Source organism: Microtus ochrogaster, unplaced genomic scaffold (assembly GCF_000317375.1).
Source record: "Microtus ochrogaster isolate Prairie Vole_2 unplaced genomic scaffold, MicOch1.0 UNK49, whole genome shotgun sequence".
NCBI lineage: Eukaryota > Metazoa > Chordata > Mammalia > Rodentia > Cricetidae > Microtus > Microtus ochrogaster.
Window position 1 is genome coordinate 761272 of NW_004949147.1, and position 69730 is coordinate 831001.

The following is a 69730-nucleotide window of genomic DNA, read 5'->3' on the forward strand; positions in this document are numbered from 1 at the left end:
TTTTTTTTTTTTTTATGTCTTAAAGCAAGATCTTGCTAAGTTGCCCAAGCTGGCCTCAAATTTGCTTCAGCCTCTCAAGTATCTGGGATTACAGATGTGTGTCACTGCAACTGAGAGAATATCTTCTTTTGTATGTGTGTGGTGCATGTATGTGTGTGCAGAGCATGCACTCATGCATGTATCTGAAGAGACCATAGCAGGACATCAGGTTTCCTTTCTTGCTCCACTTTACAGCCTTGAGACAAGATCTTACACCGACCCCGAGGCTTGCCATTTGAGTTAGGCTACATGACCAGCAATTCTTGGTTTCAGCCTGCCTCTACCCTCAGCTGCTGTGGTTACCGGCACTTGCAGCCATGCCTGGCTTTTTGTGTGGGTGCTGGGGATTTGAACTGAGGTCCTCATGCTTGCAGAGCAAGTGCTCTTACCCACTGAACTATTTCCTTAGACCCTGAGAGCTGTCTAATTAAAATAAGATTCTCAGAGGACAGAAAACAAAGTATAAAAGGGCAGTTTGGGTTTTGGGTTTTTTGTTGTTGTTGTCGTTTGTTTTGTTTTGTAGATCTGATCTATTGTGGCCGGAAGCTAAAAGATGACCAGACCCTTGACTTCTATGGTATTCAGCCTGGGTCCACAGTCCATGTTCTCCGCAAATCTTGGCCTGAGCCTGATCAGAAACCTGGTAAGTGAGAGTTTGTCCTCTTAGATAAGCAGAGCTTCCTGATGTCACCAAGGGAAGAGCCTGTGTGCGGGTTGAATTGTCTGTATTCTGTCAATCATGTTATAAATAAACACTGATTGGCCAGGCAGGAAGTATAGGTGGAAAAACCAGGCAGGAAGTAGAAGTGATGTAATGAAAGCAGGAAAATTCTGGAAAGGAGGGAGCTGATTCCTCCTACTCCTGCCCAGACCACCGAAGCAGCAGGATGTGATCTGCCCCACTAAAAAGAGGTACTGAGCCACATGGCTAACATAGATAAAAAAAAAATAGGTTAATCAAGATGTGAGAGTTAGCCAGTGAGAGGCTAGAGCTAATGGGCCAATCAGCTTATAATTTATGGAGACCTATGTGTGATTTTCTTTGGGGCTAAACAGCTGTGGGATACCCGGGGCAGGACAAAAACCCAAACAAACAGGACCCTCCGTGTTATACCTGTGTATTCTTTTTTCGGGGGAGAGTGTAAGGGGGTTGAGACAGAGTCTCTCTAGCTTTGGAGCCTGTCCTGGAACTAGCTCTTGTAGACCAGGCTGTCCTTGAACTCACAGAGATCCACCTACCTCTGCCCCCCGAGTGCTGGAATTAAAGGCATGCGCCACCACTGCCCAGCATATTTCTTTGTTTTGTTTTTGTTTTTTGCTTTTTTGAGACAGGGTTTCTCTGTAGCTTTGGCACATGTCCTGGAACTAGCTCTTATAGACCAGGTTGGCCTCAAACTCACAGAGATCAGCCTGCCTCTTCCTCCCAAGTACTGGGATTAAAGGTGTGCACCACCACCCGGAGATTTGCTTTGTTAAACTAGCAGTTTGACATACTTTTATCTTGTTTGTGTCTGCTATGAATAGTTATCAGTTTGAAAGTTATCTTTTTAAATGTTAAATGCTAAGGACAAAAGCATCTTTGTATCCATGTGGGAAGAGGGGGGGGGGGAGGAGAGAGAAGCAGCCGACAAGTCCCAGGATTAGTCTGACACTCACAGCTGGGCTTTGAAGTCCCACTGTTACAGGGCTTAACCATTATCAGACAAGGACATTCTGAGACCGTCGTGGATCGAGTGGAAAATAAGATTCTTACCGTTTCTAGACACACAAGAAATTACATACCCCTTCACCCTGGCTGATGGGAGTGACTGCTGCCTCTGCCGTTACAGCTTTCACCTTGCTCTGGTTTGCCTTTCTTCTCGAATAAAGCTATTAAGAGACTAATCATAAAATTGACCCCAGAGCAAAACTGTGTTTTCCCCAGAATCATCCATCAAAGCCCAGATTCTCTGACTTTTCTAATATCCTCAGATTGAAATGCCCTGCAGTTCTTGGGGTATGTATTCTCTTCTTATGTTCTGAGTGAGCACTGAACCCAGCTTGTTCATTTACAGGTCTGTCCCTCTGCTAGAGGGCATTGATGGAAGAAAATGAGTGGTTATGGTTTCTGCAAGCTAGTTTTTGGTTTTGTTCAGTATCTTACTTAATCACATTCTAGCATTTTATATGTGGGGGAAAAAAGATGGGAAGGATAGTCAGGGTCACCTAGTTAAAATGAGTTAGAACTGGGATATAAACCTAGATTATTCTGGTTTAGAAGCCTTTGTGTTTTCTTCTGGCCTGGCTGCCTTTTTCCCAAAGGATATTACAGAGACACCCATTACCCTTAGGAGACTATGCTTAGGATATTTGGAACCTTTTCTTCCCCATGTTATCTGCAGGTTTATTTTTGAAACAAATGGAGTTTTTATTGGGAGGTGAATTTAAATTTAGTTCTGAAAAGAAGTTTTTTTAAAAAAAAATTATTTATTTATTTATTTATTATATATACAATATTCTGTGTACATGTATGCCTGCAGGCCAGAAGAGGGCACCAAACCTTATTACAGATGGTTGTGAGCCACCACGTGGTTGCTGGGAATTGAACTCAGGACCTTTGGAAGAGCAGGCAACGCTCTTAACCACTGAGCCATCTCTCCAGCCCCGAAGTTTTTAAAATGATAGTATTTTAGATATTTTCTTCTGCAGCATTCTTCTTCCAAAAGTGGGTCGATTTGATGATCTGATTCTGTGGTCACAGAGTAACAGAGGCTGAGGGAGAAGGCTGCTCACTGAAGGCCAGCCTGGTCTAAATAGTAAGACTCTGTGTCAGGCAATAGAAATAAAACAAACACACTCTAGCCCAGAGTTGGCACTGTGGGAGGAGAACCCACCAGCCTCTTTCTTCTGGCTGAATCACTTTGGGGTCTCCATTGCGGGCTGCTGTTTCCTAAGGCTCTCGCTTTATTTTATATGTGTGTGTTGAGCCAGGCCTTGATTTTGTAGTCTGGAATTTGTAGTCTCTCCTTTGTTCCCAAAGGCCAGGATTAGAAGTATATGCCACCATATTGAGCTTAATTTATTTTTTATTTCTTATTCTCCCATACATTTCTGTATATTTTCACTTAGACGTCAAAGCCGTCTTTCCAGTAAATATGTACCAAGTTCCCCTCTTGTATGGTTTCCCAGGAGGCAAATTGGGCCCTAGTCTTACTTGTAGTGATGGCTAGCACCTTTTTCCTGGCATTCTGTGTCTCTCCCCAGGACCTTACTTAATATGTTTGTGTGTTGGATTTAGTTTCATAGTTTCATTCTCCTACTACCCCAAGAATTCCTAATGGGATGGGCTCTTTTTTTTTTTTTTTTTTTTTTTTTGCCTTCTTGTGACTTGCCCAAAGCTAGATATAAGATAAATGCTTATTTTGTTCAGTTTATTGAATAAGTTAGATAATTTATGTGTGGTATCTATTTTCCAAAGGAGACAGCCCTCATAATCACAATATCGTGGCTGTGCTAAACTCCAGGCATACAGAGTAGTTTATATAAAGTCTGATTATGTAGCCTAGATTATCCTAAGGATACCATACTACAGTGTGACCCAAGATGAACTTCCTGCCTGCTCCTGTCCCTCAGATTCCTCCCTTGTAAAATGGGTTATGATAGTCAGGTGACCAAATGCAGCGTGACTACTGCTAGACTTTGCTGGAAATGTAGATCACAGCGTCCAGAAATCATAAAGTTGCTATTTGGGACATGATAAAAGTTTGTTCGGTGCTTTCAAGTGTCTTGTGCTTCCTTAGTCTTTACTGGGATTCTTTTCATTGTGGCTTCTTTTTATTTATTTGTCTTATTTGTGGTGCTTAGGTTCAAAAACAGGACTTAGCACAGGTTGTCAGGTGCATGCTTTACCTAGCCCAGTTTCTCTCTTTTTATGAATTAAAATAGTCTTACGGGTTGGAGAGATGGTCCAGAGGTTAATAGTACTTTCTGCTCTTCCAGAGGGCCCTGGTTCAATTTCTAACACCTGCAGGTAATTTGCAATTAAATGTAACTCCAGTTCCAGGGAATCTGATGGCTGCGCATTCACATGGTACACAGACATACATGTAGGCAAAACACTCATACACATAATAATTAAAAGATAAATAAATAAAAAAGAATAAAGATGCCTAAAAAGAAATAGAGAAATTTGAAAGAAAATAACAAAGAAGAAAGAATTACCCATGGGCTTATCCCTCTTAGAAAATGTTATTCTTTATCTTGCTCCTTCCAGCCTTGGACCATATGCAGACTGACATATTTTGCATAGTTTTACCAGAGAATGCACATCCAACTTTGTGTTCTATTTCTTCCTCTTAACATATTGTGTCAGCGTAGTGCTATATCGTTAAGATGGCTTGGAGTGAACTTATTTTAAGTCCCTATGTAAGAGTCCACTGAGTTGATTATACATTCTTCCTTCTCAAATGTAAAAAGTCTAGAATCCCTGCAGTGGGCTGTTGATCAGAAAAGCCTCTAACATGTGGTAAGATCCCCCTCTGCTGGAACTTTGTTTTATGTACCAAAGATAATTTATTGATTATACAAATTTCATACTTGTGGCACAAATGGGTTTTTCTGAGGTGGTGCTCACAATTTTGGATGGTGATGAGGGGAGGGACTCTGTAGAGCAAGTGTCTCCACATGTGTGGTAAGGACAGTGCCTGGGCTATTGGATAACCGCATCTTCTCCTCTAGAACCTGTGGACAAAGCTACTGCCCTGAGGGAGTTCCGGGTGCTGCACACCGCCCTGCACAGCAGCTCCTCCTACAGGGAGGCGGTGAGTTCAGCCAAGACTGCAGGAGATGGTGTTGTCACTGGCCAATGTTCAGCCTGGGAGCTGACAGCACATCACCACGACAACCAAGAGTTCCTTTGAGAGTTCTTGCCATGTCTGTGGGCCTCAGCAGAATCCTGTCTTTCCTCAAAGAGCCTGTTTCAGTCAGGCATTGGTTGTTGATTCCTTAGGATGCTGCTTAGACAGCCTCTCCTCAGGCTGGTCTTATGGACCGAGTATGGTTACTGCTACAGAATCCCTGTACCTTTACTGATGAGTCTTGATCTTTGACTCTTGGTGAACTGCCTGTCACCTCTTAAGTATGGATTTCCCCCCTGGAGAAATGAGCTGTTGACAGGCAGAATTAATGCAGCTGTGAACATCCTTCCCAATATTTACCAGTGTAAAGTAGTCATTGTATGGAACATGGATCTGGAGAAATAGTTATTGGTCTTGTTTTAGAAGTATAGGGATGGTGGTGGGGAACCATAGAGACTGTTCCCTTGTGGTGGTATGTATACAAGCATTCTATACAAACATTCAGAGGGAGGAAGTCAAGAAGAGTGTGGGCACTTGGTGACTGTATGGCACTAGGTGGAATTCTAAGCCATCCCTGTTTCCTTCTGCAGGTCTTTAAGATGCTCAGCAATAAAGAATCTCTAGATCAGATCATTGTGGCAACCCCAGGTCTCAGCAGTGACCCCATTGCCCTAGGTAAGTACAAGAAAAGATTTAAAGAAATGTAAGGAAAAGGAAAAAAAAAAAAACTAGGAGCAAAAGAGGGCTCTGACCATCTTTTGAAGAAGCAGTGCTGTTGAGGGACAAGGGAACATGATCAAGGTTCATTCCACAAACCTAGCCCCTAAGGGCTCTCAGACCTCCACTGTTGCAGCTCTTTGTGCTAAGTGCAGGAGAATGTGGGGACACCTGGAGCATTCCCACTGGAATAAGATGCCCTCGACTTCATTTCTTCCTTTCTCAGGAGGGCTGGTTTGGGGTCCCGTTGAGTTGCTTGCTTTGAGATTTAATGCTGCCTCTTCCTTCTGGATATGGCCAGATTTCCACTGTCTAAGAGAAATCTTGCTGTCTTCCAGGGGTTCTCCAGGACAAGGACCTCTTCTCTGTCTTTGCTGATCCCAACATGCTGGATACGTAAGTATAACCATCATTTTGTAAAGTACATTCCTCATGCGGTCAGTTAGAAACCTGGTTGTTGCCCTGGGATCTTTTCTTGGAGCCAGTCTGTCACCAGGTCTGCTTTCTAAATGTGTTAGGATGGAAGGAGCAGCAAGGTCTGCTTAGAAATAGAAAAGCTCAAGGGCAGGGGCACATGAAGTATGTCCCAATGAAGCAGTGTGGGCAGGGAGGGGGGGAGGGAGGGAGGGAGGGAGGGAGGGAGAGAGAGAGTTGTGTTCCAGGTGAATTTCATGAGTAATGTCAGGGATTGTAAGCTAGGGAAAGTAGACTTAGGTATAGGACAATAAAATCTTAGAGCTGGAAGGACAGACAGGAGTGGCTGTGTGTCCTTATTTTGCAAGTGAAGAAATGAACCCTGCTCTAGGAAGAGAAAGGAGTCATCAGAGATTGCCATTGTATAGGAGGTGGTGTCTGCACCCAGTTTGGAACCCTGAGCCTACCAAACTGTTGTTTCTATTTCCCATCATGCCTTGCCTTTAGATCCTTTCTGACACTGCTAAGAGCAGATCATTAGAAGATGCTGAAGAGTGAGCTAAATGTGGGGCATGGACTTGTAATCCCAGACTCTGGAGGCAGAGGCAGTCACAATAAATTTGAGGCTAGCTTGGCCTAGAGAGGAAGCTGTATGCCAGTTAGAGGTATAGAGTGAGGCCCTATCTGAAAGCCAAAACCCAAACTAAAACAAAACCAAACCATGCTGAAGACTAGGGATTAAGGGCAGGCTCTGCTTTAACAGTCACCCATACTGTCATGGAAAAGGATGCTCTTTCCTTAATCGTTCTTTTTCTACCACTCCTAGATTGGTGCCTGCTCACCCAGCCCTGGTCAATGCCATCATCCTGGTTCTGCACTCGGTAGCAGGCAGCACCCCAATGCCAGGAGCTGACTCCTCTTCCCGAAGCATGCCCTCCAGCTCGTACCGAGATATGCCAGGTGAGGCCCCTCAGGAGCTGGTAGTGGCCCAGGGATTTGCTTTACTCAGCAGCTATGTATAGTGTTGGCATAGGGCATGAGTCAGGAAGTGCATCTGTCCTGTAATTTTCCAAGGGGAGAGATGAAATATGAATTTGGAGTGTAACTTGAGCTGAGATCTGGAGCTGCGCCGGTGCCTTTCTGTTCTTCCTCCTGGAATCTGTTCACTCTCCTCCAGGTGGCTTCCTGTTTGACGGGCTCTCGGATGATGAGGACGACTTTCACCCAGTGAGTGGCATGGCAGCCTGCCCCTTGGGGGAGATGGTCCTGGGATCCAGCTTCTCCTTAGGATCTGTTATTCCCAAGGCTAGGAAGTGGTCACAGGGACCTCTGGGGGCCAGACCATGTGATATTCTTTCTGAAAGACGGGACCTTAGGAAGTCTTCCTGGGAACTGGGGATGGGTGTGGTTCCTTTATCCTGATTCTAGATGCCTCTTTTCCAGAGCACCACCCGGTCTACGCCCTCTAGCAGTACACCCAGCTCCCGCCCGGCCTCTCTGGGGTACAGTGGAGCTGCTGGGCCCCGCCCCATCACCCAGAGTGAGCTGGCCACTGCCCTGGCCCTGGCCAGTACTCCAGAGAGCAGCTCTCACACACCAACTCCTGGCACCCAGGTATGGAGAAGAGAGTTGGGAACGTTAAGGCCAGGCTGCCCTCCGCAAACTCCCTGCAGTTGACTAGGTTTGCCTTTGCTGCCCAGGTGCTAGGTCTCCCTACACTGAGTCCTGGCCCGGTAGGGATTTCTCAGCTGTGGTTCAGGTGACTCCCCTTTTCATTTACTTGCCTTTAGAAGTCCAGTTTTAGCACAGGCCTGGGTGTTCTCTCTTTCTTAGCCCCAACAGGGACTATATATCACTGGAGTAAGGTTCCTGATGGTGATTTGCTATCTTCAAAGCTATCTCTCTCAATACTGGAGTTCTAGATTGGGCCTGGGGTCTCAGAGTCCTTTTCCCTGGAGTCAAAGAGCATGGAACCTTTTATGTCCACATAGATTGCTTTTAGGTACCCCATAATATAGTGTGGTTGTCTCATAACAGACCCCTGTTGGGAGGCAGGAGTTAGGTACCCCAGTTAGGTACCCCAGGAGTAGTATGGGGTCATGTGACAACACTGACTCTGCTGTGAAACTGAAATGGCTCTGGAGCAATGCTGACTATTTACTTGAATCTAGGGTCATTCTTCAGGCACCTCGCCAATGTCTTCTGGTGTCCAGTCAGGGACACCCATCACCAATGATCTTTTCAGCCAAGCCCTCCAGCAGGCCCTGCAGGCCTCTGGGCAGCCCAGCCTTCAGGTGAGTCACCCCACTTTGAGGTTTCATGTAGTCTCCTACTTTGACACACTGAGCCTTTTTCTGCACACTGGAGGTCCTTCCCTCTAGGAACACCAGGGGCAGATGACAGGGTGTGACAGGTGAACCTTCCCAGAAGAGGCAGTTGTTCTTGTAGCTTCTCCTTCTTGCCTGAGTGACTGTGGTCTGACTCCTGTGATCATGAGGAAGTTTTAGTTAATCATTAATTTAGTGAGCATTGACTGAGTAGTGAGCATACTTATATCGGGACTAGGCTGAGCTGGTGAGCTCAAAGTGAGCCTATCCTTGTCCCTGCCTTGGAGGGGCGCCACACAGTAATACATTTGAGAAACATCTTGGTGAGAAGCTCTGTTGCTTAGAGTGAGGGCCTGGGTCCAGCAGAACTGAGAGAGGTCTAAGCTGATTGATTGATAGAGCTAAGTTTGGTAAGCTAGGTAGGGGAAGAAGGGTTGTTTGTGATGGGAAGGAGATAATTTCTAGACAGAGGCAACTGCTTGAGAGAACAGATGTAAATAGGTGTTTGTGATGTACTCAAAACTATATAGTTAGAAATCCGTGTTGGCATAGAACATCCTGAGATGGGATCAAAGAAAGAGGGTAGAAGTCTGGGTGTAAGAGGCCAAGGAGGTTAGGTTTAATCTGGTAGCTATTGGAGTCTTAGAAGCTTTAAAGAAAAAAAGGTCGCCCCAGCAACTGAGTGGAACATCCAAGTGTCAGCATTGTATTTTTCACCCTTAAGTATGAGCTGTCTGCTTTACGCCTGATTCTCATGGACTCTGAAAACAGAGCACAAGCCTATGTGATTTTCATGATTGTGTGTGGTGCTCATGGGCAGTGCAAGTGAGTTGGACAGCCCGTGTTTGTTTCAATGTCATCTCCAGCCAGATGCCTGTTCACTGGGCTCCAAAGCTCCCAGCTCTCACTGACTACCTGGCGTAAAGCAAAGCTGAGATGGCACATTGCGTTTCTCTGCCTTCCATAGCCTTACCCTTGTTTGCCTCTGCTCTTCTTCCCCACTGCCTTCTCCTGACATGGGAAGTTTTCCATAAGTTGTACATTTCTTTTCTGGGAAGAAGTGGGCAGTAATGAAACTATGAAGTACTAGAAAAAAACATTGGCAAATCTTTTTCAGTCCTTACAGCAGGGAAAACTTCTCATGGGTGAAATTCAGAATCCAGGAGCCATTATATACAGTCATTCTAAATTTTGAGTTTGTCAAAGTGAAAATTCATTCCTAGAAATCCAAAGCCGAAAAATCAACAGCAAAACCAAGCAAAGTCTTAAGGCTGACAGTTGTAATCCTATCAGACAAGTGGCACATCCTCCTAAAATAGAGCAACTTAAGACCCAGCACTTCCTAGAAAACTGGGAAAGGCTATGAATAGACTAGTCACTGAGAAGGAAGTGTGGCTGTATGCACACAGGGTTCCCAGTAGTTCTGTTTCTCAGAAGCTGTCCTGGAGATGACAGTCTGACAACGCTGAAAGAGTCACATTGTTTGTAATGGCAGAAAACTGCAAACAGCCAACCGGGAACTGGAATATTATTTGCTTACTAAATAGTTTTTATTAAGGTGTGGTGGTACACTGTGATCTCAACATTTAAAAGGTTGAGGTAGGAATACTATGAGTTGGTGACTAGCCTGTGTTATATATACATAGGACAGCTCTTTAAAACAAAAACAAATTTGTGTGTGTGTATGTGCTGGCTAGTTTTTATGTCAACTTGACACAGGCTGGAGTCTTCTGAAAGGAGGGGACCTCAATTGAGAAATTCCTTCCATAAGATCTGGCTATACACAAGCCTGTGGGGTATTTTCTTAATTAGTGATTGATGGGGGGTGTCAGCCTACTGTGAGTAGTGCCACCCCTGGGCTGGTGGTCCTAAGTTTGTAAGAAAGCAAGCAGAGCAAGCCATGGGGAGCAAGCCAATAAGTAGCATATCTCCATGGCCACCTGCCTCCAGGTTCCTGGTCTTGTTGAGTTCCTGCCCTGGATTTCCTCAGTGATGGACTTAAAAGCTGTAAGATGAAATAAACCCTCTTCTCCCCAAGTTACTTTTGGTCATAATATTGTATCTCAGCGGTAGAAACCCTGACTTATACAGTGTACCAACATAGATCACTTTTCACTACTCTCATAGTAAACAAAACTCTTAAGTAGGGTGTGATGACATGTACTTGTAATCTCAGCACTCAGAAGGTGGAAGCAGGGAGTTGGGGAGTTCAAGGGCATCCTTGACTATATAGTGAGTTTGAGGCTAGCCTGGGCTACATGAGATCCTTGATCAAATACCCAAAAGAAAAGAAAAACTTAAAAAAAAAAAATCCCAGCTTATTTTTGTTGATTTGTTGACGGTTTCACACACGTATATAACATTCTGATTACCCTCATTGGTTCTTTGACAGTTTCACACACGTATTGTATATAACGTTCTGATTACCCTCCTCATTGGTTCTGTGACAGTCTCACACACGTATGTAACTTACTCTGATTGCCCTCCTCGCACCCTCCTATGTCCCACTCTCACCCCATCAAGTCCTGACAACACCACTATTATTAGTCTTTCCCAGACTCAGGACTTTGGGTTTTGTTTGTGTCTCATTAGTTTGACTAGGCCTTCTGTGTAAGCAATGGGTTGGAACTGTCCACTGGAGCCTGGGGTCACCAGTGGACACACAACTAAATGACTCCTGCTCTCCTTGACTCTATCAATATATTTAAATAGTTCAACCTTGAGAGATGCCCCCCAGCCCTCCCTCCACCTCTGCCTGACTATTGGTAGGCCCATTGTTTTGCTTTTGTTTTTATATTATTTAATTTAATATTCATTTGTGTGTGTGTCTGTGTGTGTCTTGCACCATTATGTGGATTCCAGGGGTTGAACTCAGATCATGTGGTTCACAAGACAAGCACTTTTATCCACTGAGCCATCTTACCAGTCTTCATGAGCCTTTCTGCTCAGGCACAGTCAGTGCAGGCATCCACAGCTGCTTTGAGTTCATTACTGCAATGGTTGTGTCTTGCCTAGAAGATGGCATTTTGTAGTCCTTCCAGTGCTTTCATTTCTTTCTACCATCCTTCTGAAGTGTTCTCTGAGCCTTAGAGGGATGGTCTAAGTGTCTAGTGTTAGGGATGAGCACTAGAGCACCATGTACAGCCGTGACTCTCTTCATGCACCACCATTCCCTGGAAGGAGAGGCTTCTCTAGTTGAACATTTGTCTGTGTGTATAAGCATAAGTATGTAGAAGGCAGTTAGTGCATTGTCAGTTTATCTAGACAACATTCAGTCCCCTTCCCTTGGGGCTTATGATCTTCCAAGCATGCAGTTTTTAGTCAGGTTTTACCATACCAGACATAGACTCTCCTATAAAGCAGGCCTCAGAGCCAACCATAGAGCAGTTGTTTTACCTTGTTACAGCAAAGCCACTGTTGTTCAAGTGGGGCGCATCTTACCTGACAGATGGTCTCCTAGATTGTAGGGTTCACAGACAGATAAAACCATTGATGCCTTTTCCCTTCAGCAGCCTGCATAGTGCCTTCTGGAACTTTGAAAGCTATCCGGTAGGAAGGGAGCTTCCGGCTCAGTCCCAGCATTATTTCTCTGTATTGTGCTACCAAAGTGTGTGGTGTTTGCAGCAATAGGGTCTTACTGTCTAGTTCTGGTTGGTAACCAAGAGGGATGGCAAGAACCTGTGTTGTTTTGGGGAACTCTGGGGCCTCCCTGACCAATAACTCCCTAATCAGTATCCCACCTTTGGCATTGGTATTTTGTTTAATAACCAGTAGCTTCTAGGAGCAGTTTTTCCCAGCCATGAAAAGAATGCTTACTAGGTCTCCGTGTGACTTTTCATGCCCTTTGTTCTGGTTAATCAGCTTCCTCCTGTCTCAGCACCTCTTCCTTGTTTAAACTTTTCCATCCCAGGGTGCCCGGTCTCTGGTTTCATAGTACTTGCCTACTGCTTTACTCCTGTCTTAGGACAGCCTCCTCCCAATGGCCCTCTCCATAGTTTCATGACTTCTATAGCTACTTTTTTTTTTTTTTAAAGGCTCACTGGGCTTGAATTAGGGATGCCCTACCTTTACCTCACCTCTGACTTAAAGCTAATTTCAAAACTTATTCCTCATTGTGTGTGTGTGTGTGTGTAGATAATAAGTTTGTGTAGATAATAAGTTTTTGGAATTTAGATATGAGTAGTCTGTGCTTTTTTTGTTTGTTTTGTTTTTTCAAGACAGGATTTCTCTGTGGCTTTGGAGCCTGTCCTGGAACTAGCTCTTGTAGACCAGGCTGGCCTTGAACTCACAGACATCCACCTGCCTCTGCCTCCCAAGCACTGGGATTAAAGGTGTGCACCACCACCCGCCCAGCGCTTTTTCTTTACTATAAAATTTTATTTGTTCTCTTTATCTTTCAGTATGTCTTCAGTCTTCCTGAAGCACCTATGGTACCGTCCTGAGTGTCAGTAGTTTCTCTGTGGGTCTCTTCTTTCTATCCTGAAAACAGCCTCTAAGTCTAACTGTTCCATTGGGAGCCCAGATAACACCTTTACCTTCCCTGTCTTTCCACAGAGCCAGTGGCAGCCTCAGCTGCAGCAGTTGCGTGACATGGGCATCCAGGATGACGAGTTGAGCCTCCGCGCCCTTCAGGCCACCGGAGGGGATATCCAAGCAGCCCTGGAGCTGATCTTTGCTGGAGGAGCCCCATGAACTTTTTGTACTCAAGTGCCTAGCAAGTTGCAGAGGCGAATCCTAGAAGGAGGCAGTTGTGAAGTTGCCTCCAGCTCCCCCACCCTCCAATATATCTGATGGTCTACTCACCTGCTGTGTCCAGTGCTTGACCTTCCTATTGATCTCAACTGGTGGTAGCAGCTGGGCAAGCAAGATGTATGGTTTGGGTGCTGTGACATCAGGGATCAGGTTGACCCCCCCACATTTGGTTTGGGCCCTGGTTAGGAAGTTTCGGACCAGTGTCATGGGGGTAGTGTATACCCATGTATACCTTAGAGACAAGTCCCTAGTAGTAGCACCCATGTGCTTTGGTGTGTAGAGTCTAAGGCTGGAGCCAGGCTACAACCCAGTTTCGTAGTAGCTGCTGAGTTTCAGATAAGGCCAGAAGAGACTACCACCTGTGGCTAAAGTCTAGGGAGTGACCAGGTGGATTCTGGGTGTGGCAGCAGAGAATATTTGTCAAATGATTCCACGTCCCTACACTGGTGGTGTTTTAGCAATCATCCTCAGATGTATGTGCTGTAATCCAGGATTCAGCCTGCCACGAGGCGTGTCCCTTTCCTGTGTCCTAAAGGCATAAAGACGAGCAGTTGAAAACAATACTACCAACAGCAGTACAAAAAGCTGAGCTTTAATACTGAAGCAGGCACCAGCTCCCAGCTGCTGCTCATCTGTCTGTGCCCTCCTTCCCCGTGACTGTTCCTTGGGGCATTTCCTGCAGCATCATAGACGTGTCCAAGTTGACGAAGGACTTCGTGGGCTTCACATCTGTTTGGGGAAAATGTCTTTATTGTTAGTGCTTGGGCTCCTTCGGAACTGATGTGGGTGGGCTGGAGCTCAGAGGTCTGGCCCTGCCTTGGCCTCGGCACACATTCCCATCACACCTTCTCCACTCATAGCCATTTGGTTCCTGCTTGTCTCCTCTTGGGGCAGAAAGTCCTCCATGAATGTATCTATAATCTTTTCTACCACATGGAGCCACATGGAACTGGTCTGTGCCATTTTCTCCGCCAGTACATTCTTAGTACTTGGTCATCCCATGTGTCCCTTTGAACTACCCTCCTGATTTTGGTCCCCAGCACGTCCTGTTCCGTATGACCTTTATATTAGTGATAGTCGTGGGGGGGTGGGGATGCTCAAAAGAACACACTACTGGAGAGACGCCCTCAGCAGCCCGTTGTTCTTTACCTACTCTGAAAATGTTGGATGTTTCCACATTGCCTTCAACGGTCCTGGGCTGATGTTGAGAGGTATTTGCATTGGCAGAAAAGACTCAGAACTCTGCAGGCTTCTGGGTGCCAAGAAGCCTTTTGAGCCTCATAATCTGTCTGGAGCCCTGCCTTGTGAATGGCAGTGAAGATCTAGAAGCGCTATTTGAGCCCAATATCTCTTTCTCTGTGGTAGAAACAAAGGTCCAGTGGTGGTCCAGTGTGGCTGAGACAGCCGCTCCGGTCGGTCCACTTGCTCAAGCTTGCCTGGAGCTGCTGTCTGTCCTGTGACAGCCTCCTCTGCCTGCGGCTCACTCGTCCCTTTCTGCTGCAGACCATTTGTGTGTCCTCGCTCTCTCTGGAACAATGCTTGCTACCTGTTCCCCAGCTTCCCAGAATTGAGCCGAACAGTTTCCCCTGTTTGTCAGGTCTTTCCTCCAAGGGCTTGGCACATTGGCTTTGCTTCCTGTGGTCATATTTTAAACAGTGCATGTTGAGCCTGATAAGTGCCCCTCTGAGCCTGGGGCTTTCCGTGGTCTGAGGATGCCTTCCTCACCATTGTGCTTTTCACTCTTCCAACAAACAGTGAGCTTCTGTGTTGTGTAAACATGGTGACCTCCTTGCTCATGAAGAACTGTGCTATTGGTAAGACAGGCAGACCTTGCCACTGAACCCTGATGAGAGCTGGACCAGGAAAGTCCAAGGTTTGGGTGGACAACTCATGGGGAAGGAAGCTCGCTTAGATTAGTAGTGTGTGTCAAGAGAACCCACCTGGAGAAGGTCGTATTGGAGCTAGATTGGAAGAGTAAGGAAGAAGGGGCGGCAGGCAAGGAAACTTACATACTGAGTGGTTAGGAGTGGCAAGGATGTCACCCAGGTGGGCCTTTGGATATGGAGAGAAAGTTGGGGACCACAGGAAATCAAAAGTTTAACAAGGGAAGCAGATTTGCATTTCAGAAAGGTCATCTGTCTTCTGGGTTGGTGACTCAATTGACTCAAGGTTGAGGTAGTAGGTTACTTTGATTGACCTGGGGTCTGGCCTGGCAGTAAAGAGACTGGGGGAGAGTTACCATGATTAAAACTGACTCCCGTCTTTGGAGAGTGTACTGTTAGCATTGTCATTAAGCAGACGGAGACAACGAGGTTCAGAGGGGAAATCCTGTCAACGATCCCACGGTTAGGAAATGGACAGCTAGAAACTCACTCCACAGCTGTGTTCTTTCTCAGCTGTGGTCTCTGAGATGGGGAAGAGTAGGTGGTGAGTGCTGTAGCGGGCTGAGGAGCATTGGTTTTTCTCCTCAGTAAAGGGGGGTGTTCAGAGGAACCCACTATTCAAGAGACCTACTCTGACAATGTTTGACCTTTCTACATTTCCTTGATGGTCCTGGGGTTGATGCTGAGAGAGAGGTATTTGCACTGACAGAAAAGACTCAGGACTCTGCAGGCTTCTGGAGCCCTGCCTTGTGGAGTATCTTTATGCAGGACAGTGGGGTGGGGGTGGGGGACCAGATTTGTATGTGAGATAATCTGACAGCTGTGTGGAGGTTGGATTTGTGGGAAGTGAGACTTCGGATAGGCAGCCACTGAGAAGGTTCGTTATCTCCAGATGGGACGTTGTAGGGCCTGCAACCAAAGTTGCGGCAGAGGAGCTGGGTGGAGGGAGGGATGGGAGGTGTGAAGGACAGACCAGATCTGGGGGTGGGGAAGGGGAAGAGGCAGGATGTGAGTAGGTAGATGTTGATGCCTCCAAGACTAAGGAACTGGGGTTACAATGGGGAATGCAAGGCCAGTTTGGACATGGTGAGCTTGAGGCGCTCCAAGACAGCCAGGCAGTGGTCCTTGGGCTGAGATAGTCATCAGGAAATTTAAAGTTCAAGGTTGTGTTGACATCATAGGAGGAGGTAAATCTTCGCTCCAGGAAAATGTGGAGGAAAGTAGATACCCATAAAGGACCTGGGTTGTATGGGAAGTGGTGACTGGGAGCTGTGGGAAGGAGGTCTGCTTCTGGGAAGGGGATCACAGGGGTCGCCAAAAGGGAGTAGAAGGAAATGGGCTGAGGACACCGTCAGTGGTGTCACATGCTAGGCAAGCCTGGGCACAGAAGGACTTTGGTGACCTTGGGGAGATGTTACAGCGGAGCTAGAGCTGAGTTGCAAGCACTGGCCCTGAATAAGTAGTGGGCAGTGGAGGCAAGGAGGTCAGGGATCCCTGGCTGCCCTTGCTAGTGACGGGGAGGTGAGTGAATAACTGGAGAGGAGATGGGATGACTGAATGAGCATTTGCAGTTCAACAGAGGTGAAGTTGGAATTGATGACGAGAACTTTTCTAGGAAGCTAAGGGGGAAAAAAAAGGAAGAGAGACCCCAAAATAGAATATGCAAATATGCAGAGATGGGTGAGCTTTCTGAACAGATCCTTTATCCTGATATAACTCAAATTTGGCTGGGCTGACATGGACTGGGCTGGCACAGCTTGCTGGGCACATGGGCCTGGGTTCTGCTCCTCGCCTCAGCCCCATCTGGCCTGGGCCCCAGACCAAGTTCAGATCCCTCCCCTGAGGTGGCTTCTTGTTTCCTCTGCCACAGGCTTTGGCAGTGACTGTTTGGTGAGGATGTTGGGGGGAGTTTATTCTCTGTTTGCCTCCCCTGACTCCCACACTTTGGGCCTTCTCTGGCTCCAGGCCATGGCCATGTCAGTATAGCTGCACTCTTGGTTCCCCTGGGCTTAGCCTTGTCTCGGTCCCATACACCCTGCAGTTGCTAGTTACAGAATTGAGTCTCCTCCAGACCAGAAGTGTCTTTCACAATGACCTAGGCACTAGCCGCCTCTGCCTTGGTGAAACCAGATGCCTGCAGTGCAGTGCAATAGCTCACTGATCAGATATTCTTTCTGTGCTGGGACTGAGTTGGGGACTCACTGTACCATCTCTCTACATCTTATAACAACCTTGAAAAGCAGGTTTAGGAGATGTGACTTCCTGATGGGAAATTAGCCTTTCTAGGACTTGGGTGAAGTGTATTTGACATAATTCCTTCATTGCACTCACCTGGGCCTTGTTCCCCTTCCAGTCGGGAAGCTACCTGGGCTGAAAGGTTTTTTAAACATTCATCCCAAAAGGGGCAGCTTAGGTGTGGGAGGGGAACAGGTTTCTCAGTCACACCCACTTTTCCACAAATGACCTGCGTCCTGGGAGCCTCAATTGTGTCCTGTTAGACAATTTACTCTATGTCCATAGGTTGTGATAGTGTGTGTGTATTGTAGATACCAGGCACTCCAGAGCTGGGTTAGGAGTTGGAATCCTACCAAAGAAGACAGCACAGGGAAAGTCTAAAGTGCTGGAGAGATGGCTCAGTGATTAAGAACACTGGCTGAGCCAGGATGTGGTGGTGCACACCTTTAACCCCAGCACTTGGAAGGCAGAGGCAGGCGGATCTCTGTGAGTTCGAGGCCAGCCTGGTCTACAAGAGGTAGTTCCAGGACAGCCTCCAAAGCTACAGAGAAACCCTGTCTCAAAACAAAACAAAACAAAACAAAAGACAAAAAACACTGGCTGCTTTTGCAGTCCAGAGGACATGATGCCTTACTTTGGCCTCTGTAGGTATCAGGCACACACATACAGTGCACTTACAGACATTCAGACAAAAACGCTCATCCATATAAAAATGAATAAATCTTATAGAAAGAAAGCAAATTTCTTTTGTGCAAGATGTGTTCTCACTTCTCTTGGGCCCCAATTCCAGCTGAGTCCTTAATTACAGAGACTGTTCATAGTTAGAAACTGGGCCACGATGACCTCTGAGTAAAGTTGATAGGATTCAGATACATGGCTTCTCCACCTTAGAAGACAGTGCATCCAGTGTTGCTTAAATCAGAAGCAAGGAGGCCGGTCTTCACTGCCCAGCCTCTACTACGGTTGCGTTTTGATCCAAGGGACTAAGTAGAAGTTTTTTAAATAACCGACTGACCATGTCAAATTACTAGACTCCAAGGGAAGCCTCATGAAGGGCCTTTTTTAGAACTGGGGTAATTTACCCTGATTGAAAAAAAAATACAAAACAAAACTTGTGGGGGTTAAAGTCCAGTGGTTATGTATTAAGTATTCAGCTCACAGCTGCCTCTAGCTCCAGGGGATCCAACACCTCTGGCCTCTGAGCGGACCTGTACAAACGAACATGCGGATACACAACACTCACTCACACACACAAATAAATCTTTAAAAAATACTTCAAAGGATGTGACCTAAATTCGTAAAGGGCTGTATTTTAGAAAGAGCGGATAGACACACTCTGTATGACTTTAGAGGGTGAATTTCAGACTGCGGTTTGGTATTCTTCCACTGAGAAAGAAGCCTTTGTGGAGCGCTCCAGAAAATAGGCAGGGTTACTCCATGGCAGAGTGCATTGTCCCCGGAAACATGCATGCAGAAACTGTGAGGCCAGGAGGGCTGTGGTAAGGGGCCTCCAAGCTAGGCTGCATGTGTGCCTTTTGAGTAGTACTTCAAGCCGCAGGGAGTGTGGTTCATGGAGTATTGCATTCATGAGCGAAGGTGAATGCTTTTGGGGAGCACAAGTCTACATGTGATCTCACTGATAGGGCCCTAGCTAGCCCAAGGATCTTATCAGACTTGGGAGGGTGGGCAGGAGACCCTATCCTTTGGAAAGCATAGTAAAAGTACATGCAATCTGTTGTCCAAGCAAGAAGGAAGAGCAGAAGGAGGGCTGAGGATGCTTTGTCCCAATCCGGAGAGGAGCAAGGACAGGAAAGCAGCTGCTTTAGTTCTTCTGTTTCATTTTGTAAAGAAAGCATGGTGGTTCACACCTGTAATCCCAGCACTTAAGAGGCTTACAGGAGGATTGCTGTAAGTTTGAGGCCAGCCTGGAATACAAGAGAGTAATACCCAGCCAAGAGGAAAAGGAAGAGGAAGAAGAGGAGAAAGGGGAGGAGGAAGAGGAGGAGGAGGAAAATATAAAGGAGAAGAAGGAGAATTGGAGGGTTGGCCTGGGACAGGGCATTGCCTAATAACTTAGCAGCTGGGTCGAGACAGGGACCTTCCATCCCCATATAGTCAGGGGATGTTAGATTTGATAGGCTCCATGTGACTTCATGTGACTATGTCAGCTCCAGGCACTGGAGAACAAGAAAGCTCAGAGATGGGTTTGTGGCATAGGGATGGGCTGGAGGGAGGAGCTTTTCTCAGGGAAGGTTTGGGAGTTTCTGTCCTCAATCCCCAAGACTTGTCTCTTCTAGAGTAGACACCAGGTGGCGCTCCCACCACAACCCAGTGTCATCTAAGGATGCTGAGCTGCTGTCTTACCCAGTTATACTTGAGGTGAGCTGACTTAAGGGAAGGTGAAAGAGACTAACTCTTCTCTGCCAGTTCCCTGTCCTCACTAAATATTCCTCCGTGGGTTTTTACATTATAATCTCATTTAACGTGGCTAGCCAGACTTGGGTAAATTTAACCATTTAGGGTCAAGTAAAATGTGCCTAGGGTGACATTGGGCAGTGCGGACCAGCAGCCTAAGTAGTGCTCGGTGATTTTGAAGTCTTTCATTCACAGCTGGCAGTGGTAGGCTCCGGTCTGGCTTAGGTAGAGGAAGCAGGAGCTTGGGAACAACCCGGTGGGGGTTTGGGGTAGAGGAAGTGAGATACGGCCCTGGAATCTGTAGAGCCTAAAGAGGGATTCTCTGCACCTCTTTTCAGGCACACCTAGGCTCTCAGTCTCCTAGGCATGTGGACAATGATAATCAAAGCTACTGTGCCGTGCTTGTGAGACAGACATGGTGTGCTGGAGGTCAGATGTGGCCTAAACCTGTTTTTTTTTCCTTCAAACTTTACATTTCATTTATTCATTTATTTATTTATTCATTTATTTATTTATTTATTTATTTATTTATTTATTTATTTATTTATTTATTTATTATTCTGCATCTATGGATGGTTTGCCTGTTTACATGTCTGTTCAGCATATGTATACAGTGCCGTCAGATCCCCGGGAACTGGAGTTACACCCAGTTGTAGATACTGAGAATACCATGCGGGTCCTTTGGAAGAGCAGCCAGTGCTCTTAACCGTTGAGCCATCTCTTTCACTCCTAAAACCTGTTTTTATTTGGCCTTATGCATCCTTGTTAACTTTTTTTGAATTATTTGGTGGTACTTTGATTTGATGATACCTTTAAACCAGAGAGTTTGAGCAAAGGCTTCAGTTTCATCTCCACATGAAAAACCAGCCCACTGCCTATGTGCTGACTTTTCTGTGGCCCCATGGTTTGCAGCTGAGTAGTAGGAGCCCTGTAAACATCACTCCACAGGCCCAGCCCACTCAGTTCATGAGTGACCTGCCTGGTCTATTTACCTCTGACAATAAGGGGACATGAAGCTGAGTAAATAGTTTCTGTGTTAATAGCAGGCTTGGGTGGATTCCTATTTTTTTTTTTCTGGTTTTTCGAGACAGGGTTTCTCTGTAGCTTTGGAGCCTGTCCTGGAACTCCCTTGGTAGACCAGGCTAGCCTCGAACTCACAGAGATCCGCCTGCCTCTGCCTCCCGAGTGCTGGGATTACAGGCGTGCGCCACCACCGCCCGGCCTTTGGGTGGATTCCTAATAGCAGGGATGGGTTCCTGTTTGAGGAGACTACACAGAAGACTGGAGTTCCTAATACTCTCAAGAATTTAGATTCTTAGATTATTGTATCCATGAAAACGAGCAGTTGATGATGGCCAATGTGTGTGCCTGTCATAGCTCCTCACCGAACCCTTACACTTCCCATAGGCCTCTTGCTGGGGTCGGTCATTCCTGCAAGGCTGTGTCTAGCCATGGGATCGGGGTTGATGAAAGCCTGGGAATAGAGAAGCAGACTGAGTTTGGCCCTGAAAGGTGAGAGTCTCTGTTGGAATGTTATGATCTCCCAGGATCTCTGCTGTTTCTGGGTCACTAAGTTCCAGTCTGCATGTGTCCTGATCCTTTAATTCCCCGAGGGCCCTTCTTGGATTTCCTGCACCCCCTCTGCCCACAGGGTGCAGCCCTGTATCATCTCTTCTGACAGCCTTGTCTCCCACTCCTCCAATTCTGGAGCCAGGGGAAGGGAAGCACAGGGATGTCACCCCTTCAGACTTGTCATTTTCCATCACTGGTCATGAGTAGGGTTATGCCTTCGTCCAGGCGCAGGGGTCAGAGCTGGACTCTGACCAGGCAGGCAGGCAGGCCCATCACTATATCACTACTCTACTGTTCTGATTTCATTTCCCACTGCTGCTTGACTCTGGAACCCCGGAACTGTTGCTGGTACCTGTTCTCTCCAGTTGCTTTTCCCTCCATAAAACTTGTTTCTGATTACGGGCCCACAAGTGGGCTGCCACCTGGCATGGCCCTTTGTCCCCAGGGCCTGTCTTGGAGAGGTGGTCTTTAGTACTGCTACATCTTCTAGAGCATGCAACCTGGGAAAAAAATTCTTTGGCTTATACCCCTACTTTCCATCTGTTGCCTATTGCTCAGGAGGCTGAGTCTGGCCCCTGTCCTGCCCTTCTGCACAGCATGTGGTAACCTACCCTTGTCTGCATCCTTCTGAGGTTGTTTGGACCCAGACGGCAGCCACATACCACAGGTAGCCATGCAAGGGCACATTATACTGATGGAAGCTAAGGCGTTGGCCCTAGAGAGACCACCTGAGTTAAAGTCGCAGCTCTGTCTCTATGCACCTGAGAAAGCTTAGGTATGCTGCATCTCCTTTCTATGCCTTAATTTTCTTCCTTGAAGAGAGAGAGAGAGAGAGAGAGAGAGAGAGAGAGAGAGAGAGAGAGAGACTAATAGTGCCTAGCACCTGGGATCATGAAGACTGAGTTAGAATGAGACAGTGAAATGTGTGTAGCATGTAATAGTAACCACACTATCAGCAATTGTTACTACAGTCAGAAAACTTGACTTCCTGTCTCCACTCACTCATTCCCAGTTGACCTCAGACAGATCCCTGCTGTCCTGTATGCCTCGGTTTCCTCCCTAAGATGGAGTTATGCTTTCTTACTCAGAGGGAGAAAAATGTAGGTCTGACAGGAATGATCTAGGTGGAAGTGGTGGTTTGTTGTTGTTGTTTTTTGCATTTTATGAGTTACTGTGCACATGGGTACTGTTTTCATTTCAGATGTGCTCGAGTTCTTGGTTCTTAAAGGCAGGGATAGGTGATTTCTTAACCTTCCTCAATCGTTTACAGAAACGATACTGGAGGCCATACTTGTCCAGCAAGTGAGTACTTGGGCTAGAAAGCAAGCGTCATTCTTAGAAGCTGCCTCAGGCTGGTCAGGTTCAGTTAGGTTCCCAGCTTTAGGACCACAAGATTCAGTGCAGGCCTGGGAAGGAGTTCATGGGCTGTCTACAGCTGTCTTCGGTCTGGATGTACGATCCTGGGTATCATGGAGCTAGTGGCTCCAGGTATAGTGTAAGGAACTTACACTTAACCTTCAGTGTCTCTAGACCGCTCCATACACACCAATGCTGGAGATCACCTTATTGGCTTGGGTACTTTGGGACTTTTAGGAACAGAGAGAACGGCTAGAAGCAGAATGTGCAGCTGGCAGGGCTAAGATTCATGTTATCAAAACCTTCTTGGCTGACTCTGAGGTCAGGGTATCCTGCCCAGTGTTTTTGCCTGTGTCTGCAGCTTGCTCAGTATGTCTAGGTCTGTGGGTTCTGAAGGTCAAGCCTTTGTTTACTTCTGTTCCCTCTCCCTCACTCTGTCCACTTAGACACTAAGCACTAGGCAAGAACCAGCTGGGCTACATGGATTTCACTCATGGCTCCCTGGGGTACAAGCAGAGGTGAGCCATCTCTGGCCCAAGGCAGACAGCAGACCCTTTTACAAAGGGCAAATGGTTCCAAGTCCATAAGCTAATGACAGAGTTCCCTGGGCTGTTCAAGTGACTGCAGAGGGACTGTGGCCTGGACCCTCTGAGGGAGCCACCACCACTGAGTCATCAGGTTGCCCTTGGTAGGTAGCTGAGCCTTAGGCAGAGAAAGCGATGCCTTCAAATGGTCTGACCTTGCCTCCCTGACTGTGAGTCTTGGGCATGCAGGATGTGCCCCTTGCGCTCTTCTTGGGGAAGGGGCCTTCCTAATTATATCCCCCTCAGCTCACATGGAAATGAGTTTGGATTTTCTGAGCATACACCAGCTGGCTGGGGGGAGGCAGCCCAGAAGGCTGCTGGCTGGGGAAGGGAGGAGAAAGGAGAGGGAGAGGAGGGAGCCAGGCCAAGATGAAAAATTCCCAGTGTTCTTTCAGGCAGAGCAATAGTGGGGCGTTGTGGGCACCCCACACATCATCCACCTCCTCTGTCTCCTCCACAGAGGAAAACCTCTTTCTCCGGGCTGACAGGATCTGCAGAGAGCTGGGTCCCACTCCAGCAAGCTCATTCTCTGAGAATGGCTTTCTGACTACAAACCAGTTAGCTGACTGCAGTCGGGTTGTCCTGTGTTAGAACTCATCCATGCGCTGAGAGGTCCTTATAGATTTCCAAGGCCTCTCCTTCCACTGGGGCGAGGGAAGTGGAACTGAAGCCCAGAGGAGGGATGGGGCCTACTCCTCATGACAGATCACAAGTCTGTCTTCTTCGCAGCTGGGTTCTCCCAGTGGAGTTGCTTGAGAGCGGGTGGCGAAGAGAAGATTCTCCTATAGCAGCCAGCACCGCACAAGCTAGGGGCCACAGGCAAAGCTAGAAAAGGCTGCGAGGGGCGGGGGGGGAGGGGTGGGGTGGGGTCAGGCGCTTGACTCCGCCTCCTGGCGCTAGGTTCTGCCTGCGGCCGGGCGCTGGCTCAGTCTCGGCTGCTTGCCGCTGTCGCTCCGGGGCTGCGGGATGACGCCTCCTCCTCCCGGACGTGCCGCCCCCAGCGCACCGCGCGCCCGCGTCCTCAGCCCGCCGACTCGGTTCGGGCTCCCGCTGCGGCAGCGACTGCTGCTGCTGTTCTGGGTGGCCGCCGCCTCCGCCCAAGGCCACTCGAGGAGTGGACCCCGCATCTCCGCCGTCTGGAAAGGTAGGCGGCGCCGCGCGGCCGGCGGGGCGCGGGATCGGACGCTGTGCAGGGAGGGTGCGGAGTGTGCGGTACCCAGAGAGAGTGCGTGTGCGCAGCTCTGCAGGTCTTGGGCTGGCCCCGGAGGGAGCGTGTGGGTCCGGGTGAGTGTATGTGAGTGTGCGTCCTGTCACGCCGGAGCGGGCTGGAGCGCTGCAGCGTGCGGGCGAGCGTCTGGGGCCCGGGCCCGGCTAAGTGGCGCTCCAAGTCCAACGGCAGCTCCGAGCCCGAGCCGCAGCGCCTGAGCGCGGGGGGAGGTTGCGGGCCCCCGCCAAGGTTCGCTTTGGCTCTCCGCCGCGGGGTCCACTATGCGGGACCCTTCCTTCCCCGGGCCAGCTTCCTCACCCCAACCCCCTCCTTGCGAGCTGCGGGCTCTGCTGGCACGCGGGGCTCAGGCTGGGCTGGTGAAGGGGGCGCGGACCCATTGCCGCCGCTGCTGCGCTCGGGCTGCGGGAACAAAGACCCCGCCGCCTGCCCCCGCCCCCGCCCCGGCCCGGAGCGCGGGCCAGGCAAGGGGATGGGCACCCTGCGGCTATCCGGGACAAGGTGCAGTGCTGGGGCTCGGGGCACCTGGGCGCTGTCTCCCTAATGCTGGGACCAGCCGCTCCCCCCTTGCCCGCACGTGGCAGTTGTCACCAGAAATTGGCGCTAGCACGAGGAGGGGGATAGTGCCCATTGGGTGGGGCAAGGCCATTGGGACCCCCAAGCGGCATATATAGGGAGGGGGGTGTGCAGCCTTAAGGCTGTGGTGAATTTGAGAACCTGACAGACTGGAGTCTTCCCCTGGGGCATCTCAGTTCAGACCTCAGTACAGTGGGACAGAAAGCTGGCTAGGTTGGGTTTGGAGGCTTTCTGCCGCTAGGGACGGAGCTCCCCTCCCCTGCATTGCACACAAACGCCTCCCCGCCCCCAGGCAAACTCAGCTCTGTACCCAAATTTGGCGTCTCTGCAGCCCCTCCCCTAGTGGTGAAGGGAGACTCACACGGGGACTGGGGGGGGGGGGGTACTAGTCCTGTCTGTCCCTACTGGGAACCCTTTGATGCTTTGGCAGTTTTCAGGGATTGCGGAAGTCTGAACATTATCTGGGGCAGGTATTCTTAGCAGGGTATGGGGGGAACCCACATAAAATGAGTGACCCGAACTGCTGCTGCAGCTGAGAGAGTGTGACTTGTCCAAGGTCACTGGGCAGTGTGGGCGCTCATTGTGCAGGTGGGGGCTCTGATCTGACTCTGAACCTGTCCGGGTCCAGACTTAGGGAGAAGAGAAGGATTTAGATGCTTCTCCAACCATAAATGAGGTAGTCTGGTCTCCAACTTGCCATCCAGCCAGAGATGCACTCAGTGTAAGAAGAACAGCTTAGCTGGAGCTCTGGACACCTGCACACCCTGCATTTATACCCACTTAGTCTCTTTTCCTCTGTCCTGCCAGCATTTTACCTTGCCCCTGTCTCCTTGTGTCTCAGACAGCATAGTAGACGAGTACTCCGGAGGAGACAAATGGCTGTGTCTGAGTGTTCTGGAATCTCCCTCTATACCAAACTCCTTTCATTTGATTGCGCTTGTCCCCCCAATTCCTTGCTTGACCTCCCCACCGCATACTTAATGCACAGCCACTTGTTAGCACTTAATGCATACCTTTCTATCCCTGGCACTTAGTCCTTACTTACCCCGGGGCTATTTAAAGCTGCTTTCAACCCTCTTACCCGCTTCTGCCAGCCCATCCTATGCCCCGCTTCCCTTGCTTGCTCTTCACGGCTGTGACCACACTGGTAATGCACTATTGACCCCCTCTGGCTGGGATCCACCAGACACTCACCAATCTTGTCCAAGGACAGTCTGCAATCTCCTTCACAAGTGCCAGGTGCCCCACTGACCAGACAGGCCCTGCCATTCACCTGCCCCCCACCCCCTAGGGCCACCAGCTGGTGATAGTGTGCCCGACTGACAGCTGCCTCCTGCCTCCTATGGGGTAACACATGGCAGTCGGATAGTAGGGAGATTGGATAGGGCCAAGCCAGCGTGGAATGAGAGGGAGACCTTCCCAAGCTCTACAGTACGCTTGGGGCTCTGTCTACCAGTGGATGGGACAGGAATCTTTAGGGATGACTAGACCTAGGGATGATGATAGCCCTGTAGCCATTCCTCTACAAGACATATATTTAGATTTCAGGTTTGGGTTAAGACAGAATAGGGACTGGATAGGTATAGAAACGTCTTTATTTTCTTTGCTTGGCCCCCCCACCCTCACTCCAAGCCGTAGGGAAAGATTAAAACAGGGGATTCTGAGAGGGTCCCAGACTGCAGTTATTAAGAGAGCTGTTGCCTTTGCAACCAGATGAACTCCTGGTGCAGAAGAGCATGGACCGGGGGGGGGGGGGGAGGATGTTCCATCGCAGGCTGCTGGGTTCCTTGGGCTCTGCACCTGTCTTTGACCCCCAGAGGTTGCCGGGGCAGGGAGAGCCCCGAGGATGGATGTCCCCATAGCTCATCACTAGCACATGAGTTACAGAGTTGGCCATGTAAATGTGTGACTCTGGTCTTCCTTCAGGTGGGGGTGGGAAGTGTAGGGGATGAGTGAGTGGCAGGTGATGGGGGATAGGAGCGGGGTGGTGGGGGACTGGGGGGGATATGAGTGAATGGTGGGTGGCAGGAGGCCTGCATTCTTGTGTATGCCATGTACTCTTCCCCTGCTCCACCAATAACTGGAGGAGAAGCCCACGGAGGTCGTGACTCCCCCGTCAGAGCGAGCAAGCGAGCCTGTCCACAGAAGGCAAACAGTCCAATCTTCAGTCTACCTGCCCAGCTGGTTCTTCCCGCTCTGGCCCAATTAAACAACAGGATGTTATTGTTGACTTGGGAGCTGTTGTGTAGCCATTAAGGGGTGGCTCCCCAGGGTCAGGGGGGTTGTTATCACCTCCTCCAGGGGATGAGGTCACAGCTGGGGCTCCCCAAGCATCAGCATTTCCAGTGGAAATCCCTGTCCTCTTGGGGACTTAGATGAATTCATCACCTTCAAGGTGAACCCCCCTTGCAGAACTGGGGGGGGGGGCAATCCCCAAGAGGAGAGGGAGTTTCCTAAGCTGGAGGAGATGCTTGGTGGTGTCCCCAGAAGCTCCCTGCTAAGTTTTGTCTTGGGTCTGTGCCGAACACTGAAGATTCTGAGAGCAGGTGTTGGGGGTGGGGCCGCAGATAGATGATGGAACAGGTCCAAGTTGACCCTGGCACCTTGGGTAGAAATGGGTGGAAAGTCAGAAGCCTGGTTCTGGCTTAATTGTTCTGGCTTCATTTGCTCTGTGTCTTTGGGGGAGTCCTTGCCTTTTTCTGAACTTCAGTTTCCTTAGATGTCCAAAACAGTCAGGTAATGTCTGTAATGCCTCATTCACTGCTGGGCCATAATACCTCCAGATTCCTTTTGCTCTGGGACGAGGAGGGCAGAACAGACCAAGGTGGCCCATTCAGATCTTAGTGTTAAGTGACTAAAACTCCGGGTGGATAATCAGGGGGAAATCCTGGAGTCTTGCGTCCTTCTTCTCTTTGCTATCATGGGCCGGAAGTCAAGGGTCAGTTCCAGGGAATGGCTTTTTGGCTTCTGGCCTCAAGGGTGGACGCACATTCAACAAGCTTTTTCTGAGTCCGGCTTTGTGCTGGTTCTGGGATTGGGCGTGAGGGTCCAGCAGAGAAATTCAGTGAGTTGGTGTGCTTGTAGATAGGGAGAGTGGCTGGATAAACCAGTGCAGACACTGAAGAGGTGAGACAGAACCTAGAGCACAGGGTTGCCATGGGGGCTGAGGAAGTCTGCTAGTCAGCCGGCTTTCTAGATGAAGTGGCAAAGCGGAGATGGCAGAGACAGGACTTGGCTGGATGAGGAAGGGCAAAAGAAGTACTTGTTTGACAGTGTTGAGTCAGCTTTGGCCAGAGGTCCAGCAAGCGCTCGCGCTCTCTCTCTCTCTCTCTCTCTCTCTCTCTCTGCAGACTCTCACATTGTAGCCCTGGATGGCGTAGAACTTCCTACGTAGTCCAGGCTGGCCTTAAACTCCCAGAAATCCACCTGTCTTCGCCTCCACTAAAGGCATGTACATCCTGTGCTGGCTTTAGCAAGGTTTCTTGAAGGGGATGATATCTGAGCTTGGCCACTTGTCCTGCTTGGGCAGTCTTCTGGAGGAAGGCATTGGCAGGCAAGCCTGTCCCAGATCCCCGAGGGAAGTCGTGGTGGGGTCCAGGGACAGTAGGACCTTCCCCATCCACTCCTGACTATGAGGAGGGTTCTTTAGGAAGGAGGCCTGCCATGCCCTTTCTCTGCGTGTCCTCTGAGGCAGAAGAAATCCCCTTGTATCCAAGCCCTGTATTGCGGCCTGGGCAGACACGGTTCCTCTGACCAGCTTCCCCTTCCAGGGGAAGCCTTTGAGAACAGATAATTTTCTAGGTTGAAGATGAGAAACAGAATAAGCTGCACACTTCTCTTTGAGGCGTACCAGACCAGGTGGCCTGAGAGGCCCATCCTGCAGGGGGCAGTCACGAGAATGGATGACCCCAGAGTTTCCTGCTGGAGTCTCATCTGACATCCTGGCCTACATCGTCATTCTACACCCCCTCATTTAGGGCAGCTGTGTCATAAGAGACTGACCATACTTCCCTTACCTCTTGCTAGTTGCTCCAAAAGGCTTCTGCTTTTCTTAGTTTCCTTTTTTGGTTATCCCAGAAGCCTGTCTACTCTTTGGGGATAGGAGACTTGACTCTTGACCTGCCCTGGCCTTGCAAGGAGGCCTGGCTGTCAAGTGTATGACCATTTGGCTCTCAGTGAACCAGGCAGATGGGAAGAAAGGAGAAAGTGAAGGGCCACAGTCCTGGCCCCATAGAGATTGGAGACTTCTACCTTCCCTAGTCAGCCAAGCCCTCCTACAAGGGAAGGTTCTTCAGGACCTTTCCCATGTGTAGATTGTACTCTGCCCTCTTCAAGGTCCCCCTGCTCCTCCGTGACATTCTACTGAGCCTGATGGGCACTCTGTGGCCCTTCTCTCCTTTCCTTCCCAGCAGTCACTGCTGCCCCAGAGCTGCTTCTCTGTACCATGCCTACCCTCCTCCTCAATCCCCCTGGCAGTTCTTTCTCGGTTTCATTGAGGAACCTTCCAAGTTGTCCTCAGCTTACCCAGCTTGACAACACAGAGCTTAGGGTGTGAGGGAAAAAATGTTAGAGAGAAGCGGCTAACCACCTCAGCCCCAGATGGGGAAACTAAGGCCCAGAGATGGCAGAACTTGCTTCGAGGTCACTGGCAAAATAGGGAGAGCTGGAGTTTGGGCTGCGTTTTCTGCTCTGAGCTGACTGGTGGCCCAGCTGTCTGCCCCTTCCCAATGTCCCATCTACACACATGCTTTTCTAGGTGGAGAGCTTAGAAAACCTATTACCTCCTTGGCCGTTTAACTGAGCCCAGAGACTTTCTGTTCACATCCACCCAGACCACACACTCCTTGTAGACCCTCAGATTTTGACCCGGCTCCATGTACCTCATGTCTGGCCTTTGCTGAGCAGAGTTTAGGTCTCAGGGGGCGGGTTGCTCTGTGTCATGGTTTAGGCTAATCTGGGTTTAACCGCCACAGCAGCCTGGGGATTAGGCTGATCCTGTACTCCTGCTTCTAATCAAGACCCCGGGCTTTGGGCCAGCATCCTGGTGACCCTCACTGTAGAGGGCAGCCAGCCCTTGACCCCTGCCTGCACCTAGATTCAGCTCCTGGGAAATTGAAAGCAAAAGAAACCCTGTGCTTGCCCCCAGGGAGCAGTTAGTGACTAAGGGGTAAGGCCTGTGATGGAAAAGGGGCCCCTGGGAAGTCAGGAGTGCACAGCCAAGACTGCAACTGAAAGCTGGTGTGGGTGATACGATCAAGGAGAGGAAAGGAAAGAGCCAGGCTAGAGCAAGGGGGTGGGGACACAGAGCCTGGTATAGCTGCTGCTCTCCCTCTGGCTCAGCCTATCAAGTAGGGTCACCATGATAAACACTGCACCCCATAGATGGCCCAGGAACCTCTTCTGAGATGTCTGCTCCTCTGAAGAGTAGCAGGAGGCTGCTCCTTCCCACCTCTGAACGATGCTACCTTGTCCAGCCCTGGCAATGGGCAATGGACCCTTCTTCACAGTACCCTACACCTCGGGCGAAATCCCACCAGACACAGTGTCATCTAAGAGAAGGGCAAATGGTGGCTGGAGCACAGTCAGGGAGTACAGGGCAGCGTAGTGAGGGCTGCATCGGCCTGGAACACTTCCCAGAGCTAGGGGATTTGGGCTAGGTGTTCAAGGACAGATGAGATCCATGCGCAGCAGAGAAAGGACAAGGGCAGTGAGCGCGGGCTGTGTGGAGATGGGAATCAGCCATAGTAGAGATGCCCGGAGATAGGCGAGCCTTGACGGCCCTGCTTTGGGGAACTGGGCCCTGCTGGGATGGGCAGTTGGGAGCTGTGGTGAATTCTTGGTTAGAGTCAGGGTGGCAAAGATGAGTGTTTTAGTGAGCACTGGCTGGCCGGGAACCTGTGTGGGTATGTGGTAGAGAAGGGCTGGTGTGCATACCAGCCCCAAAGTTTCCTATTAGAGACGGAGAACCCGGGAGACTTAACTTTCCTGTTAGTCATACTGGCTAGCATTTAGGGTGATGGTGACTCGCTGCACCCTATAATCCTGCCCCACCTGCACCTGCATATATTCATGCTCACTCATACACACTCACCAAGCTGTCACAGTAGAGAGGTCAGGCATCTGATGACAAGTAGCTTTTGCCGGGCTCTAGCCTCCCTCGGTTCCGGTCTCCTTGGCTGTATAGAAAGGATTGCCCCTGGAAGTCCATCCTTGGAGTGCAGCAGGATAAGCCCAGGTTCCAGGGTTAGTCTGGAACGAGTGTCAAGTCAACAACCTCTGCTCTACTGCACAGCCTGCTGTGTGACTCTGGATATGTCTCTTAGCTTCTCTGGGCCTCATACCCCTTATCTGTGAAACAGAGATAATGAGAGACTAGGCAGCATATGACTTGCTGAGTTAATAGGTCTAAAAATCACTTAGGGTAGTACCTGGCAGATAGATAGTGTTTCTGAAGCGCTGGGCTTAGGGCTAGCCTCACGTATTATTGCCGCCCTTTCCCCTCTCCTCCTCCTCCTCCTGCAGCATCTCTGGTTTCTCCTGGAATGCATTTCTGGCACCCCAGCCCCTGCCAGTTCTCCTTAACGGGCTGTGCTGGCTGGCTGCCCTCATACTGTGTTCCCTGCTGGTCCAGGCTAAAGCTGAGGCTGGGAACCTTCTGTTTCACCACAGTCTTCCACCTGTCTCCCTCCCTGCTGGCCTGAGGTAGCCATCCTCTGCCCTCCTGCCACCCCAGCCCGGGCTCTGGGCCCAAGAGCAGACTCTCTATTTTTGCCCAGTCTCTGCTTTGAAGTAGCCATTAGCTGACCTTTAGGGCTTTGGGAATCTGCTGGGCCAAAGAATGGATAGGAGTTAGATACGGTGTGGCATTGGCTCTGAGCTTCCTGTCTTTCCTGGGGTTGAACTTAGAGCCTCTCTTCACTCTGATTGGGCTCTGCGAATGCCTTCCATGTCCACCTGAACCCTTGACTCCTGCTCAGTCCAGATCCCCTCCCCCACAATGTACTTCTCATTAGAACTTTGTCCCAACTCCTTTGTCCAGCAGCGAAGCCCTCTGATCCTCTGGTCACAGTGATGTATACAAGCGATTCCAGCCCTTTGTGGTTTGGGAAGGGCCTTAGTTTTCCTCTTTGTAGAATGGGGATGCAGACCTTTGCCTTGCCTTCTTGGTAGGGTGGTGGGGATTTGTTGGGCTAGCCAGTGGAAGCCGATGAGGATGCTGTTATTACTGTCCCTCTACTTTCAGAAGGCTGCACCTGACTCCTTCAGCACGCATAGACTCATATTTTCCCCAAACGACGTGAGCTTAGTCTTGACCATTTTGTGTTTGTTCCTGGAATTAGATGGGTCATAAAACCCAGGCCACAACAAACCAGTAACCCCCATCCCCACCAGCCACAGAAGGTGACACTGAACTCAGGAAGGCCCTGCCCCAGCTCACAACCACAACCAGCTGCCTGGATGCCAAAGACAGTGGGAGGTGTCTTAGAGCCAAGCCCAAATCAACACCTGAGACACCCTCAGACATACTCATGGCTGACCTTGGCAGTGGGTGTAGGCCGTGACTTACAGCTTGCTGATAATAAGGGTGGGTGTCCCATTCCTCTACGAGGGTGACTGCCACCTGTGTTGGCACAGCACTCATCTGGCAGCTGTCAGAGCCCAGCCCTGCGCAGGTGTTGCCAGGAACCTGATAGTAGCCATAATCGGCTCTTAGCACCAGGTCGGTGCCATCTGGAAAAAATGGCCTTTCTTTCCTGGCCATTATCAGAGGCAGAGCCAATGAAACATTTGTCCCTGGGTTTCTGCCACCAGTGGAAGGGTTTCTCTTCACCGCGCTGCTCAGCACCCACAGTTCCATTCACTAGACATACCTTTGGGTCACCAAAGCCTGTTGGGAGATCAGGGAGGTGAGTGGATGACTTCCTTCATTCATCAAGTTAGTGACTCGGCATCTGGTGATTGGGGAGGGGGTGGCTAGGAAGAGGGTGATGCAGAGAAGTGGGAGGGGGCAGTTTTTCTTTCTCTTCACATTGTTCTCTCAAAGAAGCCCCGAGTGTGGTTCTCAAGAGATGCAATGGCATGACGGGCACCCAGGTCTGTGAGCCGCCCTTGGGTTTTAGCCCTTGGGCCAGTGGCATAGCCTCCCTGGCCTCTGAGCCTCCCGGCTTGGTGACTGTTTGTGCAGAGTGATGTTCCAAAGGGCAGAGAGTCTGCAGGCTGGTTCCTGAGCACCACACGGCTCTTCGTTCTTTTCTCTGCCCGTGTGTGGTCAGGTGAGGTTGGGAGTGGGCCCATAAATGCAAAACGGGACCCAAGTGTGAGAGGAGGTCCCTGCCAGCCATGGCTGGGTCCCCAGTCTGTGGTTGGCCAGGCTCCTGCTCCTTGGCAATTTGACTCAGGCATTCCCTAATGGGATGCCCACATTCTTGCCATTCTCTGCCCACTTTCCAAGGGCTTTTGGAGGTCAGCATTCAAGGCTGATGGGTTCAGTGGGTCAAGGACCAGCCCTTGTTGTTCCTTTTGTGGACGGTACCCCTCACTCCACCCTTCCCACCCTCCCTCCCTCTTTCACAAGCATCAAGGCTATGGGGAATGACAGAAGCAGATGGCAACAGCATCCCGAGTGAATGAGAGCAGGGCAGATCCTTAATTAGGCAGACATACTATGAGAAAACCCACCGCTTCCCCAAAGGAAACACCCGTACTTCCTATAGTCCGTCAGCTGTTGGGACAGTGATGGCGGAGTGGCTCCCAGAAGGAATCAAGCCTGATTCCCCCCCCTCAACAGAATCAAGGCCTCATTGACTCCCTGTCAGGGGTGCTGTGTCTGCATGGGGTCAGTTCCCCTAGTCCATCCTCCCAGCACTTATATTTGGCTAGGACTGGGGCTAGGTTTTATGAACCCTATACCGTGAGGAACCATGGAGTCCAGCTAGGTACGGGACAGCCTAGGGATGTTCTTGCTCTGCTCAGGAGAGCCAGGATTGGCTCTGAATCACATGAGGTGGAGGTGGCCTTTCTTGTGCCCAGCCTGCCTTGAGGCCATGTCCTCTTTGTGTGCCCCTAGCCCCCTCCCCTGCCTGAACCCCTGGTTATTCTGGGAGCTTTTAGCTACCACTTAGTCAGCCACTAATGCGTCAGGCCGGGGAGTGAGGGGGGGAGACACGGTGCCAGACGGTGCTCCTTTTAGACACACAGGATGGAAAGGAAGCAGGGGGAGCCAGGAGGTGGGAGGTGGGGGACTGCCAGAGGATGGGAGACTTTCCCTCTCCTGGCCCTGCTCCTTGGTAGCAAGCAGTAGGGGAGGCTGATGGGCAGTGGGTCAGTATGTCCTTGGGTTAACTAGAGCCATTGCCCCACCACTGAGGCCTAACCTTCTGGATTCTTCTTTCATTACTTCTCTCTCAGGTGTCAGCATGTGGCCTCTGTCCTCTGTTCCTGTCACACAGTCAGCTTCCCCATCTTTGCTCACACTCTTTCCTTTGCCTGCATAGCCCTTCCCTGTTCCTGGCCAATCCAGCTTTTATCTGTCTCCCCATATCGTCGGATTCACAAGGCAGCCAAAAGAAAGTGTTTAGGGATGGAAACACTGAGCCTGAACCTTTTAAAGGTAGACTCCAGTGTGCTCAGCCCTACCTAGGCAGCGCCTGGCCCAGCTCTCTCTGAGGTGATCCTTGCCATGAGGCCTTGCTGCTGCCTTCACTTCCAGGCAGCCCTCCTGCCCGGAGCCCCCAGCCCCCGCTCCTGCCGACCTGAACAAAGCTTTCTTTCATGTATTCATGGAACTGCTGCCCTGACACTTCCCGGGCACAATCAGGCCCTTTGAGGGCCTCGGGCAGTGCGGGAGCCTGGGCTGGGGCCGGGGTGGAGAATCGGCCAAGGTCTTGTCCTTGGGCTGAGCTGGTGCCATCCCCTTCCTCCCCTAGTCCGTAACACATCACCAGGCACAGATCTGGGAGGGACAGGAACCTGAGAGTCATTGGAGGGCTGATGAGAGTCCTGGGAGAGCGGAGGAGCTCCTGTTTGTTCTGTAAAATGGGGCCAGCAGTTCCTGCCTTCCCCCACTCTGACTTCGCCAGGGTTTGAGTGGACCGGGCTCACAGATCAATGGAGTGCTGGCCTTACTCAGCTGCGGACACTGTCCTGTCCCCTGACCTTCATAGTCTCTGTGGGTCTTTTGGGGAGCAACCCGAGCTCCCTCCTGGGACTATCTGCTTAGTGAGCTTTCTGTGGTGTGGGTGCCTCATACCTGCACTTCTGAGCAAAGCCAAGTATTCCCCTCATACTTTGTCCTTGGTGCCTCTGACTCTTTCAGGACTGCTTTTCCATAGCCCTGCTACCTCCAAGACAAAGGCTCCCTCCATGGTCCCCGCTGCTGCCTTTACCCCGCTTGAGTTGACTTGTGCATTCGCCTTGCCTGGCTCTTCTCTGAGGCCTGGGGGTGTGACCTTGATCCAGGTGCTCAGAAGCTAAGGAGACTGGTGGTCAACATGGCCTGCGAGTGTTTCTTTCCCTTGAAGTTGGGGCTGTGGGTCTCAGTAGCCCAGCATCCCTAGGTGCTGATGTGGCCCTTTCCCCCGGCTCCTGGACTGCATGTCCGGGAAGTGGAAGGGGCTCTGTGCCACCTGGGACTTGCTGCTCAGGTTGCTGCTTAGGCTGTGGGTGGAAGGAGAGCTGTGAGTCAGAGAGACCGAGCGTCTGCCAGCTGCTGACCCCAGCTTCACGGTTTTATCCCAGCTGGAAGAGAGCGGGAGGACAGTGCCCAGGATCTTCACCATTAAGCACCTCTATGCGGACAGCAGCACAGAGCTGGGCTCTCAGCCCCTGCCCTGCGCATCTGGGGCTAATGAGAGGCAGCTTTGGGGTCCAGGGTATAAGAGGTAGGGTGTCTGACTGCCCCCCCCCCCATTGCTGGATCAAGTTGTGGGTAACATGGCCCCAGGAGAGTCAGGCCAGTCAGAGGGCGCGGACTCAGCACTTCACTCGGTAGCCAGCCAGGCTCACATCGCCAGGAATGTTCTTGAGAGCTGATACCGTCTGGGCGAACCAATCTGTCCTGCTTGCTGATGTGACCTTGGCCAGCCAGCCTTGTCCCTCAGGGGGCCTCCTTTTCCTCTCCTCTTCACAGTGAGCCAGGCCACAGCAGAGATGCAGAATTTGAATGACTCCTACTGTCTGTCTGGGATCACTTGGGTGTGAAGAAGCGGGTGTTCAGGACAGGGAACGAGTCGTACGCAGTATGTTCTTCCCATTCCTTGCTCCGGATGGATGCAGGATCAGTAGGAATGGCTTAAGCGGCAGCAAGGAGGATGCAGGGCAGACCTTGAGGAACCGGCAGGCTTGTTTCTGCTCGGACTGGGTCATGTCCTGCCTGGGTGTTACTGCCAAGCTGGCTGTCTCGGAGTTTGCAGCAGCTGAAAAAACAGTGGTTAGACAATTCAGGGGTGTGGCCCAGGCTAATCAGAAGTCAGGGGACAGAGGCTATGGTTGAGTGCCCAGGGCATAGCCAGAGGCCATCCCATCCCTGTAATTTAGTCCTGCAACCAGGACAACCTCAACAATGTCCTTAGAGATGAGACAGCTTCTCTCTGGAGGTGGTGGCTGTAGACAGTTTCTTTTTTTGGGCAAAACTGCCCTGGTCAGCCCTCTTCTGAAAGGCATAGGCTGTACTTTTTGAAGGTTCCCTGTCCCAGAGCTGCTGGGAAAGAGAGCCCCAGAAAGAGCTGGCATCTGGGTGGATGAAATCAGGTTAAAGGTTAGCTTAGGAGACAGAAGCAGGACTGTTGGTTTAGGGGTGCTACCCACCCGCCTTCATGTATTCCTGGGTTGTCTGCTCCTTGGTCTGTTTCCCGACTGTATAATACTGTATAATGGGGAGGAATGGATGTTGAGATTTGCTCCAGGGCTGTAATGGTGCCCACTAAGGGCTGGAAGGTAAGCCAGGAGGGGTTAGAGACAACTTCTCAAAAGATTTGGAGTTGTGAATGCAATGGTTGCCTGGGAATTGGGACTCTAAGTGGGGTGCTGTTGGCTTCTGGAAAGGCTGAGAGTGAGATGGACCAGCCTGCAGATTCCTTCACAGGACAGAGCTGATGGTCTTCCCGTACCTGCCCAGCCTCTCAGGAATGTGTGTATGTTTGGAAAAGGTGTTTGCTCTCTCCGGGGTCCCTAAAATGCCCCTCACTCTGAGAAAACACACACTGTGGGGGAAAAGACCATGGCTTTGGGTGTGGACGCATGGTTTCTGGAGCCCGCCATGACCTTCTTTATGTCAGGCTCACCTCAGAGGCCTTGTCTCTGAGCCTCAGGGCTCTGAGCGTGGAACATCAGTTAACCGGCAGAGTCTGGTATACCCGTGGAAGCTCAAGGGTTCTCTGGCTCAGGGTGTTTTTCTTTCTCATGCACAGGGCAGGACCATGTGGACTTTGGCCAGCCTGAGCCCCACACCGTGCTTTTCCATGAGCCGGGCAGCTTCTCTGTGTGGGTGGGTGGACGTGGCAAGGTCTACCTCTTCAACTTTCCCGAGGGCAAGAATGCCTCTGTGCGCACGGTGAGCTTGGGTCTCCTCTGCCCTCCCCTTCCCTTTCCTCATCCCAGGCTTCTGGTCCTGGTAAGGGCCCTTAGGGGGTGTGAAGGCTCTGGGACATCTTTCTACCGAGGTCCTTTTATCTCCATAACCTCACACACGGTTCCTGGGGGAAGTTACTGTAGGTAGTCCATGTTGGAGTGGAGTCAGGGTATGAGGAGAAAAGCTGGGAGCTAACACATGGCCAGGCAGGTAGTGCTGATGGGGGAAGCCAGGCAGGGAAGCTGGATTCTGGAACCCATAGCCTGCCTTTTGCGATTGCTAGGCTCTGCTCCCTGGAATCACACAAAGAGCCTATGTGACCTTGGGAAATTTGCTTACCCTCGCCAAGTCTCAATTACTTTCCTGGAAGATGAGAATAATGGTCTCATCCAGGGCTTGTCCTATGGCTGCGTGGACAGCCTTTCAGGGACAGTCTCATGCCTCGAAGAGGGACTAACGCTTCTCCCCTCCTCCAGGTGAACATCGGCTCTCCGAAGGGGTCCTGCCAGGACAAGCAGGTGAGCAGGAGGGACAGACCATGGGAAAGGCGGGGCCCTGGGAAGAAAGAGAACCTGAGAGTTGGAGGAAGGGAGGGAACATTGCTTGGCCTTGTATTCTCCAGATTTGTGGGGTTGGGGGAGTTTGGTCAAGTCTTAGGGCCCCTAGTCAGAGAGGGAGACATGGGCCCCCAACATTGGCCTTGTTCAGAGCGGGGAGAGAGTCAGCTGGCCTAGGTGGCTGATCAGCCTTTTGGATGTCTTCTTTCCTAAGACTGAGGGTCCTAGTGTCTGCTGGGCCTGCCAGCTACTCCCACCCACCTAACAGTCTCCTAACCCCACACAGGACTGCGAGAACTATATCACTCTCCTAGAGAGGCGGGGAAATGGGCTGCTGGTCTGTGGCACCAATGCCCGGAAGCCCAGCTGCTGGAACTTGGTGAGAACCCTTCCCATGTGCCTGAGCAGCCCTCATTGGTGTCAGCCCTTTACGGCCAGACAGAGATGGGGGATTCTGAGACCAGCATTACCCTGAGCAGAGTCTCTGGGAAAATAGGGTCCTGGCTGGGAAATTGGGTGCAGTGGCTGATGGTCACATGGTCATCTGCACCTCTGATCTCCTCCAGATGAATGACAGTGTGGTGGTGCCACTTGGTGAGATGAAAGGCTATGCCCCCTTCAGCCCGGATGAGAACTCCCTGGTTCTGTTTGAAGGTAGAACAGCACTGCCACCAGGGCCCCGGGAGGGGGCTAATGCACCAGGCTTGGGGTAGGAGGGTCAGCCCCTTGTTCAGTGGCCCGAGCCTGGGAGGAGAACTTATAGAAGTTATTGCCCTTACCCACATGTCCTCCTACTATTCCAGGGGATGAAGTGTACTCTACCATCCGGAAGCAGGAATACAATGGGAAGATCCCTCGGTTCCGCCGCATCCGGGGCGAGAGTGAGCTGTACACAAGCGATACAGTCATGCAGAGTGAGTCGGATTGGGTTGAGGGTGGACCAAGGGGTGCGAATGTCCAGGATGGCAGATTCTATCCTGATATATTTCAGGAGGACTCCCTGAAAGGCACAGACCTGGACAGCCAGGACTGAGGAGTTTGAGTTGTCTGGGAGGAGGAATTGTAGAGAAGAGGCTGTCGGGCCAGAGAGGTCTGAATTATTCTGGGAACAAACACGGGGGAAGCTCAGACCTAGCACGAGGCTCAAGAGCCAAAGTTCATCTTTCTCATGAGCCCGTGTTGGGCAGAGGGCCCCATTTTCCTCATTAAGGCTCTGTTGATTAGGCAGAAGTGACATGGGCACCCCAGGGGGTTTCCTGCAGTCCCCAGGCATGAAGTCATTGCTCCTGGGCCCATGACATCTTTGTAGAAGAGGACATAACAGGTGTGGGGTATTGCTTTAGAATCGAGGGCCCCATGGGGCCTTAAGTGCTGTTCTCAGTTCATATATATCTGGGAGAGGTGTGGAAGGTTAATGTGTACCCCACACAAGTTTCTGGCCTCATACCCTATCATCCATGTCCTTGGCAGACCCCCAGTTCATCAAGGCCACCATTGTGCACCAAGACCAAGCCTATGATGATAAGATCTACTACTTCTTCCGGGAGGACAATCCTGACAAGAACCCAGAGGCTCCTCTCAATGTGTCCCGAGTGGCCCAATTGTGCAGGGTGAGCCAGATATGCGAGGGGTGGCTGGGTGAGTGAGAAATGTGTCTGTATATCTACAGTAGGGGGTGAGTGTGCATATGTGTGTGTTTGCATGCATGACCCTGTGGGAATTTGTGTGCACAGGGTATCATGTGCCTGTGAATGAATGTGGTTTAGCGTCTGTGCATATCGGATATATGAATATATGAGTTCATAAGTACCCGTGTGTTTACCTGTGTGTGTGTGTGTGTGTGTGTGTGTTTGTGTGGATTTGCTGTATTGTGTTTTTGTACAAGTGTGCATAGGTGAAAGCAGCAGATGTGTCTGATCATGTTTGCTATGGGGGGCCCGAGAATGTTCACCCGCAAGACCCCAACGTGGGTCCTGGCACACCAGGCTGGAGCCCACCTGAAAGCTTGCCTAAGTCTCCACAGTTATCATCCCCTGGTAACCTGCCTTGCTCCTCAGTAGCCTGGGTGCAGCAGGTGTCTTTGGTGTGCCAAGCAGCCCAGGCAAGTACTGAGGAGCATCTTCTGTCTTCTGCCCTTCCAGGGCGATCAGGGTGGTGAGAGTTCTTTGTCGGCCTCCAAGTGGAACACCTTCCTGAAAGCCATGCTGGTGTGCAGTGACCCAGCCACCAACAGGAACTTCAATCGACTGCAGGATGTCTTCTTGCTCCCTGACCCCAGTGGCCAGTGGAGGGACACGAGGGTCTATGGTGTTTTCTCCAACCCCTGGTGAGGAGTAGTTAGTGACATTAGCAGAGACAGCAGGCGTAAGGCTTGAGCTATTACTAGGTGTGGTTGTCGTAGGCAATGTGATGTGTGTCCTATTGTGTTTTTGCCTTTGTGCACATGGTGTGTGGCCCTGGGCCCTGATTGTATTCCTGCCTATGTGTCCTGGCATGTGTGTGCTCAGAGCTGATACTAGGCCTGGAAAAGACTGAGAGCCCTCTCCTGGGGTGCTGGGTGAGATCACGCCTGCTCAAACACTGCCTGATAATTCACACTCTTTAATCAGTTTCATTGATTGAAAACAAAGCAAACAAATGTTGGGGGTGGAGAAGGACCCTGCTCAGGCTAATGTGTGGATGGAGCCACATACTGGCTAGGACATGGAGGTCAGGGGCTTTGAGGCTTCAGTACCCTGCAGCCTGTGACTGGAGGGCCCAGAGAATGACTTACTTAGCCCATGGTGGGGTTCCTCTTTCTTTAGGTGGACTAGAAAAGGCGACCTTTGAACTCCTTGATGCTGTAACAGAACCCAAGGTTGTGGTTTTAGATTGCAGTGGGGAGAACTTAGTTGAACTTGCCTCCCTCCCTCCTTTTGTTCCTCCCCTGTTTCTACTTTGTGTGATATGCTAGGCACTGGGCTCTGCTTCAGAAACAGTCTGGCTCATAGAGCTTGCAGGCCGAGGGCTGTGATTGTGTTCTGTCTGGCATGGGGCTGACCAGGGTAAGTGGAGGTGGGTGTATTCTGGGCCCCCTACTAAGGTCTATCCTTGCAGGAACTACTCAGCTGTTTGTGTGTATTCTCTTGGTGACATCGACAAAGTCTTCCGTACCTCTTCACTCAAGGGCTATCACATGGGCCTTCCCAACCCTCGACCTGGCATGGTGAGCTGTTGACCAACCACGGCCCAGACCCCAGCTCTTCCTGGTCTCGCCTCCCAGTCCCCTACTAACCTACTTCTTTTCTCTTTTCCAGTGCCTCCCCAAAAAGCAACCCATACCAACGGAAACCTTCCAAGTTGCTGATAGTCACCCAGAGGTGGCACAGAGGGTGGAGCCCATGGGGCCACTGAAAACACCATTGTTCCACTCTAAGTACCATTACCAGAAGGTGGTCGTCCACCGCATGCAAGCCAGCAATAGAGAGACCTTCCATGTCCTTTATCTAACCACAGGTGATGGGCTGTCCCAGAACTCTCTGATTTACTTTGTAAAAATAGATAGGAAGCATTCTTTGTTATGTTACATACCTTTAATCTTCCTACTCAAGAGGCAAAAGTAGGTAGATCTCGGGGAGTTCAAGGCCAGCTTGGTGCACATAGTGAGTTCCAGACCAACCCACACTATGTAGTGAGACCCTGTTTTTTGTTTTTAAAAAGAAAAACAAAACAAAAAGAAAAACAAAAGTTATGGACGGTATAAAGAACCCTGTAGGTAACATTTTTGTGGGCCTTTAGGTGTGAACAGAGAATTGAGTGTACAGAGCTACCAGGGGTTAGTGTGTTGAGTTGTGGACGCTCAGGCGGAGAGGGAGGGCTTCCTGGAGGGGGTGAGGCAAAGGGGAAGCTTCCTGAGTTGAGAGAAAAGCATGCACTAGAGCTTGAGGCAGAAATGCGGTGATTGAGCAAAGCCAAGTACAGCTCTGGCCCAGGTGTCTCTCTCAACGAAGAAGGAACCAGAAGAGACAGGGAAAGCTAGCTGGGGGGTGAGTAGGGGGAGGGACTTGAGCGCTGAGCCTCCTGGGAGCCTCTGTCCTGCAGAATAAGGAGTATGGACCTTCCATTAGACTTTGGTGCTATGCAGGCGAGAGGAAGCATTTGAAAAGTTGGTAAGGCACAAGAAGTTGCAGAAGGCAAAGCTTCATAGAGGCCTGAGATAGCATCTCCCTTTTCCTTCCTGGAGAGGCCTCCCTGAGGGAGGCTGAGTGAATGCCCTGGAGGTGCTCCTTTGTTCCAGAAAGCCTCTCTACACTCTGAGCTTAGTTTGTTTCTACCTCCTCATCCCAGGTCTTGGTCAAAACAGGGGTGGTGTCCTGAAAATAGCCTTGGAGACCATTGTGGGCCTGGCCACAGGCCTTCCTGGAGACTAGAAAGGACCCCACACCTCTGGGACCATTCTTCAGGGTCCAGGACCCGTCCCTCAATTGTTCATACTCTTTGAAGTGGCTTCCTGTTGCTGCTTCACTTTGGGGTTTCCTTGGCCACGCTGGCCTGGTTGGAGGCTAAAGTCCTGGGTCATTGTTTGGCTCCTGGAAATCTTAAGGAGAGGAATTTCCCACAGGACATTGGGGACAGGGAAGGGAGGTCACACAGTGCAGGATGGGGAAGGCTGGACTTGGGCCCAAGGAACCCTGCTACTCCCTTCCTACGTGCCTGGGCTGCAAGCATACTCAGGGAACGGAGAGGGAATCTCTTATCTTCCTGGCGGCCCATGGGAGAGACCAGTTTAGAGCCTGCAGCGTTTAGAAATATTGGGGCCAGATAAAAATAAAAAATTCTCTAGGTCCTCACCAGAGATTGGAAACTCTTACAATGGGGACTAGCTATGTGTCTGCTTGTCTGTATGTATCTGTGTCTGTGTGTCTGGGGTGAGAGCAGGGGCTGTGTCTGGGGCTTTGTCCGGTCCAACTAGTGTTTGGCCACATCTCAAAGCCTGCCAGTTCCAACACTGAGCCTAGAGGAACTGTCTCAGGTAGGCATCATCTGACTGCTTTTTTGGGGCAGATAATGCCCTGGGAAATGGGATGGTAAGAGAAAAGGAAGCGGCTATTCTAGAAACTGGGACAGCAGTTGAGGTGGGATTAGGAGGACCAGGGTCAGAATACCCATTAGTCCCCAACAGGTGCCAACGGAGAGAGACAGACAGTCTGGTTATGTGACCTTGGGAGCCCTCATATGGAATTCAAGGTTCTTTTCAGATCTAAGATTTTTACAGAAATTAAAATATCCCTTAAGACTAAGAGCAATGTGGAATCCTGGATTGACTTCGGGAACAAAAGAAGGACATCAGTGGAAAAACCCAAGAATCCCAGATGAAGTCTGTAGTTGAGCGAATAGGAACTCACTGGTGTCAATTGCTTAGTTGTGACAAATTCCCTCCGGTTATGTAAGATCTTCAGCTGGGGAAACTGGGAGAAGGCTAGGCAAGGACTCTACACTATCACTGCAACTTTTCTGAAAATCTAAAATTACTCCTAAAATAAACAATTAAAGCCAGTGTATCCCCTAAGTACCTCAGAGGCAGGCAAGTTAAAAAGAAAGCCAGAGGTGGGGTTCTGACCCATCTGGGTTCCAATTTGCTCCCCGCTGTTCACCATCTGTGTGACCTTGAGCAAACAGTGCAGTTTTTCAACTCCCTTATCTGCAGAATAAGGGAGATAACACCTACCTCAAAGGGCAGAGGAGGGAAGGGGTAACCAAGGTAATGTGAGGTGCCAATCCAGGCGTGCTTGTTGATTGTGCAGCCTCCAATAAGCCTTTGACATATTGGGGGCACTCATGGAGGGGACGGCCTTTTGGGATCAACCTTGGAAACTTCCAGGCTGCCCTTGGCCTCTATCTTCTTCTCACTCAGCTGTCCTCACCCCACCCTACCCCAGTCCTGTGACACTCACCTGAGCCAGGACTCCTAAACCCTCCCCGCCAGTGTCTTTTCCTAGCAGCCCAGCCTTGAAGAAGGCTGTCTGGCTGATGTTGACCCTCTCCTCTGCTCGTTACCCATAGACAGGGGCACTGTTCACAAGGTGGTGGAATCAGGGGACCAGGGACACAGCTTCGTCTTCAACATCATGGAGATCCAGCCCTTCCACCGTGCAGCTGCCATCCAGGCCATATCATTGGATGCTGACCGGGTGAGCTGTCCCACCCTTCCTTGTACCCTTGGGACCACCCAGAGAGCTGTGGGAAGGGGGGGAAGGGCTACTCTGTTTGCAGTTTGCATGTCCTTTCAAGGACCTCCAAGGTGTCAGGACCCCTCGCCAAGGGTCGAGAACCCAGTGGAGGGCTCTGGCCTGACCCAGCCTTGCTCTCTTTGCAGCGGAAGCTATACGTGAGCTCCCAGTGGGAAGTGAGCCAGGTGCCCCTGGACATGTGTGAGGTCTACAGCGGGGGCTGCCATGGCTGCCTCATGTCCCGAGATCCCTACTGCGGCTGGGACCAGGACCGCTGCGTGTCTATCTACAGTTCCCAACGGTACACTGGACAAATCCCTTTGCCCCAAGGAAAGGCGGACCTGAGAATGGGGAGGCACTGATTCTGGGGTCACATGAGGATAAGTGGGGTGCTGCGCTGCAGCCTCCCATCTGCTGATATCTGCTCCTCTTCCTAGGTCAGTGCTGCAGTCTATTAACCCAGCTGAGCCACACAAAGACTGCCCCAACCCCAAACCAGGTATCTCATTTAATTCTACCCTTGGGCCCCAGCAGAGCTACACCTCAGTTACCTTGATCCCTTGATCTGCAGAAGGCATGACCTTGACCTGAGGCCCTGTACCACGTCCTGCAGAGGGAACTCACATGATATAGGGTGCTTATGAGAGGGGTGGGGGTGGGGGAGAATGCAAGAAAAGAAAACCTAGAAGTCAGGATCCACCCCTCTCTACCCTGTTCCTTCAGAAGCCTTGCTCTAGAAGCCTCATCTGCAGAACTCAGAGGCTCCCAAGGTGCTCTTGACCCCTCCTCATGCCTGTTTCCCCTTCTTCCGCAGACGATGCCCCACTGCAGAAGGTTTCCCTGGCCCGAAACTCTCGATACTACCTGACCTGCCCCATGGAGTCCCGCCACGCCACCTACTTATGGCGCCATGAGGAGAATGTGGAACAGAGCTGTGAGCCAGGCCACCAAAGCCCTAGCTGCATCCTTTTCATTGAGAACCTCACGGCCCGTCAGTACGGTCACTACCGTTGTGAGGCCCAAGAGGGTTCCTACCTCCGTGAGGCTCAGCACTGGGAGCTGCTGCCTGAGGACAGAGCCCTTGCCGAACAGCTAATGGGCCATGCTCGGGCCCTGGCCGCCTCCTTCTGGCTGGGAGTCCTGCCCACACTCATACTTGGCCTGCTGGTTCACTAGGGCTTCTAGGAGCGTGGGGCACCCCAGGCTTCTGTAGCCCAGGAGTACTAGAAATAAGTCACACTCACAGCCGGCCGGCCCGGGAGCTCGTTGTCCACCGATTCTTCCAGGGGTACTAAATAATCCAGTGGGGGACAAAGGGCATGGAGATGTCCAGCCGCAGGCGGCTGCTGGGGCCCAGGTGGGGTAGGGACAGTGAGGGACTGCAAAATGAAGGCACCGACTGTGAAGCTGGGCCATCAGTGACCCCAGACTTTATCTTCCCAAGACTATTTTTCAAAATCTCCTCACACTTGACTTCGTGCAGCGATGCACTTGGCTTGAGAGCCCAGCAGCCTGGCAGTGGGCTTTGGGAAGGAAGTTGGGACCCTCATCTCTGGACCTTGGGGCCCAGGCCTGGGTCCTTTGGGACCACTGTGCCCAACTGCTTCCTTCCCTGCCCCACTGCTGGGTGGCCAGTGTTCCTGCAGACCCAGGCTGCTCCTCTGCACCTCCCTCAGCCTGGGTCCCACCGGACAGCGCCTTGCATGTTTATTGAAGGATGTTTGCTTTCCGGACGGAAGGACGGAAAAAGCTCTATTTTTATGTTAGGCTTATTTCATGTATAGCTACTTCTGACTGCATCTGTATGAAATACCAAAACTACATGCTGGGGGGCGGGTAGAGGGAGGGCTTGGGAAGGGAGGGTGGGGGCTCATCCCAGGCTGGGGCTCCCTGGGATGGAATTGGAGTCCAGGGATAGGCATGGGTTTGAAGAGCGTGGCATGAGCTGGCTCTGCCCCGAGAGCCCAGTCTGAGGGCATGAGCCTCCAGTGTGGGGTGGTTATGGGAGGGGTGGGTGAGGGAGACAGGGGAGAGCGAAGAAGAAAACTGAGCCCTAGGTAGATTTGCCGTGGTCATTTTGAAGGAGGAGCCGGGTCCACAGGGGGAGGTTCCAGGACTCTGCCCTTGGCGTTGGGGGTTGGGGGGCAGGGGGAGACTCCTCCCTTCCCTTCAGCCCCCTTCCCCAGGGGCTGTGCTTCCATGCTCCTAGCCTCCCACCTTCAGCTCAGGACATGTCCTAACTTAGGCTAAACTGTGAAAATTCCCGTGGAGATGGCCCAGGCCGAGCTCTCCAAGTGGGCCTCCCTGCCCCCAGTCCATGGATTTCAGCAGAGAGCTGACCCTTCTCCAGCTGTGTCTGGGGTGGGGCCTGGGGCCGGGGGCCTTCCAGCTTCCGTCCCTTATCTCTTCTCAATGCACTTTAATAATGTAACATATTACTAATAAACAAGCTATTTATTTACCTCTGCCTGCTCCCTGTCTTCCATGCCGGTGGCGCTGAGTGGGGTGAGCCTCCTGTTGGTCACTCGGTGCCTCTTGTCTGCGAGCATCACTGTCTCAGTTTTCCCAAGTGATTCTGCTGGCAGGCAGACTCAGAGGACCTCAGCCAATGAGGGGCAGAAATAGGGGATGTGAACTTGCAGCCGCTCAGCAAACGTCAAGCCTGCAGCCCTTTCCTCCCATAGCTTGAACCGCTTAACCTTCCAAGTCTCTGCTTCCCCTGGGAGACCTGGCCAGGATGGCTCTAGAGGCAGCTACCAGGCCTCCCATCTGAGAGGGGAAACTGACCAGTGAGGACCTTTAGGATATGCTAGAAGGCTGTGTGCAAGAGGCTGGTGGAGCCAGGATAGGACCAAAGAATGGTTGTTTGCTCTTGGTCAGGCAGCTTGGAAAAGAGAGGGGGCTGCATGCCATTCTGCTCTATCTCGAGCATCCCCTGTTAGAGAAAGGATCGGAGCAGAGGCAGGTGAGAAAGGGGAGGAAATGAGGCTGCTCAGTGGATGGAGGTCATTCAGGACTAAGGACAGTGGCTACGGGACAGATGTGGGGATTATACCTGACAGCTCAGAAAGGAGCCCAGATATTCCCCCTTATGACCTTCCCTATGGTTGGTTTTCTCTACCCCATGAAAAAAATTATTTTAGCTGGGTGGTGGTGACACATGCCTTTAATCCTAGCATTGGGGAGGCAGAGGCAGGAGGATCTCTGAGTTCGAGGCCAGACTTGTCTGTAGAGTGAGTTCCAGGACAGGCTCCAAAGCTACACAGAAAAACTGTCTCGGGAGGAAAAAAAAAAAAAAAAGAAAGAAAAACAACAACACCCCCCCACTCCCAAGATTTATGTGTATGGATGCTTTACTGCATACATGTTTGTGCATCATATGCATGCCTGGTGCTTGCAGAGACCAGAAGAGGTGTTGGATCCCTTGGAAGTGGAGTTACATTGGATAGTGGGTAGTAATAAGTCGCCATATGAGTGCTGGGAATTGAACCTGGGTCCTTGAAGATCAGTCATTGCTTTTGACCACTGAGTCATCTCTCCAGCCCTGTCTGCCCCATTTTGTTTTTGTGTCTTTGTCCATCTGGGGCAGGGACCAAGGTCTTTGGAGCTTCTTAGGAGCTTTCCTACTGAAGTAGTAACTGCTGGAGAGGGGTGGTTAGCCAATCTGGGGCAGTTTCTGTGAGTCAACCTAGCTTCTAGAGAGCTATGAAAGATTGGGTTGGCCCTAACCCCCAGCATTTTCTGTCCACTTGGGCCAGCCCAGGGCTGATGATTGTCCCACTTTTTTTTCTCCCCCAACTCTGTCTTCCCAGGGTGGCCAAAGTGGTGCAAGTGGGTGGGATTGCGGGTTTCCAGGTCTCCCAGGAATCCAGATCTGTGGCTGGAGCAGAGTCCTCAGCTGCTGGCGCCTGCTGTGGTTTGGGACGGTTTCTGCCCTTCTGAGCCTCCTCCGAGGCTCTAGCCCGAGTCTATTAGTTCTCTGGCTTACGGTAGCAGCTGTTCTCTGGCTTACAGTAGTAGCAGCAGCAGCAGCGGTGGCAGCAGCAACAACAGCAATAGCACTTCGCAGTCTTTCCTGGAAGATGTCAGATAAGGGAAGGAATGGGCTTCAGCCCCCCAGTGAGCAGAGCAACTAGTGAGGAAAACGGTTTTAATCCTGATGGCTCCTGGGCCATGGCTGACCTCTGGGCGGTCCCTGCCTTCTCTGTACCCCAACAGCCTTCCTCTTCCTTTGTGAATGCTCGGGGTATCCTGATGTGTCTGTAGAAGGGACCCTAGTGACTGAGCACACTCCTTTGTCTCTACAAAGGAGAGACTCAGCCAGGCAAGAAGCCTTGTGCATCCAGGCGTGAAATGAGCCCATGTAGATCCCATGTAAATGAGCCATCCGGGAGCAGGCAGCTGGGGACAAGGTTCTTGTCTGTTTGCCCTGATGGGTGATCAGCATCCGGGGCTTCAGGCTGGCAGTGGGTAGACAGGGCTGTTTAGCTAGGCTCTGCGGCAAGCAGACCTGCTGTGAGGATGGCCACAGGATAGCCACAGTGTCAGGGTTGGCTGTGGATGAAAATGAGTCTCATCCTTCTGCTTCTGTCTTACGCATTCTCTCTCAGAAGCAAAGAAAGGGCAAAGTCTGCGAGGGACCAAAGGGTAGCTACTGGGGAGCTCAACTGGAGACTTTCCTGCTCCCTGCACCCAGCCTGTTTCATATATCTGAAGGGCCACATAGACAGATGTGCCTATACATCCTACCCCTTCCTGGTCTCCTGGCAGGGAATAGAGGCCTGTTTGTCTTCCAAATCCCTTTAACTACTCCATCTCTCTGCAGGCCCATGCACTCTGATCTACCATCATATCTCCGATCCTACCTTTCTATCCTCCATCTATTGTTCCTGGAACTCCCATGCCTTGGCACCTGTGTTCTGTTTTGGGATGCCAGAAGGATGCTTCCAGAAGGAGGTTTCCTGGTGACCTGAGATTCCCCAGAGGGCCCTGGTCTCATCATGCCTCAGCTTGCTTGCCCCCAGAACAAGCAAAAGGCAAGAAGTATTTGGAAGAATGTACATAGATGCAGACCCCAAGGTATCCCAGGAGAAAAGGCACCTACCCTGGAGCCCCTCAAAGACTAGTAGGGAAGAGTAACCAGGGGCTAGATAGTGACCGTTGATGAGATGACCCTAGGTCGGAGGTAGGAGCCTACAAGTCACCCAATCTACCTGGCTTCTCAGAGAAGGCTTTGAGTGATGCTTTAGAGGATGTATACCCCCCCCACACACACACACACACTCTTTCTCCAGATAGAGAGTGGCAATGGAAGAAGAATGAACTGTTTTTGCCAAGGTAGGGGTCAGGGTGTATGGACTTGTGGGCCTGGCTGGAGTACAGTGAACTCCGCAAAGGCAGGAAGCCTTCCCAGAGCTGCCCGCAGCAGTAGCCCCAACCCGTGGGCCAGTCAGTGCCTTTCCCGGTAGGTGCTGCATACACTTTGGTGAATACCTAACTGAGATGAAAGGAAGGAATGCTAGGAAGTGAGACTGGATAGCTTCATCATGTGCCGACCCCGGGAGCTAAACCCCAGATCTTTAACCCTCAGGAACCAAGGAGTCACTGAAGGACACTGAGCTGGGGTAGGGGAGGCAGTAACGAGAACAATGCTAAGGATGGGTCAGGTCTGAGGATCTCACATCCGATCCTTAACCTGCTTCAACCAAAACACCACACTCCTCCTCTGGAGTTCAGAACTTCCAAAGCCTAATTTTAGTCTGTCATTCTCTAGCTGAAGAAGGATATGGAGCCATCCCAGCTAGGGTGGGTGATCCCAGTGAGGGTGCCAGACAGGAGGTCTGTGGGTGTGGGCTGGTAGAAAGGGATTGACAGCTAAATCAGCCTCAGGAAGCTCTTTCATGTTGGTGTTGGTTAGCTAGGGGAGGAAGAAACTTTGGGGGGAAAAAAAAAACAAGTGTATTTTCAGGGTCACCAGTGGCGGCAAGCCAGTCCCACAAAGGGAATGACACAGGACCACATCCTGGAGGCACTCTGTGCCAGAACTGCTGGCCTTGACCGTGACAAGGATTCTGCACTCAGACTGCTGTTGTTCCAGGTTAAGCACAGTGAATGGGCTTAGAGGGTTAGAAGCGAACACACCCTTAAGGTTGGGCCTCCATCACCGTGGACAGAAGCAGGCTTGTTACTTGACAGAGCTATTGCTCCTGCAGTTACAGATGTCGCGGATCGAGTGTGGCCTTTCTTTCTCCATATTCAGATGAGTGCTTTTCTCTACACTGGTACCCTTCCAGGGTCACTGTGCCCTTAAAGTGTGACTTATCTGATTTAAGATGTCCAGCAAGGGTAAAGACACAACAGACCTCAAAAATCTAAATATAGAAAAAAACAGCTACGTGGACAACACATTGCAATGATAGTTTTTAGTTTTTTGTTTGTTTGTTTTTTGCTGTTGTTGTTGTGGGTTTCTTTTGTTATTGTTTTGTTTTTGAAGTAATGCCTCACTATGTAGCCCTGGCCTGGAACTCACTGTGTGCACCAGGCTGGCCTCAAAAAAACTGCCTGCATCTGTCTCCCAAGTGCTGGGATGAAAAGCATGTGCCCCCATACCTGGCTATCTATTTTAAAATGTATTTATTACTTTTGTTTACATATAATATACACACCTCTGTGACTTTACATGTACATGTGTGTATAGATGTCCCAGAAGCCAGAGGGTACTGGATCCCCAGGAACTGGAGTTACAGCTCATGTGAGCTGCCTGCTGTGTGTGGGAGAGGACCCAGGTCCTATGAAAGAGCAATATGTGCTCTTAAAGCTGAGCCACCTCTCCAGACCCTTCCCATATATTTATTTTATTTTTATTTTTGAGACAGGGTTACACTATGTAACTCTGGTAGGCCTGAAACTCACTGTATAGACCGTGAACTCACAAGGGTTTCTTCTGCTTCTGCCAGATTACAGATGTGTGTCACCACACCCAGATCATTTCACCTACTTTTTACAAAAACTCTTTTACTTGATGGGACTTACTAGAAATCCTATTATGACCTGGGAGACGCAACATGACATTTCTCCTGGACAGTGCCAGGCAGAGTGGGGAAATTGTCTTGTTCACAACTCAGTCTCCTGCATCTAGAACAGTGTGGGGCATGTAGTAGGTGTTCACTAAAATATTCACAGATGGAATGAGGGAGAGACCAGTTCACCCACTGGAACATATCTGCTGTCCTGAGCCTACATGGTACTTCCACCACTGGGTGACCACTCCTATCTGTGCTTTTTGCTACTCAGGCGGGCAGTTCAAGGGAGACTTGGGTGAGTGGGTGAATTCCCTGCTCCCTTGAGAGCTTTCTAAGAGGGGACTTTCAATTCCTTCTGCTCAGGAAGCAGGGCAGCTTGCAAATAGTATGGAAATCATCTCTCCAGATAGTGTTTGCATATGGGGTTGATGGTGATGCTTCCAGGCCATTTTCTGCCCCCAACTCTGGTCCCTGGGGGCAAAAGAGGAAGCTCTGAAGGGCTTAAGCTGCTGGTGGTGTTATGGTGACTTGTAGGGGCCACTTCAGTCTTTCCCCAGTGAACAACGGCTTGTAGCCTGGAGCATCCTTGTCTCTCAAATCGAACAGGAGCCTAAAAATAGTTTGCAGTTCTAGCCTCCCCCACAACCACCCGCGCCAAGCCGGGCCCTGCGCCCGCCAGCTCCTCCACAATCCAGACTGTCTGCACAATCTGCCCAAGCCACTGGCCAGCTCCTCCGTGTCCTGGCCCTGGGGACCCTGAGTCAGCACTCCACTCTCAGGCACGCTGAGGTCTGCCTCCTGCTCTACCCACCCAAACAAACTGAACCCACTGGTTCCTGGGCTTCCAGAAGGTGGTGACCAAGCCACTTGGTTCTTCAGACCTGGATGCAGGGAGCAGGTCTTGGGCAATGGAACCTGCAGGACAAAGCACGTGAGAGAGCCTGCAGCGTGTGGCAGAGAGTGGGAGCCAGTGGGCTTAAGCAGGATTGGGGGAGGGGTCAGGCCTGCAGTGGCTGTGGCCTCCGTCCCATGTACAGATTCTCCTGGGTGGAGTGGCATCTCCGTCCAGCCATCCGCATTTCATGCAACACCCAGGAGAAGTTTCTCCCTATTTAGGGGTTTCCACAATTACTATCTGCAAGAAGTCCTATGTCTTCCTGCCTTGAAATTCTGGGCTTCCCACCTTCTGGGCACTGCAGGGAACATGGACGCCTGTTCCCACAGGCCCAGTGAGAACAAGTCCTCAAGGCAACTGTTGCCTTTGTGGGAAATGTGGAACCAGACTTGCCACATCCTGGTTCCTAGCCTGGAGCCCTCTGGCTCTGGCATGGATGCTGGGCACTGGGAGGGGGCATCAAGTTGGACATGTGGGGCTCAGAGACTCACTCTGTGGAGAGCTTTCCTGTGGCTGTGATGGGTGCACAGGTGACAAAGCAGTGCGGTGAGTTCTGCTCGGAGCTGAGCAGGGGCCCTGCTGCAGGAAGTGGGCCAGCAGAAGCCACAGTCACTTCCCTCTCCCGGAGATGACTTTAGGGGAAGCCAAAGGGAAGAGACTGGGCGCCTGGCGTGGTTCTTCTCACGGTGGATGCTGGAATTCTATTAACAAAACCCCTCTTGCCATGTCATTTCCCAGTAGTCATCAGAGGCAGAGTGGCAGTGTAGATTCTATGGTTCCTTGTTAGACAGACAGGGAGAACCGGCCTCGTGCCCCAAATGACCAGACCATTAGAGCTAGGCTTAGAAGCCAGGGCTCCCGACCTCCTGGTCCCACCCACCCACAGCTCTCTTTCCCAGCAGGGGTGGGCAGAATCTAGAGGCTTCTCCTCAAGGTGAAGGTGTGGGGGAGGGTTTCAGACTCTGAGGTTTTCTCGCCTCCATGCCACCTTTGTTTCTCAGCAGATGTGAGACCTCCTCGCTGTACGCACTGGCTGCTCCCGACAGGTCAGACAGTTTTAGGACCTTTGGGTGCTAAAGCGGCTGGGTGCTTTCCTCTCGCAGCTGCTTCAAGAGCCCCGGATCACGCTGTGTGTGCCTGGAGACCTCTATGTTTTAGTTCCTTTTTCTGCTGCTCCGAGGAAATAGTCCTACAAAAGCAAGTCGCGGGAAAGCTTGCTCCAAGTTCAAGAGTGACATTGATTGTGACCAGGAAGTCAGAGGGTTAGCGGGGGCCTGGATCCACTGGTCACACGGGACATGCACTCACGAGGCCTATTGGTGATGGCATACCGTCCCTCAGTTTTCTGTCCTCACTGACCCTCTGGGACACCCTCCCAGGGAATGGTCTTTCTACAGTAGCTAATCTCATCTTCATCCTCTGAAGGTATCCCTAGAGGGCCACTCCCCAGGTCATCCTAGACTGTGTCATGTTGACAATCTACACCAACACTGCTGGAACCCAGACTTCTTTTTCAGCTGGAACAAACAGATGCCCTTGAAGAGTTTGCAGACTGGGCCTGGGAGAGAGGAGGTGCGGGGCCTGTGGGAGTCCTAGCCTCGTACAGCCCGTCTTGAGCCGTAGCCTGAGCTCCACCTGTTGGACTCTTCACTTTCTCTGAAGACACCTATCCCCATCGCAGGCCTAAGCACAGACAGAGCAGGAATAAAATGTCCTGAGAGTCTTTGCTCCAGCAGTCAGCACCAGGGAGGACGCAGTCGGGGCTCATTCCCTTCTTCTGTCTTAGTCTCGTTCTCCCTGTCTGTCCCTCCCGTTCTCTCTTGAGCCTCTCCTCCTTGTTCTCATTTACGCGAAGCATACACACACGGGGCGGGGCATGCACGCGCGTAAGTGCACAGGCACACAACATCTGGACTGCTCACTTGAATAAACACACAGACATCTGTGCACACGTTCACTCTAGTCCTCCTTCCCAGGGTCCTTGGCTTCTTTTATGTGTTCACTTCTGGGAACTAGAGAACGCAGCTGAGTATGCCACCAATACCTAGGGCTTTAATGGGAATCACTGGGCCATGTCAGCCTGCCAGCACAGAGGCAGGGACTTCCTGGAGGCAAGCAGAGAAGTAATGGGCCTTTTTTTTGGGAACTTGCTGACTTCCGCTGTGACCCACCTGAGGCTGGGGGGGGGGGGGAATCACTGGACAAATCTGCCTCAGGATGAGGTGGCTACAAGGAAGGAAGCCTAACTATGTGTCCCACCCATGGAAAGTTTGGGACTAGACGTCCCTAGGGTGGATGGTCATGATGACTAGGACTCTCTACAGGACAATGGGTCGGATGAGGCCCATCAGGTGTTCAGATTTCCTGGGTGGGCTGGGACTTTCCTGGAATACCCAATCTTCTTGACGTCCCAGGATAAAAGGTATTCCGTGGGGTGGGATGGGATGGGGCGGGGAAGGAAGTCCTAGAGACACCAAAGGATACATCCTGTCCTGGTGTCTGGGCTCAGGCACACAGAGCCTGTGTCCTCCATCCCCCTTGGCACACAGCCGTTACCTACCATAGCACCTGTTTTTTATGGGCTTTGCTGGAAGAGGCTCAGGTGGAGCCAAGGCTGATACCCAGGCAAGGGCCACTTCCTGCCGGACAGGAGCCGAAAGTCTCCAGGCCTATGCCAAGGGCCAGACTGGCCCAGCAGACCCCAGTGAGCATTTTGAATCTTGTCACCTACCTCTACCTCCTGCCAAAGAGAAACACTAATCAGTCAACCAGTCTGGCTTAAAGTATTCAGATTAACTGCCATTAAATATAACAGTAGTGAACATATATCAAGTAACATACACCTACCTACCTGCTAGGACCGTCTGAAAACATGGCAAGGATGACTCAGTGGGTAAAGGTGCTTGCTGCCAACCTGCCAGCGTAACCAGTTCGATTCTCTACACCCCACATGGCAAATGGAAAGAACTAGATGCTAAGAGTTGTCCTGACCTCCACAGGCATGCTGAGGTAAACACCCCTTCATGCATATACAATCAACTATTGCACATAAAAATCATTTTAAGAAGAAAATATGGCTAATCTTTCATAACTCTTGATTTTTCATAAACTCTTGAAAATTGGCATTGCCCCTTCACCCCATCTGTGTGTGTGTGTGTGTGTGTGTGTGTGTGTGTGTGTGTGTTACTGAACACTGAACCTATGGCTTCACACATGCTATATGCCCTGCTACTGAGCTGCATTCTCAACTCTTCCTCCTCTTCCTATTCCTTTTAAATTTTTTGATAGGGTTTTGTTAATATCCTTAGGCTGGTGGTGAGCTGCTCTGCAGCCCAGACTGGCCTGGTGCTTGCATTCACCTTCTCTCAGCCTCCTGAGGTTACAGGCTGCAACCAGGCCCACTGTGTCCATGTTCAGGTAAAGGAACTCAGGTCCAGGAAGGGTAAGTTGTTCATCAGAGTCTCATAGCTCAGATGTGCTCAGGGGTTTAGCCTTGATCACCCCCATTCATTTACCGTATAGCTATCCACTGAGCGCCCCTCTTTGCTTAGACTTGTGATTAACACAGAGTGAATATAGCAGAGCTGGGGAAGGGTGACTCACCGACAAGGTCAGGCCTGGGGTGACACCAACTGCAGGGTCAGGGATTCCCAGGTACAGTCTGTTTTAGGACTTAAGGCTTGGTCATCAGAGGAAGGCAGCAGGATCATCGGTTCCAAGACACAGGGAGCTCAGAAAGGAGAGGTGCTTAGCCATTCTGACCTCTGTGGGACCAGAGATGATTGATTGGGTGGGATCCAGCTTCTCTGCTAAGTTGGAAAGTCTGAAGGGGCAAGGTGAGGATGACAGCTTTGTCATCAGAACCATCTCAGGAAGGGCTGAGGTGTAGCTCAGTGGTGAAGTACTTTCCTAGCATGCATGGGGTGGGGGGAGGTTCTCTCACAGAGCAGCTGCTCCAGGGGGCGGAGGGCACCCACATCCTGTCCCATTACCACTACATAAACATCCACGGTTAGGACCCCTGCCATGGGGGCCTGAGGTTGAATAAAGCTGAGTTAAAACTGACTCAGTGGAAACCTCTGCCCACCGCTTTCTCCGGTGGGATGATGCGGTCAGACCAAGGAAGAACTTCCCAACTGCTGCTCCACACATGGCCAGCATGCGTGCCAAAGACGCACTGTTGGGAGGGAACACTCATCCTGGGGCTCTCTCAGGCCACATCCTGCCCCAGAAAGGCCCTATGAGGTAATGAAAGAGGGGAAACTTCAGGTCACAATAGGAATCCTTTTATTGTGTGACACTTGTTTGAAGCTGTGGACAAAAGGGGAGCACTCCACTGGAGAGCACCAGGCCTCCCTGCGGCTGGGCTTCCCCACCTCTTCACGGGGACATGGGGGAGGTACAGGGGGCTTCTCTGAACAAAGACTAACTTATGTGACAACATTGCAGGCAGACATAAATAGGCAAACCAGCTTGTCAGCCAGGTTTGGCCACTCACACTTGTCCCTGGTGAGACGGTTGGCCTTCACACATTCTTTGTTGAGAGAAAAATCCACATTCAAAAAGTCACCATTGTCGAGTGATCAATCGTGGGGGTTTTCATACATTCACACGACTGTGTGATCCTTCCATTCATCAATTCCGGAACATTCCCTCACTTCTAAGAAACCCCCTTCCTACTGACAGTCACTTTCCTTTCCCTCCTCCCCTTTACGCTACTTCCTGTCTCTGTGAATTCGCCTGGGTCACACATCAGGCTTTTGTGTCTGCTTTCTTTCACTTAGCTTAATGCTTTCAGTGTCATCTCTGCTGAAGGACAAGTCTACCCTTCCCATCTGAGCGCGGATGACACCCCATTCGCAACTCTGTTGTATTTGGTTTGCCTACTTCCACTTAGGGCTATTAAGGAGTTATTCTGCATGAAGAGCTGGGTAAAGCTTGTGTGTGAGCATGTTTTTAATTCTTTGAGTGTCTAATTGGAGCGGGATTGTGCAATTGTTTGGTAATCCTGTTCGACTTTTGGGGGGCGGAATGCTAAATTGCTTTCCAGGGGTAATACTGTTTCCCATTCCCACTATCAGTGCAGCTTTCGGTGACAACACAGCCTCACTACTTCGTTTGTGTGTGTGTGATGGATGTGTGTGTATCACACACGTGTCCCTGTGCACATTTATGCTAGAGATAGCTATCCCCTGTTGGGAGGGAGCCAAGCTCTGAAAAAACCTTCCCAGGCTCCTGCTTGGTGTGGGAGTGAGGGCTGAGTGACAGAGGCCCCCAGGGTCTGCACAAACTGGTTTCTCTTCTGCCTCTCTCTGTTCCGCCTTTCTTGTTCCCTTGAGACCCCGATTCTAGGGTTTAGATGATGGCAGGGCTGACTCTCAGCCAATCTGCCTTGATTCCCAGGCTGAGGGAGGGCTAGTCTGGAGTGGGAGGTCTGGTTGAGCAGGGTCAAGTCTGGCTGGCCCACAAGGTTCACGGTCTGTCTTGCTTTCCAAGCACAGAGCAGCCTGGAAAGGTTTACTCAATGAACTCATGCCTTAGAGAATCAAGTTGCAGCCCAGTGGCTCTTGATTTACATCTGCCTTGACTCACAATGTCCCAGGTGAGTCACTGGTCAGAAATACTATGTTCACATAGACAGGTTTCCTTTCTTTCTTTCTTCTTTCTTCTCTCTCTCTCTCTCTCTCTCTCTCTCTCTCTCTCTGTCTGTCTTTCTCTCCCTCCCTCCCTCCCTGCCCCTCCCTCCCTATCTCCTTTCTTTCTTTCTTTCTTTCTTTCTTTCTTTCTTTCTTTCTTTCTTTCTTTCTTTCTTTCTTTCTTTCTGCCTGTCTTCCTTTCTTCACTCCTTTCCCCTTCCTTCCTTTCTTTCTTTCTTTCTTTCTTTCTTTCTTTCTTTCTTTCTTTCTTTCTTTCGTTCTTTCTTCTTTTTTGGGGGGACATTCTATTCTCCCAGCATGCTCTTGGTCTAGTAAAGGCAAAGGTAGAACTTGGAAGGTATTAAAGGTGGATCCAGCCTGATAGGGAGCTCAAGCCTTGCCTAAGCCTAGAGCCTTTTCTTTACACAATGATCAGTGGGCTTTAGCCTCCACTTCAAGGCCTTGGGCAGCATAAGGCTTGCCAGGGGCCTTGTGGCTCTGTGGGGAGGTGTCCAGACACCATTATCTTTATGTTTGGCTTGCAAAGGGTAGGGTAATGTGTTGGGAATTCTGGGCTCTGACAGAGGGACCAACCTTGCGGTAGAGAGGCGCCTTTTCTCTACTGCCCCTGACCCCCACTCAAGACACTCAGGAGTGACTCTGGGTGCTGGGAGGCGGTCCGATGCCTCTTGTTTTTTCAAGACAGGGTTTCTGGGTAGCCCTGGCTATCCTGGAACTCACTCTGTAGACCAGGCTGGCATTGAGCTCAGAGATCTGCCTGCCTCTGCTCCCCAAGTGCTGGGATTAAAGGAGTGCACCACCACCTCTTGACTCACACCTACTCTGGTGTCCACTGCTGGTCTTTTTTCCTTGTCTCAGGACTCATCTGTCCCAAGGCAGAATTCAGAGGTCCACCATACAGAAACGTAAGTGGTTGGGGAAATTCCAGAAGGTGCTGTCTTTAAAGCACCTCCCAGCCCCAGCCTCAGCCTCAGGAAGGCTCACTTCCCCATCGTGTGCTCCTGTGGGGCTTCAGGGACAGTTTCTGGGTCATTAGAAAGGAGCCTCTGAGGTCTGGCTTTTCCTGGGGCCTGCCCTGGTGCTAAACACCGAGGAATTGGGGTTTTGACACTGCAAGATGCTAGTCATGGCCAAAAACCCCTCAACCCTGGTAGTTGAATGGTCTCATGCATAAGCCCCCATGTTGCCCTAGCCAGGCCTTAGTGGCTGGAAGGATTGGCCTCAGGATGACATCAGGATACACCCATGAGGTCTGAGCTCTTTGCCTTTGGGACAAGCTCTCTAGTTAGGGCTGGTGTTCAGAGCTCTGACAGGCAGACTGAAGGTTCAGGTGATTCATTTATGAGGGAAGAGGGGCCCTATTGGTACACAGGTGTTACCAATATAGTCAAAGTGATTCTTGATTCTGTTAGCTGGGCAAGGAAATGGACAGGGAGAGGAAGGACCTTTGCTCTGAGTGTCTGGCTGCTGCAGAGGTGGGTGCAGCAGGAAGTCAGAGAGCAGTAAGAGCTCCTGAGAAGACCCTAAGGGCTCAGTCAAACATCAGGAACTTTCCTGTAACCAGCAGCTGGGCCCAAGAGAAGCTCCAAAATACTTATACATCTGTGCACGGTCCCATCTTGCACAAAACTGGCATGGACCTCTGAGGCATCCAGGACTTCCACAGCCCCCCACCCCTATAGCAGATGGTAGCTGATTCAGCTTTTGCTTCTGTGTGGGTTTCCCGTGAGCCTGGGCCAGGGATGCCTCTCAGACTCGTTCAGCACTTGAGAGTCTCCTACTGGGGTCTGTCTGCCCTATGTCCCATTTCTGCTGGCATCTGGGGAATTGTACCCCTCTTGCAGTCTCTGAATGAGCTATTGACGTGTAACAAGAGGCTGTGGCCAGGAAAGAAGGAAGCCAGGTGAGGAGAACATGAGTTAAAGTCCACACCTTCCCCAGAACCATAGACAGTCTGTCAGAGTTTGGGAACGGCCTGGGCTCCATTGTCTTTCCTCAGCCAATCTTGAAACTTCCCAGCTGAGCTGCTAACCTTCTCAAACTCAAGTTCAAAGAGGTGGACCTTGGGACTGAGGCAGAAAGTGGGGCTGGCCCAGGTCCTCCATGGCTTCCATTCCTCTTCTGAAGGAGGCTGGGCAGTACAGAGAGAGAACATGAATTCTGAGTCGTTTGGCTCTGCTGGGGAGCAGGCTGAATTGATAAGATGGTGAAAAGTCACACATTGCGGATTCTTCGTGACTTCTGAGCCAGCGTGTTTGACCCCCAGAGACCTGCACAAACACAGCATAAATGCCTGGTGATTTCTGGGACAGGAAGAGACTGGAAACACCCTTCACACACCAGTAGAGCGTGCTGGGAGCAACTGTGACGTGGCCCTGTGCTGGAATACCATGCAACTGTAGAAAGGGAATGCAAACGTTTCCTGTGTATGAATTGCCAAACCTCTCTGGGATTTTTGTTAAGTGAAAAAGCAAGTGCAAGTCATTTTAGAACAGAGAGAGTCATAGGTCACTAGGCCAGGGAGCAGATCAGTGTGCCCAGTGTGCCTACAGCCAAGGGAGAAGGGGAGCAGCTTGGGAGATGCTCTGGGTTCAGAGAAGAAACTGAAAATTGCTAGGAACCATGGGAAACTCTCGTGCTCCATACCCACTGTCTTAGTCAAGCCTGTCAACTACTTAAACAGCCCCATTTACAAATGTGGGAATGGAGCCCAGAGAGTGAGGGAACCTGCTCAGAGTCACACAGCAGAAAAAGGGCCAGAAAAAGAACCCACAAAACTGGATACTGAGCTTATTCCAAAATCACATTGATCTTTTTTTTTTCTTTTCTTTATCCACAGGCTCTCACTATGTAGCTATGAATGACTTGAAACTCACTATGTAGCCCAGGCTGGTCCAGAACTTATTGATAGCCACCAACCTCTGCCTCCTGAGCACTGGGATTAAAGGTCTATGTCACTACTATCCAGCCACTTGGTCTCTTCTCTTTTTCCCTTTAGAGTGGCTGCTGACTGGAATGGGGTGACTGGAGAGGAGGGATGTGGAGGCTGTAATGGAGAACCCAGGAGGCTTGTAAGATCTGGAGACTCAGATGAGGATAAATGAGGCTTGTGATGCAGTCAGAGGCAGGGTGCTTCTCAAGCATGCACAGGCCTTGATCCTCAACATGGAAAAAAAAAGCCCTCGAGGTCTTGAGGAAGACGGTGATATGGAAATTTAGGTGTAGAATGGAGATATGTTTGGGCTCAAGAGATGAATCAGTTGTTTGCTGCTCTTCCAAAGGACCAGAGTTCAGTTCCCAGCATCCCTGTCAGGCGCTCACAACTGTCCGTAACTCCAGCTCCAGGAGATCCAATGCCTCAGGTACCAGCATGCACATGCACATAGCCACAGGCAAGCACATATACATGCAGACAACTAAAGATAAGAAAAATAGGGGCTGGAGAGATGGCTCAGTGGTTAAGAGCACTGTCTGCTCTTCCAGAGGTCCTGAGTTCAATTCCCAGCAACCACATGGTGGTTCACAACCATCTGTAATGAAATCTGGCGCCCTCCTCTGGTGTGTGGGCATACATGGAAGCAGAATGTTGTATACATAATAAATAAATAAATCTTTTAAAAAAAGATAAGGAAAATAAACCTTTACAAATAGCTAAGAGATTTTAAGACATGGGAACAAGACTTGGTGGTGAGTTGGAGAGGATGTTGTAGAAGAGGGTGGAGCCCAAGGTCCTTCCGTCTGCTCATTAATTTATTCATGTTCCAGAGTATTGATCCTGGCAACAGGTGCTGTTCCCAGAGCTGAATTTGCATTTGTTACCAAATCAGAAGTTGCCCTGTCTTTAGGAGTTTCATCCCAGGTGTTTGAGATAGGCACTAAAGAGTAGGCACGGGGAGGGGCTGGAGAGATGGCTCAGTGGTTAAGAGCCCTGTCTGCTCTTTTGGAGGACCTTGGTTCAATTCCCAGCACCTTCTGTAACTCCAATTACACTCCTTTCTGGTCTCCATGGGCACAGTATACACACATACATGCATACACAGGTATATATCCAGGCAAAACACCCATACATATACAATTTCCAAAAAATATGAAGAAGAAATACATGAGTCCCTGGGCTCCCTAAAGCTGTCCTCTGCCTTCTGCACATACACTGTGGAATGCCCCCATCCATGCACACAAATAAACACGTGAATAATTTTTTTGCAGGAAGAAACATGTTAATGATCGTTAGTTAAAATCATGGGAAACCAAGACAAGTGAGTATGACTGACAGCGTCGACCAGGGAGGGGTCTAAAGTGTTAAGTGGGGTAGTCAGGAAACATTTGGAGAGACGTTGGAACAACAATGTGGAGAGGGCAAGGGAGTGAGCCCTGTAGATAGTGAGGGAGAGAAGAGGTCTGGAAGGGGAGGGGAACAGGTCTGATGTGTTTCAGAAGCAGAAGTGTGGCAGATATCATTCCTAGCCAGCAATGTCCATCTTCTTTACTTCTGGGTCTAGAAAGGGCCACACCTCCCTCTGAGGCCAGGCTCAGTGTGAGATCCACTCTAGTGAGATAGGAGAGATAGGAGAGGAGGAGGCGGGTAACCCTTCCAGGCTGACGCACATTTGAACAGGTGAGTGATTCTGTATTTCTACATCGTCTGATAGCAGTGATGCTCCAGATAACCTGGATTCAGGATGACGTCGACTCTGTGGATATGAGAACATGCGTAAGAAATATGTCTACTGTAAACCCTGGTCTGGGGCATCCTGAAGCAAAACCACGCCGACACTCATGTTAACAACAGGACAGGATTTTACAGGTTGTGGGGCAAAAATAAGAGTAAAAGATGTCAATAGGGACATAGCGATCAAACCATTGCCTTCTAACTTGAGAGGAATGGGAAGCCATGGGAAAAGTTTAGGCAGGAGGGAGATGGGACCCCATAGCATCTTACTGGCAGCAAGCCAAGCCTGCCTGGGGCAACAGCAGCCAAGGTCGAAGCAAAGATGCTGTCAAGAGCCTCTGAGATGGACCAGATGGGAAAGGATGATGATGATGGCATGTCTAAAGTGGTAACAGTGGCCAGACGCTGGTGTTCTTGAACACTTATCAATGGATTAGAGAGGGAGAGGAGACCAAGGTGTTCCCACAGCTTTTGGTCAGAGCAAGAGGAAGGAGAGAATTGGGCTGGTGGGGAAGTAGGGATGAGGGAGAGGCTGGAGCACTGCAGTTGGAGCACTAGAGCGACTCACTCGATGGCCCACAGCCGATGGAGGGCAGGTGGTCAGGCGTGAGCTTTGGTAGTACATACATGTTAGAAGATACTGCACATGCCTCCTGCACCAAGGCCATGATGGGGGCAATACAGGTAGGGCAGAAGGGGCGTGTAATAAGAACCTGGAGGTGATACCTAGTATGAACTAGCTTTATCTTGTCTGGAGCTACAGGCCTGAGGCCTCAAGGGTGCAGGAGCAGGGGTAGGCAGGGGAGGGGAAGGTCTGCCCCCATGAGAGGAGAAAACTAGAGAAGAAACGCCAGGATAAAGTCCTGGGTGGGGCATCTCTGAGGGAGGCAATGGAGGAAGGAGAAGCAAGAAGGGCCCGGTAGGCGGAGTGGCCAGGGAGGAAGAGTTCTGACTGGGCCTCTAGGAATCCAGGAGGCCATGTGGGTGAACAATCTGGGAAGAGTGGCCTAGGGGTGGGTATGATGCAGAAGATCTGTGCCCCATGTGGGCTGACAGTGCCAGGCGAGCAGTGGCATAGAAGCTGTTTGGCCTTGGTGGGGTGCAGAGGGAGGTGGGTGATGAGGCTGAAGATAGCGGTAAGGGCTAAGGGTTGTTGACAGCAGGCTTCTGCAGGATGGGATACTCAAGTGGGTGGGGGCTGGGACCAGAGGAAGCAGAAGGAATTGAGGGGTGGTTGAGCGTGTACGGATTCAGGTGAGTTCCCTGGGAGTCACACTAGGACACATTAGACCCAAGTGACCCCTTCTGTTTCCCTGGGCTTCTGAGAGCTGAGTGGGTTGGAAAGGGGAACAGACACAGAGGTGGGGAGAGGGGTTAAAAAAAATGGGGGCTGGGCAGTGGTGGCGCATGCCTTTAATCACATACTCAGGAGGCAGAGGCAGGCAGATCTCTGTGAGTTCGAGACCGGCCTGGTCTACAAGAGCTAGTTCCAGGACAGACTTCAAAGCTACAGAGAAACCCTGTCTTGAAAAATCAAAAAAGGAAAAAAGAAGCTAGGAGCAGTAGGGGGCTTCTGGAGGAGGGAGGCTGGGACCAGCGTGTGGCTGGAGTGTTGGCCACACATTTCCTAGCCAGAGATGTCTACTGCCCTTGAGTTTACTTCCAGGGCTCACAGCCTCCCCTGGGCGCACCCAAAGATGGCAGGGGGAATAGATGATGGGAGGCAAACTCAGGGAGGGACGTGGCTTTAAGAACCTTTCCTATGTAGCCAGGCCTTACCTACTAAATTATCAGAATAAACATCTGTCTGAGGGGTGGCTCCACGATTTCCAAAGAACCTGTCTACTTCCTCTTTCCTGGAAGCCAGAAGTGCCTTTCTTCTGTGAAGAAAATAAAACTAAAGCTAGCTATTGTACTGTACACACAGTAGTGGTCACTAGGCACTCGGTGGATCTTCAGATGACCTCCTGGAGAGTGTACCACTGTTCTCCTCCCTTGATGGAAGAAGCTGATCATAAGGAGACAGCGACCCACCTTAGGGCGTACTGGGTAGCTAGTCTATTGAGGCTGTTGTCATGGCCTGCCATGTGAGACTTGCTGTGAGGTTCTTTCATCCCCGGCACAGGCTGCACACATGCTGGTGTGGTTAGGTAAATCCCTGCTTTGCCTACCTATCTCTAGTGGTTTTCTATCCCTGTTACAAAGGAATGAGAGTTTCCATCTCTGGTCACAGAACTTCAAGCAGGGTTCCACACTATAAGCTTGTGCTTCCTCCTTCTGGCTTTGAAGGTCTGGAACTTCTTCCTCTGAGGCACTGAGAAGAGACATGGACTCCACTGTGAGCTGGATTGTAGGTCCTCTGAAGGCAGGGCTAAGCACTGAGCTTTAGGCTCTGTCTACTTCTGTGCTAAAGTACTGGCAGTGGTTGCTGTCCCAGAGGCCATTCGTGAGGGGAAAGGGGGTCTGAAAGAAAAAAAAAATGTAGAAATTTCTTCTCTTCTCATCAGTCCTCCAAAGATGCACCTTGGGGCCTGTGTGAGCTCAAATCCTGGGGTGCCTATGAGGCCCTTTATCACACCCCTTTCTTGTGCAGCAGCTCAGGGGCCCACAGTGGGAGGTAATAGCAGGGTCAGGAAGATTTCCTCAAATTTAGAAGGTACCTAGCCCAGGGACACAGTACTCTCGGTACACAATACCTGCAGGAGCTCCTTCCTCCGTGAGTTGTCTGTGCTTGTTCCCTGAAGTCTTCAAGGCCTTTGGGGACACCCTCCGTGACCAGCTTCCTAGCTTCACTTCTGTCCTCCCTTTTCTACTTTGTTTGTGCCTGAGGTTGGGGTCTGTGTGCTCCTCGGGGACTTATATTTGTTGGGGGGCATAACCCATGCCTGCTGGTTTCTCAGAGTCTCCCCAAACAGCTTAGGAATGTCTGGAGGTAGAAGGCTTTAGTGCCTTGGCTTCCTGGCACGGACTTGACCTGTGTGTGTGCTTTATCTAATCTCCCTAATGCCTTTACAGGGAAATTTTATTATCTTCACTTCATGAACGAAGCTGCTGGGAACACGAGGAAGCTCGTGTGTAGTCACCCAGGGAGTAAATGGTAGCGAAGGATTTGAAACAGGGGCTCTGTAAGAACTGAATCTGAGGTGGGTGTCCTGGCTTCAGTGAATGTGGGATTTGGGGGGGTGTTCCTTGGAGGAAGGGATTGGGGCTGGGGAACATGCTGGCAACGGACAGTATCCTCCATGGCGAGGGATGCTGGCAAAGGGGAAGGCACCAGGAAAGGCTGGCCAGTGGAAGAAGCACAAATATGGAACCAAAGGGCCCCAGATGTGCAAGTGGGGAGACCCTGATGAGGGCGCTTATGTCTGCTGTAGCTTCTCTGGGGACTGGCTAACATCAGCACCAGGCTGTGCAAGCCTGCACCATACATTCAAAGAAAAGCCTCTCCATGGCTTTTCCATATTTAAGAGGAAACCCTAACAAGGTAGCATCTGCTGTCTGGCTTGCCTCTGTTCACCCCACCCTTTTGCATGCAGTCTGCTGGGACCCTGCACCCACTTCAGCAATCTGGAGCCCCTAGTTTGTCAGGTCTGTCTAGCTCTGCTTTCAGTGTGCTCTCTCCTGGCCCGGGTCTAAACCTTTCCCTGGGGCAGAGTCCTCGTGGACTCCTATTTCTAACCTTTTCTGGGCCCAGGGCAGGAGCAAAAAATGGAAACCCCGTGTGCCATATGTCTAGATACTTAAATGGTGTACATCAAGCCAACACACTGCTAAACAGAGAGCATGCGCTCTCCGCCCACACTGAGAAGCACACAGACTAGTACACCCTCACACCACCCTGGGAGGCAGATCTCACTTAGCAGTCGTGGACTCTTGGGAGTGCAGTTTTGAAAAGAGGCAGCATCATGGGGGGCGGGGTGCCAACTCTGCCCTGGAGCAGCCTTGACTGACACATGTCACTGACCCAAGGTACACACCTTGTCGCCACAGGCCATTCCCATACTCAGCAACCCTGGCTCTTGGCTACCTCTTAGCCCAGGCAAAAGACCCATACAGACTTCATAGTGAAGCTTGGGGGTCTTTTAGGCAGGGAATTCTGGGTCCTTCACTGGGGGGAAAGAGAGTGGTCTTGGGGAGGCATGTCCTTGGCCTTGACCTTATGGGAGGGGTGACTCTGGAGGCGGCTAGAGTGAGCTTTTCTAGAATGCAGGATCCAGAGCTGGGGCTCTTGCTGCTTAGCTGGGTTCAAGGACTCTGGTACCCTCCAGGCTCTCCCACTCCAGTGTGGACAGCCTTACACTCTGCCTGCACCCCACATTTGAGGCACCCACTAGCCATTGGGTTCACCGTGCCTCACTGAGCCTACAATTGAGGTGTCCATGACCTTCTTCTCCTCTTCACTCATATCAGAGCTACTCCCCAGCACCAGCCCTCCTTTCCTACCCAGTATGCCTCTCTTCCCTCCAGTGAAAGAGGAGAGGGGGCTATAGACACCTGTCCTCTTCCTGTCTGGGACTTTGGTCTCAGCCAGCCCATGTCCTTGCTTGGCCTCACTTGGCCGTGTATTCACCCCAGTCCCAAGTCCCCCTGCTTCACTTGGACCCTGAAGGCAGTGGGCAGCCCTCCCCAGCTTGTGCCCAGAAAGTGGGGCACCAATTCCACTTTAGCCAACGTTTCTCGCTCACTCAGCTGAAAAGCTGCAGCTTCCCCGAGGCTCCCAAGCCTCACCCTGCACTGACAGCTCCCTCCCTGATGCTGTGTGACAGGCTGATGTCAGGGCTCCCACACCTGCTACCCTGCCACTGCTGCCTCCTGCCATGGGGCACAACATCTGCCACACGGGCACCAGGCATCTGCAGCCCCTCCGCTCCCCATGCTGCCACCTCTTGGCTCAGTCTTTCAGGACTTCCTTACTACGGCCCCTTCTGCTTGTGTTGGGTGAATGGGAGGAGGGCAGAGAAGGGGGATGCTGAGGACACACAATCTTTCCATCAGCAGAGGAAGGCTCTGGTTCTGGTAGGGTGTCTGGCATTCTAAAGAGGGAAGCAGGTTCTGAGCTATGCCCACCTCGGGCCTTGAGCAGCCCTGACTCCAAATATATAATCAGGAACCTGCTGAGCAGAGACCTGGGGCCAGAGAGCTCGCATAGCTGGACACCGCCTCAGGATCTGACTCTTAAGACACAGACTCTCCCCATCTTTCTCTGCAGGCTGATGGCCTTATTCTTGCAGCGTCAGCATTTCATTGTCCCTGCCCCCTCCCCACAAGGGCTTGACTGTGGTCCTGTAGCCAACGTGGTCAGCACCAGACAGTTTCTTAAGGCAGATGCTGCTGGCTGAGTGGGGACCTGGAAAAGTGGGTACCCACCCAAGTATGCAGGAGAGGTATCTTCCTGGGCACCTGTGGCTTTTCTGGGACAGATTTGCTCTTCCTTATGTGGTCCCTCCCCCTCCTTTCTCTTCATCTCCTTTCTCCTGGTTAGACCTGTCAGCACAAGGACTCCTGGAGGAAGGAGTGTGGTTCTGATCCTGTCAAATTCATAATGGACTGTGAATAATGGACCGTGAGCCCAGACCCTTCCAAACCAGCTCATCCTATGGGTGAGGTGAGACACGGGCTGGATGTACTTGTAAGAGGATTCCATGGGTCCATAGCCCCTCTACCTGCTGTACCTGCTGCCTGTCCCAGGGCTCTTTTCCTTCTTCATTGCATGAGCATAACCCCCTTCGACTAGCTCTCTGACTACAAAGGGCTCCGTCTGCATCTCAGGGAAGCACTTGCCATAATTGGTCCTTGTTCTGAGTGGAGACCTCTGGGAACTGGGGGGCCCTCTAGATTCTACTTACCCCGTGGGGACTCAGCCTGTTCTTGCAGGAGGGGAGGAGTTCATGGTATTCTGGCTTGTGTGTGAGCTGCTTGTCTGAGAAACAGGGGCTCAGCCACATCCCGTTAGACACAGTCTGACCCTCCCCACTCCTCTGTTTTCCTGTAGGACCAGCCCAGCTGCATCCGAATTGGGGGCTCAGGAAGGAACTGAGGATCTGACCTCATGTCTGTCTGTCCAGCCCTGTCTGGGGTGGAAAGGAGTAAAGCTGGAGGGGGGGGGGTGCAGGACGAGCAGCTGCATGTGACCCAGCCCCTGGGTAAATGGCGAACTGGGTCCCCCAACTGAGGGACAACCCAGGCTACACAGTAGCTGCCCTTGCCTCCCATTCCAGCCCTTCTCCATCGTGTGAAGAGGGATTGACCCAGGAGAAGCCGAGGTGGACACCAGGCTTCAAGGTACCGCAGGTCTAGGAGCCATGAGAAGGCAGTTTGGGGCTAGAGCCAGGCTCCATGGCAGGTAAAGCAGAAGCCTGGGCTCCCTGTCTGAGGACCAGACACTTCCTCTCTAGGGACTGCACCTTTCTGATGAGATCCCCACCTGCCTGCCTGCCCCACCCACTCCCTCATCGCAAGAGCAAATGAGGTGATGCAGAGACTCTGAAAAGCATAAAGGTGGCATTATTTTTAGCAGGAGTCATATTTGACTTGCTAATTAGCCTCCTAAAAATAGCCTCATTTATTATAGCACAGGGAGAACCCTGGATAGGAGTTGGCGCCCTGTTCCTTGGTGTGGCTCTTTGGCAGTTGTGGCTGTGTGACCCTGGCTGGGCCTTGACCTCTCTGAGCAGTTAAGCAGTTAGAGTATCCCTGAGGGCTACTGGCCCTGAGTCTGGACTGGCAGCCAAATTTGAGACCAAGGAGGAGACTTCCTCCTGTTTGGAGTGAGATCGAGGATCCCTCTGAGTCATGGGGTAGATCAGTTGGTATCACCGAGGCTATCTGGAACCTGCTGGGGCATTTATACAAGCCTCTTTTGTCTTAATCATGGGCCCTACGCTTGTCCTCACCACAGAGCCCAACCATCAGGAAGCAAATGAGAATGGTCAGAGGGAGGCCTGGGGCTGGGCAAGGTAGAGAGGGACGGACGGGTCACCGTGTGACATCCAGTCAACTGGAGAACTCATTCTATCCATGATGTTTATTGAGTATGTACTGTGCACCTGGCACTATACCCTATGCTGCGGAGATAATGGGACAAACCAGACCGGGTCCTGGTTCTTGTTTTCCTGGCCCTTCAGATCCAGTGGGAGGGAACAGGTAATCACCATGTACACAACGGAAGTCTTGGTCTGACCACAGAGAGGGGTGTCGGGAAGCGTATCATGAGGATGACGTAG

General features: G+C 51.0%; 2 protein-coding genes across 2 annotated transcripts in view; both read left to right on the forward strand.

Annotated features, from left to right (window-relative positions):
• Positions 1 to 13134, forward strand: part of Ubl7 (ubiquitin like 7) — a 15961-nt gene extending 2827 nt beyond the window's left edge. Inside the window, exons 3-11 of the mRNA XM_005369462.3 lie at positions 563 to 682; positions 4756 to 4838; positions 5465 to 5549; positions 5930 to 5987; positions 6832 to 6965; positions 7183 to 7232; positions 7449 to 7619; positions 8177 to 8299; positions 12887 to 13134. Of these exons, the coding sequence (XP_005369519.1) occupies positions 563 to 682; positions 4756 to 4838; positions 5465 to 5549; positions 5930 to 5987; positions 6832 to 6965; positions 7183 to 7232; positions 7449 to 7619; positions 8177 to 8299; positions 12887 to 13024 (962 nt within the window). The 3' untranslated portion in view covers positions 13025 to 13134. The remainder of the gene's footprint in view (positions 1 to 562; positions 683 to 4755; positions 4839 to 5464; positions 5550 to 5929; positions 5988 to 6831; positions 6966 to 7182; positions 7233 to 7448; positions 7620 to 8176; positions 8300 to 12886) is intronic.
• Positions 13135 to 24058: 10924 nt separating this feature from the next.
• On the forward strand, positions 24059 to 46717 carry Sema7a (semaphorin 7A (John Milton Hagen blood group)). The gene is made up of 14 exons (XM_005369464.2): positions 24059 to 24273; positions 37338 to 37480; positions 37975 to 38016; positions 38342 to 38434; positions 38622 to 38709; positions 38859 to 38969; positions 39526 to 39665; positions 40197 to 40381; positions 41152 to 41260; positions 41352 to 41550; positions 44098 to 44225; positions 44411 to 44565; positions 44702 to 44763; positions 45079 to 46717. Exons 1-14 carry the CDS (start codon positions 24096 to 24098, stop codon positions 45438 to 45440), a joined length of 1995 nt encoding a protein of 664 aa, XP_005369521.1. The 5' UTR covers positions 24059 to 24095; the 3' UTR covers positions 45441 to 46717.
• The last annotated feature ends 23013 nt before the right edge of the window (positions 46718 to 69730 follow it).

Excerpts from the sequence above, each read along its gene's own strand:
- Sema7a (XM_005369464.2), top strand. The coding sequence starts at position 24,096 with ATGACGCCTCCTCCTCCCGGACGTGCCGCCCCCAGCGCACCGCGCGCC. Across the intron at positions 40,382-41,151 it reads GGTGTTTTCTCCAACCCCTG|GAACTACTCAGCTGTTTGTG; the intron begins GTGAGGAGTAGT and ends CTATCCTTGCAG. Across the intron at positions 44,566-44,701 it reads TCTATCTACAGTTCCCAACG|GTCAGTGCTGCAGTCTATTA; the intron begins GTACACTGGACA and ends TCCTCTTCCTAG.